Below are 70,568 nucleotides of genomic sequence, written 5' to 3'. Positions count from 1 at the left end.
GGGCATTCGTAAGACCAAAGGACATCACTACAAATTCGTAATGCCCATACCTCGTTCGAAAAGCAGTCTTTGGCACATCCGTTGCCCGTATTTTCAATTGATGATAACCGGATCTCAAGTCAATCTTAGAGAAGATACAAGCACCTTGTAACTAATCGAACAAGTCATCAATGCGGGGAAGAGGATACTTGTTCTTTATGGTTACCTTGTTTAGTTGTCTGTAGTCTATACGCATTCGAAAACTCCCATCCTTCTTCTTTACAAACAAAACCGGAGCACCCCAAGGGGATGCACTTGGTCTAATGAAGCCTTTGTTCAATAACTCTTGAAGTTGAACCTTTAACTCTCTTAACTCCGCGGGAGCCATTCTATAAGGGGGTATAGAAATGGGACGAGTACCGGGTTCAAGATCAATACAGAAGTCAATATCCCTATCCGGTGGCATACCAGGAAGATATGCAGGGAACACATCCAGAAACTCACGAACTACTGAAACTGACTCAATCGAAGGTACTTGGGTAGTGTCATCCTTGAGATGTGCCAAGAAAGCTAAACACCCTTTACTAACCATTTTCTTAGCACGAAGAAAGGAGATGATACACACCGGATTGGAAGTGTAGTCACCCTCCCACACTAACAGATCTGTCCCAGGCTTGGCTAACGTCACGGTTTTAGCATTACAATCCAAGATTGCAAAATTTGGAGAAAGCCAAGTCATACCCAGAATTACATCGAAGTCAACCATTTCTTGCAAGGATTTTGCCGTAGCCGCTACCTATAAGGCTGAAATCCGCAACTCTGATCTCAACCCTTTCACAAACGACGAATCCGCTCCTGCGGACTGAAACAAAGTTGAGTGGCATATCTGGATAGTGCACGAAACTTAGCCTCATATGCATTGACCTACATCCTACCTTGCTCTAGGCTCAAGAACTCATCCCTTTTCCTACCCCTCAAAGTCCGGGGGATATACTTCTCCATAAACAAGCTAGAGAATGAGGCCCAAGTCATAGGTGGTGCCTCCGTTGGTTGACACTCAACATGTGACCGCCACCACATTTTGGCATTCCCTTGAAACTGATAACTCACGAACTCAACACCAAACCGTTCTACTATACCCATCTTGTGTAGTAGCTCATGACAGTCAACACAAAAATCATAAGCATCCTCAGATTCAGCACCCTTGAAGACTGGAGGTTTCAATTTCAAGAACTTACTGAAAAGTTCATGCTGATCACTTGTCATTATGCGCCCAGTAGTCAGATGTGGAAACGTGCCTATGTCCAATGAGGCATCCATACAAGAAGCCATAGTGGCTGCATGTTGTACCTCTGAAATCGGAGGTGTTGGTGCAGAAAACACTGGAGGGGCCTGACCCTGATCAGACAACCCACTAAGATAAGCGAGAACCTGATTGATCATCTCTGGGGTAGGTTGGAGTGGAAATTCCTCATTTTGCACTTGTTCATTCTCCCCTTCCTCACCCTCTCTTACCACTTCCTCAGTCGGTGGAGGAGTCACTGCCCTAGTATCAGATGGGCTAGGTGTTCGTCCTCTTCCCCTAGAGGACGTCCTCCCACGACCTCTTCCACGGCCCCTCGCCGCTGTTCTTCCTCGAGCCACAGCCCCAGTGGCTGGCTCAGTTGTTTCTTGTCTGGCCGGTGTTGGTGTTGACATAGTCGTTGCTCTAGTTCTAACCATCTGCGAAAGAGAGTGAAGATGGTCAGATACCAATTCGTATCGCCTAGATACCAATTGGACTCAAGTAGTAGCACGAAAGAAAGGATGAAAGAGTGAAATTTTCCTAAAGTCTTATAGCCTCTCAAGGAAAAGTAAAGGCGTCCCCCTACCATTCCTTAAGACTCTACTAGACCTGTTCTTGTGTGATGAGACCAACGAACCTAATGCTCTGATACCAAGTTTTGTCACGACCCAAATCGGATCGCGACTGGCACCCACACTTACCCTCCTATGTGAGCGAACCAACCAATCTAAACCTTAACATTTCAATGTAATAACAACAGAAAGTAATGCGGAAGACTTAAACTCATTAATAAAAACCAATTCAATAACTATCAATATTCAACATCTATTATTCCCAAAACCTGGAAGTCATCATCACAAGAACATCTACTTTCAACTACTAATTCTAAGAGTTTCTAAGAAGCTAAAAATACATAAGAAGCTAGTCCATGCCGGGAGTTCAAGGCATCAAGACATGAAGGAGAAGATCCAGTCCAAGCTAGAAGCGTTAGCTCACCCTGAAGATCCGATGTGACGAAGACTGGCTTGAGTTACTGTTGAGTCGAAGATGACGGCACGTTTGCTGCACTCCACAAATAACAAGAAGAAAACATAAAAGTAGGGGTAAGTACAAAACATGGGTACTGAGTAGATATGATCGGCCAACTCAAAATAGGGAACAGTATATATCAATATTATCGTGAATCAACTATAAAACTCAACATGTAGCAACAACAAGTATTATAATCATCAATAAGTACCATCAAGTTCATCCATGAGGGCTCAAGTCTCAACACCATACTCATTTGGGAATTAAGTATATTAAGTTGAGTATATTATCATCTTTCAAGATTCATTATCTTTCCTCCTCTTGTGTCGGTACGTGACACTCCGATCCCCTACTACTATGTGTCGGTACGTGACACTCTGATCCCCTAATTCTATGTGTCGGAACGTGACACTCCGATTCCCTAATTCTATGTGTTGGAACGTGACACTCCGATCCCCTACATGTGTCGGAACGTGACACTCCGATCCCCTAATTCTATGTGTCGGAACGTGACACTCCGATCCCCTAATTCTATGTGTCGGAACGTGACACTCCGATCCCCTACATGTGTCGGAACGTGACACTCCGATCCCCTACATGTGTCGGTACATGACACTCCGATCCCCTACATATGTCGGAACGTGACACTCCGATCCCCTAATTCTATGTGTCGGAACGTGACACTCCGATCCACTAATACTATGTGTCGGAACGTGACACTCCGATCCACTAATATCATTCTGTAAATCATCAAGCCTTCTCCATTCCAAGGCATCATCAATCCCATTACTTTAATTCACCAAGTCTTCTTCTATACCAAGGCATCATCATTAATAATGTATATTAAAGTTTCTTTTCAAGATTTGGGATTCAATATTTTCATCATGCTTATCTTATCACAAGCACATAATCATATTCATGCAAACATACCATTAAGCATATAGTAGGTTTTACAATACTACCAATACATATCATTCACTATTAAGAGTTTACTTATGAATCATGAAAACCATAACCTACCTTCACCGAAGAATTGGAATCAACAAGCAATTTCCCAAGCTTTGATATTCCCTCTGCGTCTTGATCGATCAATTTCTCTCTCTCCTTGTTCTCTCTATTTTCTTTATTCAAACCCTCTTTCTTTTACCCTAGTTAACATATAATTAAGTGTAAAAGATGGCAATAATACCCCACTAATTAACTTAGGGTTACCTCTTTTAACCCCCAAGAATTTGAGTTATTAATATAAACCCACAAAATCTATAATTAAGGAAGGAATAGTCCAAAAACGTCCCTTAAAACGTGTAAGGAAATCCGATTCTGCCTGGGATTTGCGCAACCTGTGACGGGCCGTCGTGCCTGCGACGGTCCGTCCTGCAGGTCGTCGCAAGAGTTAGAGAGTCAATTTCCACTGAACAATCTATGACGGTCCGTCACGCCTGTGACGGTCCGTCCTGCCATTCCGTCACGAAGTTCAGAGAGTCAATTTTCAGTACCTCAGATTTTCTAAGTGTTTTGAAACGAGACCCTGCGACGGTCCGTCGTGCCCATGACGGATCGTTGTTTGGTCCGTCGCCTCATACTGTTTTTCCAGAATTGAAGTTTGTTGCTCAAAACGACTAAACAGGTCGTTAAAGATTTATTCCTGTTGGATATTAGATTCATATAATTTTATTTTTAATTTGTCTAAACTTTTCAAGTTTGAGGCCAGTTGTATACAAAGTGCATACCAATTGGGTACAACGATAAATAGTTTTAGTTTGGCTAATTTGATTTGAAATCTCAATTATATCTTTTGTTATAATTTTTGCATTGAGATGTCAGTTGGAAATCAAATGGACACCAATTGACAATTATATGAAATTGAAAATTAAATAGCTTTAGGTTGACTTACATTGTATCTAATTGATTTCCAAATTGAAAATTAAGAATGACAATAAATTGATGTCCGATTTGTATATAATTAGTATCCAACGTGAAAATTTTAAACACTAAAAATAAAAAATAGAAAAAATCACACTACATATATATTTAATACATGTTTTAAACCTACTTTTGAAATATTACTACTTATAACAATGTAATTGCGAGTTATAGCATATCATTTTTTATTTATAAACTAATTAATTTTATTTTATTTAAAACTTAGTCTTTTATAATTATATTTTATAATTAATTAATAGGTAATATAAATAAAATTATAATAGAGAATGAATCATAATTTTCTAGTACATATTTTTAGGGATTTTTAACTCTTTAATTAAATAGAGAAACAATTATAATATCTAACACACATTTTTAGGGATTTTTTACTTTTCAAGTAGATTTTTTCATTGCCACACATAAAATATCATTCCCACCGCAGTTCTATCTATTTCCCACGCCAACATGTTCAAAGGTAAAAATTCCTCTCTCACCAAATTCATTCTCTTCTTCACTGTTCAACCATAATTTTCTCTTTCACCATATTCTTCTCTGTTAACTCAAAACAGAATCAAATCTTCTTGAAAGTACTAAGAAACTAGATAAATATGTCAAAGAACACTCCTAGAAAGAGCTCCAAACTAGTAAAACTGAGTTCTAATGTGGAAATCAAGACTCCAATTGTTAACACATTGACTCACACGCCTTCGAACAATAAGAATACGAATTCGGCAAGAAAGAGTATTACCCCTCAAAGGAATTCCATAAAAGAAGAAGAAAATAGAAGCAAAGAAAATTGCAAGTCCTCTAAATCAAAAGAAACAAAAGAGAAAAGGAAAAATGATGGAACCCCCTTCGAATTCACACTCTGATTTTGTAAGTGAGAAAAAAATAAAAAGATTAAAAAAATCAACAAGTGTTGATATGGGTCCGTCATCATAACCCTCCAAAAGAAGAGCATTAATGAAAGATGACTCGAAATTTCCAATGTTAAACAAGGGCAAAGAAATTGTTAGAGTAAATTTTTTATTTTAATTATTTTATCAATTATTTAATTTTTATTTAGTTCATTTTTTAAAATTATTTTTGTTAAATTATGTTTATTTTTTCTTTCGAATTTGATATATTGAATAAAGGGAAAAGGGTCTGATATACCCCTCAACTTTGTCATTTAGAGCTGATATACCCTCGTTATAAAAGTGGCTCATATATGCCCTTATCGTTATACAAACGGCTCGCATATACCCCGCCGTTACAAAATGGCTCACATATACCCTTCATTTGACGGAAATTAAAAAATTAGTTTTAAATTTATATTTGTTACTTCTAATTTTTTTTTTAAAATTATTTAGGGGTATATATGATTCTTTTATCAAAGTTCAAGGTATATTTTAATTTTTTTCATACATAAATCATTTTTTGACTTCTTTTATTATAATTATTTGAGTTTCTTATTTTTATTTTGTTTTTTCTTTCATTCCTTAGTTTAGAGAAAAAAAATTTAAACTATTTTTTGTGTGTGTATTGTAATTTAATTTCATATTTGAAGAAAAAATTTGGTCATCTATAATAAGTTTTACAAGAATATTAGTGAAACATAAATAAATTTGATTATCAAAATAATAATTATAAATTAGTCATTAAAACAAAAAAAAGTCAAAAAAAATATGTTTGACAAGGATTAAATTTACTCATATGAGATTATATTTTTTAGGAAAAAATAATAAAATTTTAGATTAAAATTATTTTTTTTTCATTTCCGTTAGAGGAAAAGGGTATATGAGGGCCATTTGTTTACAAGTAGGGGTATATATGAGCCACTTTTATAACGAGGGGTATATCAGCTCTAAATGACAAAGTTGAGGGGTATATCAGACTCTTTTCCCTTAAATAAATTGAGTTTTATTATTCTATATTTGTTTATTTGTATAAAAATTGTATAATTTGAATAATATATATATATATATATATATATATATATATATATATATATATATATATATATATTACATTGAGATGTGCTCAAGAGATTGTATTTGAGGCCTTCTACATACTGCACGTTGCCAATATAGTTGACACCTAATTTACCTTTCCTACCAACTTCGAGAATTGCGCCTTTCTTTCCACCGCCAAATGACCTATCATCACCTTTGAGTTCCTTTAAAGAGATGAAGATTTTTGTGTCTCCTGGCATGTGCCGTGAGCATCCGCTATCTATATACCAGCACTGACTTCTTCCTCTTCTTCGAAAAAGAATTACTTGTTAGTTTTGGGAGCCCACTTCAGACGGAGTTCCCAGTAGCTATCAAAAAACTTAACAAGAAACCTTCATGTCCATGGAGGAAGGGTATTATTGCCAAAACGGTAGCAGGTCCCTTTCGTTTTCCTTCCACTTTTTTATCAGATCCAACATTTTTAACACGAGGAACAGGTCCCCATTATTTAGTTTCCTGATTATTTTTCAGATCTAACAAACTTCATATGTCTAGATTTTGCTCCTTTCAACTTATCACAGTTATTTTTAGGTGATCATTACGACCACTATGGGTACATAAAAGATTATCATCTACAAACAGATATTTTCTATGAGGATTTAAAGGAGGTTTTATTGTCCCGCATCCCAATCCTTTCTTACCATTGAAACTCTGCTGAGATAACTCAAAGAGAGTTCTGGAAGAGTCAGTCCATTTTAGAGAATGAATCAGCTCTTCCTTGATATTACTCAGATCATTTATCGGTTGAGAGTTAGTTTCAAGAGAGGCTGCTAACTTAGTTTCAAATATTTTAAGTTTGTCCTCCAATTCTTCTTCAAAAACACTAAGTTTTCTTTTATCATTCTTTGAGGTTCTAGAATCCTCTTCAAGACTTACATTGCTAGATTCAAACATCCCTATTCTAGCACTCATTTCTGAAACATGAGCTAAAATAGCAACATTTTCATCCTTACACAAGCTTAATTTTTCATTCAGTATCAAGTTTTCAGTTGTGCGTTTATCCACATAATCAATTAGTAAAACAGCCAGTTTTCTCAAATTTTCTGCTGGGAGATTATCTAGATCATATTTTAATTCCGAAAGAGTTACCTCATTTGAGTCTTTTTCATCATCAAATTTTGCCATCAACAAAAATATTGAGTTGTAGACACTCTTATCATCTTCCACAACCATAATTGATGCGCCTTCATGATCTTCTACATCTCCTTCTGACTCACTTGAATCATCTTCCCATATATTTCACTAACTGATCATCATGAGCCTTTCTACGAAAGTTGTTTGGGACCAGGTCCTTCTTGCGATGTATGGTTTCACTAGATTCCTGCTTTTGGTTGGGAAAATCTCTCATAAAATGACCAGGCTTGCTACACTTATGGCATAAATCATTTGTCGTTACAGTTCTTCTAGTTGATCCCTTCTTCTGAAAACCTCCATGCCTTTTCATAATCTTTTGAAACATCTTTGTTGCATACGCCATCTCATCCTCCTCCTCAGTCATCTCACTTTGAGACGATTACAATGCAATGGGATTCTCTTTATTTCCTTCTTTCGTTGACTCCCCATTTCCTGTTTAGCTCGTATGTCTGCAAGTTTCCTATCAGCTCACCCATAGGTAGTGTCATAAGATCCTTGGCCTCTATGATTGCATCCACCTTGTTTTCCTAAGTTTTGAGAAGCACCTTAAGGATTTTACAAACCTGCTTACACACTGGAATAGGTTCTCGCAAGCCTCTGAGCTCATTAGTGATAGCAGTGAAACGAGAATTCATTTCAAATATGGTTTCACCATCCTTCATCACAAAGTTCTCATATTGAGTAGTGAGCATGTCAACCTTCGAATCCTTCACTAGATTGGTTCCTTCATGTGCAGTTTGAAGACAATGCCAAAATTTCCTTTGCATATTCACACGTAGAGATCCTATTATACTCATCAGCCTCGATGTCTCGTCTAGAATCTTTTTAGCCTTTTAATTCTTTTCAATCTTTTTCCTCTCAGCTTCACTGTACTCCTTTCTGGTCTTTACCACGGAGGTTTAAGCTCTCCATCCTTCACTTCTTTCAAGGGAATGTATGGTTCATCGAGGATGACATCCCACAACCCTGAGTCCTTTACATTTATGTAGTCATGCATTCAATTTTTCCACCACCCATAGTCCTGATCACTGAAACGAGGTGATCTTGTGTATGGTTGTCCTTCCTCCAGATTCTGTGGAGAAACCATTCTTTCAGGATCTTTCTTTTCTTGGTATTAACCAATTTTAAAAGTCATGCTCTGATACCACTTGTTGGAATGTGTGTATCCACTTACTCAGATGGGACCGAGTCCTCACAACAGTTACATTTGATAAATAAATAATAAATTCAAGAAGTAAAGATGACAGTCACTTGACGTGAAAACATCCTTACTCAAGGAAAGAAAATCACGACCTATTCTCAACAGAACTTTTCAAAATCACTTTCGCTAATCTTCAACAGGCAAGAGTAGAACCGGCTACAAAACAAGATATTAACCTACTAATATCTACACTAAGTAATACTCCCTATCATGTAGCTGAGCACAAGCAGATACAACACTGCTCCCTGTACTATTCCCACTTGATTAATATAGACTTGAAGTAAAGGCCTAAGTTACCTGCTGAAATGATTCACCTGAGTCTGAAACGTTTCTATCACAGCTGAAACGGATCCTACAATCTAAGAACGATTACAAGCAAACAGAATACAACAAACACAAAAAGCAATAAATCACTTTAAACGATTTTCTTGTTGTTGAAAAATCTTTTTGAATGAATGAGTAATATTGTTTTTTGATCTTTGATATATATATATATATATATATATATATATATATATATAATGAAAGTTTATTATCCATCAGACAAACAACCTAATCGTTCCTGATTGGTGAAGTACTCTACGCTTCACCAACCTTCCTGACGCAGACATCTTTACATTTGTCCAGCACCTATGACGATATATAATGAAAGTTTATTATCCATCAGACAAACAACCTAATCGTTCCTGATTGGTGAAGTACTCTACCCTTCACCAACCTTCCTGACGCAGACATCTTTACATTTGTCCAGCACCTATGACGCCTTGGACTAGTTTCATACCCTGCAAAAGAACAAGTACCTGCACTTGTGAGGAGATCATCAAAACATCATGAAGCAGAGAGATCCTATCATGACTTTTGGGCGCCGAGGTGAAACAGACCTCAAGAGTAAACTGCAATGGCGGATAACATGTAACAAGTAAAAGTACTTTACGATACATATATTTTTTTAAGAAATAATCTAGGATCTTCTTTGAGTTTAATTTGGATCATCTTAGCCTTCTTCAAAGTCTCTCGTGGTTTTGCCTCAGACACATCAAACCACCAATGATAAATTTATACATCCTTTCATATAACGCCTTAAGCAAAGTCATATCAATACAAAAGTAATAACTATTATAATATGCAAATTCACCTGATGGTAAGAACTTACCCCAACGGTCACCCAAGTCAATCATAATGTGCAAAGCATGTCCTCTAATACCAAAATAGTTCGCTCAGACGCTGCTCGTTGATCTAAGGAGAAAAGTTTGTACTCAAATCAAGTTTAGTGGAGTATCTAACTCAACATGCAAGGACCTCCAAAATTTAAAAGTAAATAAATATGTACCTCTATGAGAAATAATAGAGACCGAAACTCTGATCCATGCAACCCAACACTGTTATGAAGGTAAGTATTTTCTAATCATTTTTTGTATTACAAGTTACCTATATGAAGTGCGCAAACGTACTCAACATGTCATAGTCACCCGAATAGGATTAAAATTGCTCAAACTCTTAGGGAAGTCAACCACAAAATTCATGACATTTTTTCCTACTTTCATTTCAAAATGGGCATCCTCTAAATTGTACCTTCAGATTTAAGTGTTCAAATATAACCTACTGACAATTAGGATATGGAGCAATAAACTCTATAACACCACACTTAATTTGACCTCCTACTTTATCAATATAGTTATCTCAATTCATAGTATATACATTTTGGTGATTCCATCATATATAGAGTTTCTCAAAATGTGAGCCTTAATTAGAATAATCTTGATCAAAGTTTTCACGCCCTAAATTCATAGAACACAATTGAAACCTAATGCAAAACTTAGGTCTGAACCAACCCTGGTGAACCACTTGATAATAATACATGAAAGCCAGATACAATTAATAGAGCTCAAATCAGTCCAAAACCATTAGACCTTTTTTTTTGGAGTGTTAGTTATTTGTGTTTTTGAAAAGTTCAATTTTTTGTTGCATTTTTAAAATTAGAAAAAGAGAGACAATTTTTAATATAAAAATACTTTACCATGCAACTTCATGTATAAATATGGTATAAATGTGTATGAACATATATCAATATTGTATAAATGGTGTATAAATATGTACCAATTTTATATATAAACGTGTATTGCTATTGTATAAATAAATATGTAATGTATCAACATTGTATAAATAGTTCATAATTGTATAACGATATTATATAAATAATTTTATAACATATTGGTTTCCATATTTATTTTTATTTGACCATCATGTATTCTAATCTTAATAAATTAAAACAAATATGAATAATAAAACTACATAAATACTCATTTTTTCCACCAAAGAAGTGAAAAAATTAGAAAAATTAAAAAGCGTAACAAAAAATATAGGGGAACCTTCACATATAGCCACTTAAAAGTATCTTAATTAATCTACATAGTTATAGTTTGATTATTACAATTCGTAGCTACATGTTACATATAGGAGAGAGGTGAGCGAGACTGGGAGGGAGAGGAGAGAGGCGAAAGAGAGGAAAAAGAGTGAGAGAAAGTTGAATTGTATATGTATACCAGTTAGATCTATACATATGTATTTGCATACATGGTAAGTGAGATTGGGAGATGGAGGAAAGAAGCGAGCGAGAGAGGGCGGTGACTGGGAGAGAGGTGAATTGTATATGTATATAGTTACACATTATACATATGCATTTGTATATATGACAAGCGAGATTGAGAGAGGGAGGAGAGAGGCGAGTGAGAGAGGGCAGAGAGTGGGAGAGAGGTAAATTTTATATGTATATTGATTAGATAATTGTATATTATACATGTGTACTTGTATATTCTTGCGAATTATACATGTACAAACATAACAAATTATACAGCTCGAAGTCATCCCACATAATTAATCTAATGTTAGTCGCAAGGGATAATTATAGCAAACTATACCTATAATAATTAATTAAATAGTATAAGTTTGCTTAACCGCGTAATTTTCTCAAAAAAAATATAAATAACAATTTATTTATTTTTAAATAACATCAAAAAAAGGGCAAAGACAAAAATCATATACTTTTACAGCAAAATTACCATTGTCCCTTATAAGTTTATAATTACGAAAATCCTTCAAACTAATACAAGACCTTTTACATCATTCATCGTATACATGTATGAAAAGTAGTACGGAATTAAAATTTGTCACACAAAATATCTTAAAACATCTTTCATATTAAAATCATAGAAACTCTAAGTATCAACATATGCTAATCTTAGACTCAAGAATACTTGGTACACGGTCCATACAATACGAATATAGAAAAACTTAGTCTATTACAATACTTTGAATTAAGAAGTCTAAAGACGACTATGCCCTAGAGTCAAGTGAGGACATACTTCAACATTGCTATAACGATAACTAGAATCCAAGCTTTCCTTTAAAATCCTTCTCACCTACCACCTACACCTTTAGATATAACAAAATGTATGAAATTAGTACAAACACTTGTACTAAGTATGGCTACATTCATAAAATCATGAAAACAGACATTTATTAAAAATATACTCTTTTTGATTAAAAAATCATATCATAAGAATAAGAAGAACATTTAACACCTTAGAAACACATAATATATCACATAGCATTTTATCACTTTTTAAGAAATGTTACAGTGAACATGCTAAGTTACAGCGAATTAATTCAACATTATAGTGAACCCTTTATAATATGCAATCCCCTTACTAAAAGCTATCCTAAAATTCTAGGATTCACTTGAGTGAGTTGTGAAGCCACTGCCCATACAATCCCTTCACACACACTTAAGAGATCCTTTAGATTACCTAGGATAGAATCATTCACACCTTGTACAATAACATGTATATAATAGGTCATTCTCTTCCAAAAGGTTACCAAAACATCTACTTAAGTAATTCAAGAAAATAATGACCTTACTTTACCTCTCCAATATTACCTAAATAATCCTTAAGGCTACCTAAGTTTGGATCATGTCTAATGTACGAACCAACTTTCCTATCTAGAGTCTTTCTTAAGACTTACCTAGGTAACATATGAAGTGACCATTCCTATACATTGTTCACACCTTTAATATCAAACCCTTAAACTACTCTAGGCTAGTACTTATTCATTTAACATGCTATCTAACATAATTATTTGTCCTCATTAGTTCATTTAAGAGACATTTTATAAGACCCCGAAAATGAGATAAGGTGTCTAGAGACTATCATATTTTTCTTAAATTTATAATGTCCTAAATATGCTTAAAATATAGTATGTAGGAAGTAGCTAAAATATTAGAGGTATTGGAAGTCGAACGTTAAGAGATGACTAAGACGTTCGATGACTAAGTCACCTAGATGCCTAATATGTGGTTCTATGTTTTTATGAGTGTTTAAAGATGTTATAAGTTCCTAAAATTTCTTATTATATGATATTGATGTAGTGTACAAAGTTTGAAGTAATTTGGAAGTCGAACGTCAAGGGACGACCGAGACGTTTGACAACTAGTCGCTTATGTGCCTCATGTGTCTATGCATTCCTAAATCTGTATAAAATGAGACTAATAAGTCTTAAAGTTGTTCAAAATAATTTTTAATGTTTCTATATAAAGTTTTGTGAAGTTTGGAGGTCAAACGCCAAAGAACGTCCAAGGCATTCGAAAGATAGCCCATATAACGTTCATCGTATGTCATGTTGTGGCCAAGGCTGTTTGGACGTCTTGTAGGTGTTTGTTTTGGATGAAATTCATGTGTAAGGTATAAAATATGTTAAGGTGTGTAATCAAGTTGGAAATGTTCGGGTAAGACTTCTAAAGGTCCACACAAGAGGCCCCAAAAGAAGGACCCAAAGCTGCCTAAGACACTGCCTGGGCAGTGTCCATTGACGGACCCAATAATGGATCGTTGGTCCACCAACGGCCCATCGAGCAGGTATCGTCAATGGGAACTTTAATTGGTAAGGTATCAAGACAATAGTTGTCTAAGTACCCAATGACGGAGGCCAAGCACGGCCAGTCAAGGCCTCGACGCCCCGTCACTACCATCGTCGTAGGTGGCCTGCAACTGGCAATATGCGTCTGTTTCATTAAAGGGGTGAATGGGAAATTCACCCTACGTCCTGACCTGACTATAGTAGGTTTATTTATCTATTTTTGACTGTATATAAGTCATCAAAATAATGATCACCTCATTCTAGAATCCTCTCACAAGATTGAAACATTTCCCTCCCTCTAGAAACCACCATTGTTGGTGAAGCTCAAGAACAGATTCAAGTTGGATTTTCCATGGATGAAAAATCAAGTTTAAGAGTTTTTAAAGTATACAAAAGTATATTTATATTCATCTCTAGTTATCTTTTCATCTAGAGAGCCATTCTCAAAGATTTCAAAGACAACAATATGATCAAACACTTTCCCCTTTAATCCTCCATGGATTCTTTCCTAAAATGATTTAAAAGGCATAATATGAATGTATTGATGATTATCTACTGATTTGGAAGTGGTTTTCAATCCAATTTCATGATGAACCCATGCTCCATCACCAAAATGATTTAGCCTTGCATGGGCCTTATGATCTTGATTTGTTATTAATTGAATTATGATTCTATTACGTTGAAGTGATGGTATATGTTGTTATTTACATGAATTTTTTCTGAATTGATTATGATCAGTCCATGATGATAAATTTATGAAGACTTGTACATGAATAGCTAATGTTTCTACATGTTGCCTTGATGTCGATTGTGAGATCGGTTGTGTAGAGTTTTAATTATGCACGAACTGCTGTAGCTACTGTTTTAGGGTGATATAATGGATGAATGTTGTAGGTATAAATCATTAATGAACAATCTAAGAAAGGCTTGCATGAATTGATCTAGATTCCTTTAGGCTATGAAATCAAAAAACTAAGTGTGTGATGGATCTTAAGTTGTTGTTATATCAAGCATGGTTTCTGCTTGATTTCCTACCGAATTAGCTACTGCCTAATGAGTGTATTGTTGATAAATATGAATTATGATCAAAGACTTAAGAGAGTTCATACTATTGGTAAAGTCTTCTATACTCTAGCAAATCGATAAGCCTAAATGCCTATGTTGTAACTTTAATCTTAAGGGTATGTAATTATGATTTCAATATGGTTAAATGTAGGTTTAGCTACTGCATTAGACTCATAGTATCTATGAAATATTATCTAAATCAATGCAAGGGAAATTAACTAACGACCTATGTTATTTTACTTTCCTAGTATGTTGGTATGTTGCATTATGTTAAAGTATAATCTTGTAGCGACTTGTACATGGATTCCTATGTGTTTAAAGTACATTTAGATAGTGCCATATAAGTGAATTATTTATGAATAAGGAGTGTTGATCAATGATGATCAAAAGGTGAGAAATTGGTAAGAATGCTTATTCCCTCTACTCTTCTACTTCTCTATTTCTTTGTACTGATGTTGATGAAGCCTTATATGGTATTATGTGGTATAGTCCACTTATGGTGACGGTGTTTAATTTATTTTCATATGTATGTGTTGACCATTACCTTGAAGGCAAATTTATGAATATATGATTTAGAGATTTAGATGATCACTTTATGACATAATTGTGCCTATCTTCCTATCTAGTTGTGATCTAGGTTGTGTTTCTATTGTATGATCATGCGTATATTCATGTTAGGGTATTGTATAGGTGCTGACATTGATGTGTTAAAATGGTTAATATCCTCTACCCATGTACCTCTTATATGTAAGTGTAAATAGTTAAAGTTAGGAGACTTGGTTATAATGTTTATATTGTCTTGCCCCATATGATATTATGTGTTGTGTGGTATGTTCTTAGAAGTATTAATGTCGTTTATGAGGGTGGATGCCTCAAGGAGTAATTGATTGCCATTGTGTGATCATGTTGACCAACGTACACACACACTCACTTACTTGCATGTTATAAGTAGTATAGGTCATTGTGTCTAAATGAAAGGTTGTTCTCATATTCACTAATGTCTACTACTATGCATTTAAAGTATATGTATGTGAAGTATGTTATGTATTCCTAACTAGGATGACTTGATAGGTGTACTAGTATGGGCAAGGGTACGGAACCTTGTCTATACATTGCAGATGTGTATCTTGATAGGATAGTTCTTATATTTGGTTTCTTTGTATATGGAAGATTAATATATGAACATGTTATGAATATGATGTGTATGAAAGGATGAAGTATTAATGTGCATAGTGTATAAATAGATTTATATGACATGATTGCTCATATAGTTATGCATATAGACTCATGCATTGAGATATGAACTTGTGTGACTTAATGTGTTATGTGAAAGGTTTGCTCACATGTATGTATACACACACACATGTATGAAGATCTAGTCAAGAGAGGGGCCTTGAATGGTTTATTCATGTATGCTTTACATATGCTATATTCATGTGAATGGATTCTTTACATGATTTAGGTTGATGAACTTTCTTCTATGACCTATGAGTTAGCTATGCGTTGACTCTCCTAAGCCTATGTTTTTTAAAATAAACGTTAATGAAGACTTTTTTGATAAAGGGAACTTAACTTAGCACCGAGTGAACTTGAATATGAGTGTGTGTTCCTTCCCATGGTAGGAAGGTAGGTCACCATAAATCTCATGAGGTATATAACCACAATGCCTCCATGGTCATAAATAGGGTTTCCATAAGTGAATAATAACAATGCCTAAACTTGGCATAAAGAGGGTTTTAAAATGTACCTCCAAGTTCCATAACTATGTTGCCACGATAGGATAGTAGCTAGTGGATTCCACATAGAAAGCTATGTCTCCTTTGGTTCTACTTTGGTCGGTAGATCACCTTTTATCGGTGTGGGGCTTTATGACACCGGATTCCATGTTTAGCATCACATCGTCTATGTCAATTAAGGCTATATTTTCCCTAAAGTAAAATGTAAACAATGGAAGTTAAGTGACTAGGACCCTAAATAGAATGACTTAAGGGAGGTTACTTAGGATAGGTGGAAGTAATGAACCCATCTAGACATTGCACAAGTAGCTCCTTAGGAAGTTCTAGGGAAGGTGTTCTAATGCATGTCACTATGTATGTGTTCCTTATGCATGACATTGTAGTATTTGTCTACTTGTTATGAAGTTGTTCATGATATGATTCTTTATGCATGATGTTGATCTTTTTGACTATATGATGAAGGTCTTGACTTAATTATGTCTATGTGATATTATACTTCTATGATGATATGTGCTTTTCTATGATGTTTGGCCTTTGATTTTTTTTCTATGAAGTATGAAAATCATACATATGCTTGATAAAGGTTTTGTGACGATTTACTCAAAATAGCATTAAGTATGATTTCAAAGAAAATGTCCCTTTTAAATGTATGTTTTCGCATGGTTGCCATACTGAGTACATTCTTATGCTTATGTCATTATTCTCTACTTTTTACACAAAATGTAGGTAATGGAATTCTTAAAGGAGGTCTATGATTGAGGAGCTTGATAGGTGATTTCCCAAGCTCAAGGAAAGGAATCCTTAAGTCCAAGGATGTCCTTATGTGTACTTATTGTAAAGTCTATTTAGTAATGTATAGTTTTGTATTATGTCATAAGGGCCTTGTCCCTAATGTACTCCAATGTTATTGAGTCTAAGATGGCAAAGAGACTTAGAGTCTATATATGTATTATGACTTATATTTTATATGTATATGAAGTAAAGTTTCTAGCATATGAGGTGCTACAAAAAGTTTTAATTTTTTTGCTAAATTTACTATGTCGATGTGATGAATGATAACTATGGGCTTGTATAAGACCTCCGAGAGGTCAAGACACCATGTTACTTCTAGGGGGTGCTCCACGGTCATGAAAAATGTGGTATCAGAGCACGATGTTTTAAAAGTGGTTTAGGGTCCAAGAAGTCTCATATTGCCGCGTCTAATAGAGTCTCGTATGATTGGTGGTGAGTCGCGATACATCAAATAGTACGGAGGATATAGGACGATAGAGTTTTCCTTCTTCATCATTCTCATGTCGTGCCATTGAACTTGACTTTATAAGATCTCTCTCTTATATTTTCTTGTCTTGTGGTCTTTTAGATGTGATTGCTTCGATGATATTGCTCTATGCTTGAGGGAGAAAACGTGAGTTTAAAATCCTTATCTTTGTTTTATAGTTTGAATGGGTATGTGTGAAGGTGACACTTGTCCTTATTTGATGATGTATAAACTAACTAAGGCGACTTGAAGGGTTAACAAGACTTAAGTAGGGGTATGAGACTCTACCTATGTATTGTACTAGTTTGCCTTGATGGAGACCTTAGGAAGTTAATATTATGTAAGTTTATGATGAAAAATGTAAAAATTTCCTTATGTGATGATATCTATGCTTATAAACATGTAAATAGCCTAGTGTGCTAAAGATATGGAGTTATGCATGCATGAAGGTTATAGATGAGTGAAGTATGGTGCTAATTTTAGTTCTTGTTGGGTTATTTGACTTAGTAGGGTTATGGGGATTTACTTGATCATTGCACTTGTTAACTCTATGGGGATTATGATTAGTTATCTTACCTTACTATGTATGAAATACCTCTTATTAGATTATGTGATGCCAATTATGGCAATATATGAAATCTATGTGAAATAGCAAGATATGTCGAATAATGTATATCATGATATAGTTAAAGCATCCTAGAAGTTATGGTGGTTAAAGTGAATTCTCTTAGATTGTTGTATTCCTATATGGTTTTGTATGATGGTAGCCAAATACTAGGGTTTGAACTTGGAATGTTTAATAACACCTTTGGAAGCATGCTCACTATAAAGACTAGGCAACTTATTGCAACATGTTTGGAGAACCAACTAAATTGCCCTTTGATCGGATGTTGTTGAAATATGTGTAGAATTGATGTATTTGAACATGATAATTAATGTGAAAAGGAGTTTTGCTATTTGGAAATAAAGAATGAGAGTCTTATGACATGATGAGTTGTAGAGTTATTTCTAAACTTCTTATTGTTTTATGAACCTCCTTGTTGTTTTCCTCAAATGATGTATGACCTTAGTGTCTATTGCATTGTAGAAAGACCTTATGTGAATTGAATAGTATGATCAAAATTGATGGTTAAGGATAATTTGCCTAAAATGATAAGGTTTAAAATGCCATAGTGTTGCTGAATTGAATTAATGAAAATTCCCTCTAAAGTAGTAATCACTTTAAGTGATGAAAATGAAGGTTGTGTAATTAAGATCCTCTATAGGTTGGGTTAAGTTTCTCTTAATTAGGTTTACCCTAAGTGGGGGATGGTGTTAGAGTAAAGAGGTTGTAGAAATTGTCTACATTGTCCTTCTATTCTTACTTGAATGGGAAAATAATGAATTCTTAGTAAGCTTGTTCATGAATATAGTCTTGCATAAAGTGTGAATTGCATGACCTTTATATGATTGGTATGAATTGATTGACATCATCTTGGAGACAAGGTGAATTTTCCAAAGAGCATGAAAGGAAATTTTTTTATAAAATCCATGTTTTCTCATATTGACTTGCATTTTTATATGCTAATTGTGAATTTGAATTTATGAGATGAGATAAGGAGCATGGTAATAGTTACTTGTGAGGTAAAATTTTTAGCCTTAAAAAAAAAAGTTGAATCTCTTTAAAATGAATTATGTTGAGTCTCTTGAAAACTATGTGATTTTTATCATTTGGAATGCATAATTGTAGGCTCATTCTTGAAAAGTGAAAGCATGTTTAGTTGTGGCCATGTGTGTGCCTATAATTTATGTTATTTTTTTTTTCAAAATGAGGCTTACTATAAGAGTGAGTATTATGTTAAGAAAAGAAATTTTTGGAATGTCTTCCTATTTTGTTGTGATGTACTTGGTGTGACTTGCCACTTAGACTTCACTAGAAGGAACCATGAGCATGTCTTGGATAAAAGTTGAGAATTTCTCATTTTAAGAGGAATTTGACCTTGTACTTGCTAAGGTGTGAAACTCATGATACATGTAAATGTGTTGAGGAGAAGGACATTCCTCCATGGACACCACTAAGTATGGTATGATTAAGTATGACATTTATGGAACTAGGTCTAACTAATGAAGATCTTTGTGATTTAATTAACTCAAGTTTATGTCCATTGAAGTATTAGTGCTTAAGTAACTTTGAGTATAAGTGATTATATGCCTATGAGTAGCTTTTCAAGATTTTCTTGATATGAATTGATATGTAATGATCATGTTATGATTAGGAGAAGGATGTTCTCCTATAAACATGAAAAGGATCTTTTTGTCTGATGCATTAAAGAGTGAGTGAGTAAAGGTTTTGTTTGCTTGTGTTCATTGAGTGCTAAAATTACTTGACGATGTTATTAATGTTATGAACTGCTCTTATATGTATTGAAGTCCTTGTTGTGATTGAAGATCCCTAAGTGTCATTCAAGAACGAATGTTCCCAATTGGGGATATTGTAAGAACCCGAAAATGAGATAAGGTGTCTAGATACTAAAATATTTTTATTAAATTTATAATGTCCTAAATATGCTTAAAATATAGTATATAGTCAGTATCTAAAATATTAGAGGTATTGGAAGTCGAACGTTAAGGGACGACTAAGACGTTCGACGACTAAGTCACCTAGATGCCTAATATGTGGATCTATGTGTTTCAAGATCTAAGGTTCTAAAATATCTTATTATATGATATTTAGGCAGTTTACAAAGTTTGAAGTGATTTGGAAGTCGAACGTCAATGGACGACCAAGACGTTCGACAACTAGTCGCTATGTGCCTCATGTGTCTATGCATGCCTAAATCTGTATAAAAGGAGACTAATAAGTCTTTTAAAATGGTTTAAAATAATGTTTAATTTTTCTATATGAAGTTTCGTGAAGTTTGGAGGTCAAACGCCCAAGAACGTCCAAGGCATTCGAAAGATAGCCCCTATAATGTTCATCGTATGTCATGTTGTGGACAAGGCTATTTGGACATCTTGTAGGTGTTTATTTTGGATGAAATTTATGTGGAAGGTCTATAACATGTTAAGGTGTGTAATAACGTTTGAAACTTCTGGGTACGACGTCAAAAGGGCCCCACAAAAGGCCCCAAAAGATGGACCCAAAGCTGCCTAAGACATTGCCTAAGTAGTGTCCATTGACGGACCCAATGATTAATCGTTGGTCCACCAACGGCCCGTTGAGAATATATCATCGATGGGGACTTGAATTGTTCAGGTATCAAGCATTATTTGGCTAAGTACCCAATGAGGGAGGCCAGGCACGGCCCATCAAGGCCTCGATGCCCCGTCACTGCCATCGTCGCAGGTGACCTGCAACTGCAACCTGCGTCTGTTTCATTAAAGGGGTGAACGGAAAAATTCACACCCCACGTCCTAAACTGACTATAATAGGTTTATTTAGATATTTTTGGGTATATATAAGTCATCAAAAACGTGATCACCCCATTTTAGAATCTTCTCACAAGATTAAAACCTTTCCCTCCAAAAATACTCTCTCTAGAAACCACCATTGGTGAAGCTCAAGAACAGATTCAAGATGGGTTTCCATGGATGAATCATAAAGTTTAAGAAATTTTCAAGTATACAAAGGTATGATGATCTTCATCTCTAGTTATCTTTTCATCTAGAGAGTCATTCTCAAAGATTTCAAAAGAAAAATATATGATCAAACAAAATGATTTAAAAGGCATAATATGAAATTATTTATGATTATCTACTGATTTGGAAGTGGTTTTCAATCCAATTGCATGATGAACCCATGCTCCATCACCAAAACGATTTAGCCTTGCATGGGCCTTATGATCTTGATTTTTAATCAATTGAATTATGATTCTATTACGTTGAAGTGATGGTATATGTTGTTATTTACATGAATAGCCTATGTTTCTATATGTTGCCTTGAAGTCCATTGTGACATCGGTTGTGTAGAGTTTTGATTATGCACGAACTACTGTAGCTACCGTTTTAGGGTGATATAATGGGTGAATTTTGTAGGTATAAATCCTTAATGAACAATCTAATAAAGGCTTGCATGAATTGATCTAGATTCCTTTAGGGTATGAAGTCAAAAACCTAAGTGTGTGATGGATCTTGAGTTGTTAAATCAAGCATGGTTTCTTCTTGATTTCCTATCAAATTAGCTACTGCCTAATGAGTGTTTTGTTTATAAAATATGAATGATGATCAAAGCCTTAGAGAGTTCATAGTATTGGTAAAGTCTTCTATACTCTAGCAAATGGATAAGCCTAAATGCCTATGTTGTAACCTTAATCTTGAGGGTATGTAATTATGATTTCAATATGGTTAAATGTAGGTTTAGCTACTGCCTTAGACTCATAATATGTATGAAATATGATCTAAATTAATGCAAGGGAAATTAGCTAATGATCTTTGTTATTCTACTTTCCTAGTATGTTGATGTGTTGTATTATGTTATAGTATAATCTTGTAGGGACTTGTACATGGTTTCTTATATGTTTGAAGTACATTTAGCTACTTCAATATATTTGAATTATTTATGAATAAGGAGTGTTGATCAATGATGATCAAAGGGTGAGAAATTGGTAATAATGCTTATTCCTTCTACTCTTCTACTACTCTATTTCTTTGTAGTGATGTTGATGAAGCCTTAAATGGCATTGTTTTGTATGTTCCACTTATGGTGGTGGTGTTTAATTTATTGTCATTATATATGTGTTGACCATGACCTTGAAGGCAAATTTATGAATATATGATATGGACATTTAGATGATAACCTTATGATGTAATTGTGTCTATCTTCCTGTCTAGTTGTGATCTAGGTTGTGTGGCTATCGTATGAGCATGTGTATATTCATGTTAGGGTATTTTATAGGTTCTGTCATTGATGCGTTAAAAAGTTTAATAGCCCCTAACCATGTACCCCTCATATGAAAGTGTAAATAGCTAAAGTTAGGAGCCTTGGTTATAATGTTTATATTGTCTTGCCCCCTATGCTATTATGTGTTGTGTGGTATGTTCTCGTAAGTATAATGTCGTTTAAGAGCGTGGCTGCCTCAAGGAGTAATTGATATCCATTGTGTGATCATGTTGACCAACGTACACACACTCTCACTTACTTGCATGTTACAAGTAGTATAGGTCATAGTGTCTACTACTATACATGTAAAGTATATGTATGTGAAGTATATTATGTATTCCTTGCTAGGATGACTTGATAGGCGTACTAGTATGGGAAAGGGTATGGAACCTTGTCTATACATTGCACATGTGTATCTTGATAGGATAGTTCCTATATTTGGTTTCTTTGTATATGGAAGATGAATATATGAACATGTTATGAATATGATGTGTATGAAAGGATGAAGTATAAATGCGCATAGTGTATTAGTGGATTTATATGAAATGATTGCTCATATAGTTATGCCTATAGACTCATGCATTGGTATATTAACTTGTGTGACTTAATGTGTTATGTAAAAGGTTTGCTCACACGTATGTATATACACACACATGTATGAAGATCTAGTAAAGAGAGGGGCCTTGAATGGTGTATTCATGACCCTAAACTAGATGATGCTTTACATATGCTATATTCATGTGAATGGATTCTTTACATGATTTAGGTTGATGAACTTCTATCTATGATCTATGAGTTAAGCATATGAGGGGATGCACCAATTGCACTAAGATATGGTATTTCAGAACCAACAAGTTCTTCGTCATTTTTATGAGGCCGAAATCGATCTTTATTAATATCAAGTGATCTCACAATCATTGGGATACTTAATGGATGTTCTTTATTCATGTAAAATCTCTTTAAAATATTCTAGTATATGTTGATTGATGATTTAATACTCCATTTGTAAAATGTTCAATTTGTAGACCAAGACAAAATTTTGTCTTTCCAAGGTCTTTCATTTTGAATTTCTTTTTTAAACATTCTATCTCCTTTGAAAGCTATTCGCGAGTTCCAATGATAATCAAGTCATCAACATATACAACTATAATGACAAATTTAGATCCAGACCTTTTGATAAATACACACAAACATATTGGGTCATTTTTATACATTTTTTTAATGGATATTCACTAAGGAGATTATACCATATGCGTCATGATTGTTTCAATCTGTATAAAATTTTTGAAGTTTTATTTAATAACTTCCCCGAGAATCTTTATATATTGAAGTAATTTTTAATCCATCGGGAATTTTCATAAAAATGTTGTTGTCAGCCATATAAATAGGCTGTAACGATATCCTTAGATGCGTGTCAAGCTTTTAATGAATTGTCAAATTTATAAGATACCTAAATGTGATTGCGTCCACCACAGTAGAATATGTCTCCATATAATCAATACTAGGTCTTTGTGAAAATCCTTATGCTACAAGTCATGGTTTATATCTTACGACTGCATTTTTCTCATTTCGTTTTTGCACAAAGACCCATTTGTACCCTATTGGATTTATACCTTCAGGTGTTCGGACTATCGGTCCAAAAAACTTTTCGTTTTTCAAGCGAAGTTGATTTAACTTGAATTGTATCTTTCCATTTAGGACAATCATTTCTCTGTCTATATTCCTCAACATATTTTTCTTCAAGATCCTCATTTTGTACGTTATTTCTATTGCAACATTATAAGAAAAAATATTGTAAACAATTATATCATTTTGGTTTCATATTTTTCTTAATGAGACATAATTTATTGAGATCTCTTCATTATTTTTAGGTGTCTGAACCTCTTTTAAGGTTTCATCAATTATTATGTCTCCTTGCTCTTCTTGAGCAAGTTCTTTCATATTATGACCATCTTGATCGTTAGCTCCTTTATTTTTTTTGAGGATTTTTATCTTTGGAACCAATTGGACTACCACATTTTTGTGATTTACATTTATCTGTATTAATTAATTGTCTTATCAGGATGTGAACTTGAATTGGAGCATTAACAGCTAGAATATGAGATTTTATAACTCTTGATAAGTCAGTGAATGCATCGGCAATTGATATGCAATATTTTTCAAATGCTTTATCTTTTGAACGTCATGTTTACATTTGTTGGTACGAGGATCTAAATGAGATAGTGATAAGCATTCCAATCTATTTCATTTTTCAGATGCTTATTTTCTCCCCTAATGTTGGGTATAATGATTCATCGAAATGGCAATCAACAAATCTTGCCGTAAATAAATCTCCAGTCATAGGTTTTAAATATTTTATAATCGAAAGAGATTCATACCCAACATATATCCCCAACCTTCTTTGGGGACCCATCTTTGAACTTTGCGGTGGAGCAATTGAAACATATATAGCACATCCAAATATTCTTAGATGGGAAATGTTCGGCTCCTGACCAAAATTCAATTGTAGTAGGGAAATTTTATGATAGTTTGTCGGTCTAATCCGCACAAGACATGCTGCATGTAAAATAGCATGACCCCATTATGAAATGGGAAGTTTTGTTCTCATGCATTGGAGCAATTAATTGGAGTGGTTTAATCAATGATTCTGCTAGACCATTATGAGTATGAACATGAACAATTGGACGCTGAACTGTTATCCTAGTTGATATACAATATTTATTAAAAGCTTGGGATGTAAATTCACCAACATTATCATGATGAATTTTCTTAATTGTATAATCTGAAAATCGTGCCCTTAACTTTATTATCTAGAGCAAGTAATCTTGCAAACGCCACATTGCGCATTGATAATAAGCACACATATGACCATCTTATAGATGCATCTATTAAAATCTTATAATATTTAAATGGTCCACATGATGGGTGAATGGGCCCACATATATCACCTTGTATATGTTCCAGAAATGCTGGAGATTCAATTCCCACTTTGATTTCTGATGAACTAGTAATCAATTTGCCTTTAGAACATGCAGCACAAGATAATTCTTAAATTTAAGAATTTTATGGTTCTTCAATGAGTGTCCATGTGAAATCTCAATTATTTTGTGCATCATATTAGAACTAAAATGACTCAATCGCTCATGCCAAATAATAAAATCATTTGATTTAGTAAATATTTTATTTACTATGTCATGTGTTTCAGCCATACTAATACTTGTGTAGTATAAGTCGGATGAAAAAGCGGGTAACTTTTCAAGTACAAACTTCTTACCCGAAATCATTGTAACACTATAAAGATATTTATTATTTTCATCACTTGTAGTCTAAATATGATAGTTATTTTGACAAATGTCTTTGAAACTTAATAAGTTTCTTTGAGACTTACTACAATATAATGCTTCATTTTGATTATTAAATTTGTTCCTCTGATAAGTACTAAGTTAGCTTTTTCGAAACCTTCAATTAGTTTTGTACTACTAGATATTATATTAACATTAGCTTCTTTCATAATCAAATAAGAGAAATATTTCTTTTCTCTTAAAATTGTATGTATTGTGGCACTATCATATAAGACATATATCATCATGGTTGATTTTGGATTCAACTGAAGACTGGGGAATTTTCATATTCTTCATAAAAATAAAAGATATTATAAGAATATGACAAAACTAACCTAAGAAACATTAAGAAAATTATACTAAAAAGTAGAAATTAATAAGACTTAACGCCTTAACAAAAAAAACATTTAAGGAGAACAACAACATAGCAGATATAATAGTAACAATTATTCTTTTTCATAATTTTATTCCTAGTTAGATGATCAGTTCTTCAATCAATATTCTCATAAAAATCTTCAGCTTCCAAATCAATATATATATATATATATATATACACACACACACACATTTGTGACACATGTCGCAACAGACAATTCATCTGTAGCAACATTTGTGGAATATGTCGCAACACAAATGTTGCTACAGACGAGTCATGTGTTGCAACATGTGACACATGTTGCTATAGATGATTCATCTTTAGCAATATTTGTGACACATGTTGTGACAGAAAATTCATCTGTAGCAACAGAAAGTTCTTACTCATGACTCTCTTTTACTATTTTAGGTTGTCCAACCATGGATTACCCCAATAGAAGAGGAATTGTAAATGTCATATCTAATAACTCTAGGGTTGGTTGAAACCATTTTTGATCCCGTTGTGGATAGAGTTAAAATAGTGTTGGCTAGAGCAACAACCATCAAAAGAAAGAGAGTTCCTAATAAAGTCAGTAATGAATTAGTTGTTTTTTATGCTGATGATGGTGTTGATGTTGATGATGGTGTTGGTGTTTGTGCTGGTGCAGGACAACATGAAGGGGATACCTCTTGTAGGCGATGTTGTGGCTTTCTCTGTGAGAAGTGTAAGAAATATGATAAAGATTCTATCATGTATCTACAAAAATTGAGTGAAGATGTTAATGAATTTAAAAAATAAGAGAGGTGTGAAGGGCATTGTAACAAAAAATGTGCGACGTGCATGTACTCCAAAGGCCAAGCGGAGAAAAGAATCATTTGTGTAGGCAACGCAAAATTTGAAGAGGAAGATGTTTGGAGAAATTCCAAGGGCCGTAATAGAGGAAGAGGTGACGGAGTATATAAAGTTGAATATTTATACGCGTCCCTCTGTAGCTGAAAAAGAAGGAGTAATTAAGGTGACCGGTGAAAGGATATTCGAATGGAATATGACATGCATGTTTTTACCGGTCAAGATTTCAGGAACATGACAAGCCTAACAGTTTGGTGGGAAGACTGGGTAATTCTGGTTTTTATATTATTAACTATTTCTTATGTCTTTTCAGTGAATACTTTTCCTAACTATTTAATATTATTTTTTATTTAAGTATATTGACGAAATCCTTAACCTCATGCGTCAGAGGCATTGAAAATACCGCACTACCATGATCCCAGAGATAGAATCCTGGATCTCAACTTCTGTATGAACTTCCTACATAGATATAATCAAATTAACGATGAGGCAACAAGGTCTGGTCGTAAAAGCATGAGTCACTTACTAGATGACTTTGTATGGGATGATGATATGATTGATATGTCAGGGCTATTAGGCCAACTCCTAAAGGCATGGATTGGATTAATGCGAACATGATTTTGACAGTCATGAACATTTTGGGTAATCATTTCGTGACTGTCTAGATTCTCTTGCACGAGGGATTGATTAATGTTTATGACTGCAACCTGGTGGTTACGGAAAATGACAAGTTTTTCACACTCATACAACATGTCTTCGAGTTGCTACCTAAACTGCTAAAACAGAGTGGAATAATGAATCATTTTCCAGAGAAGTTTCTCACTCAACCATGAGAATTTAATGTCCGAATAGAACCTATGGTACAAAATGCAAGGGGAGCAGCGTGCGGGTCATATTCCATTGCATTCATTGAGCACTTGATTAGTCGGATAGAATTGCATCCACCCAGTTCACTGTTATGTGAATCTAATTGAACGGATGCAATATATTTGGGCTAATGGGATAATATGTCAGTGCTTAAGGCTTTGATATTATGCTTGTAATTAAAGACAATGTTTATTTTATCAATTTTTCTATCCCAACATTTGGCATATGTCGCTATAGATGATTCGCCTGTAGCAACATTTGAATCAGATGTTGCTACAGTTGATTATATGTAGCAACATTTGTTGCATATGTTGCTACAGATGATTATATGTAGCAACATTTATGTCATATGTTTCTACAGATGATTATATGTAGCAACATTTGAGTTAGATGTTTCTACAGCTGATGCGTATATCGCAATATTCATTCATCACAACATATGGCATATGTTGCTACAGATGAATCAACTGTAGCAACATTTGAATTATATATTGGTATATGTGATTATATGTAGCAACATTTGAGTCATATGTTGCTACAGATGATTATATGTAGCAACATTTGAGTAATATGTTCGTATATGTGATTACATATAGCAACATTTGAGTTAGATGTTGCTACAGATGATTTTATGTAGCAACATTTGAGTCTATGTTGCTACAGCTGATTTTATGTAGCGACATCTAAGTCATATGTTTCTACAGCTGATGCATATATCACAACATTCGTCCGTCGCAACATGTGGCATATGTTGTTGCAAACGAATTAGCTGTAGCAACATTTGAGTCATATGTTGATATAGGTGATTATATGTAGCAACATTTGAATCATATGTTTCTACAAATGATTATATGTAGCAATATTTGAGTCACATGTTGCTACAGCTGATGCGTATCTCGCAACATTCGTCCATCACAACATGTAGCATATGTTGCTACAAATGATTCGCCTGTAACAACATTTGTTGCATATGTTGCCATTGATGATTATATGTAGCAACATGTGAGTCATATGTTATTTCGAATGATTAGATGTAGCAATATTTGAGTCATATGTTGCTACAGCTGAAGCGTATATCGCAACATTCGTCCGTCACGACTACATAATAATTTGTTGTTTGATCGGGAGTGCAAAACTACGTCTATTTAATTCCACTACTATGATAATTGTATTGATTGTACACAACTACATAATAATTTTATATTCTCTACGAAATTATTCTTGGTAATGCTTAAAAATACAAGAAAAAAACAAAGGACACCAACATTAGCTTCCAGATGCTACAATATTTGGTCTTTTTCTTCTCCTTCATCCCCTATTTGGTACTTCTTTTGATATGACTTTCATCAACAGTGTCCAACTCCTTAATTTTGTTCGCCAATCGGAGAGTAACGATCTTGGATCGTATATCAACATCTTCACATCCCTGCATCTAAAGAAGTTGCATGAATTCTCCTAAAATGCCACAAAGAAATAAATTATAATTAAAAAAAATAAAGAGATCTGAAATCTCCAAAATATTTTAGAAATAAACACACATACACGATATCGTGGACAAGACCAAAATCTGCGACCTGGATTGTCTTTTGACCATGAAGTTTACATTGAAAGTAGATCTCCATGTTTGCAATACATTTTAACATTCAACATAGTATTATTTTCATCATCACCAATTCGACTTAGTATAACATTTGACATTATACCATTGGAGTACCAAAATTTGGTTTAACCAACAACAAATCAAATATAGAAGTGTGACTGGCAGAAAATCAAATTAGATTTGAAAAAGGCGCCAAAACTGAAGCGGCAAAGATGAAAAATTTGAAAACCCTATTCTTGAAATGAAAATGAAAACGTATTCTATAATGGGTTGGGCCTATTTTACTTTTTGTTAAACAGAATGGGCTTTGCTTATAATTGGGCTACTTTAAAAAAACAGTCATTTTTATAATTATATGTAACAGTTTCGTTATATGTTGCGAATGTAACAACAAAAACTGCATATGTTGCTACAAATGAAAAATCAAGGAGACACTAATGGACGATTGAATCAATTTAGGAAAGGAAAAATGGAAATTTGAACCAAATTTTAGTGATTTAGAACATAAATAATCAATAATAATAAGGTATAACATTTGGAACAACGATTTAGAAGGGTGTTATATAACTATCATATGGATTTACTAGGACAATGTATGATGAACTATTGAGATGATTGTCTTTATAAATATAATTGCTATAATCCAATGGAGAGTGTTGTTAACGACCATAATTTGTTACTTAGACATGTTGTAGGACTATATATTGGTGTTACATATCGACTTACGTGACAATTTAATTGAATTTAGCCCCAAAAAAGTCATTTGTTATAATTATATATTGCAACAGTTTTGTTATATGTTGTGAATTTAACAACAGAAATTGCATATGTTGCTACAGATGAAAAATCAAGGAGACACTAATAGACGATTCGATCGATTAGCAAAGGAAAAATGAAAATTTGAACCAAATTTTAGTGATTTAGAACATAAATAATCAATAATAATAAGGTATAACATTTGGAACAACGATTTAGAAGGGTGTTATATAACTATCATATGGATTTACTAGGACAATGTATGATGAACCAGTGAGATGATTGTCTTCATAAATATAATTGCTATAATCCAATGGAGAGTGTTGTTAACGACCATAATTTGTTACTTAGACATGTTGTAGGACTATATATTGATGTTACATATCGAATTACATGACAATTTAATTGAATTAAGCTCAAAAAGTCATTTGTTATAATTATATGTTGCAACAGTTTCGTTATATTTTGTGAATTTAACAACAGAAACTGCATATGTTGCTCCAGATGAAAAATCAAGGAGACACTAATAGATGATTCAATCGATTTAGAACATAAATAATCATAAATAATAAGGTATAACAATGAAGAGTGTTGTGTACGACCATAATTTGTTATATCATAATTTGAAAATAAGTATGAAACAAGTGAAGACAACATTTTTACCATAAGTAATATAATATGTTGCCACATATATAATTTCAAAATAAATACAAAAAAAATAAAATCAACATCGTCTTCAACACATATTAAATTAAATTATTCCCACACAGTAGTATGCAGAAGAAATTTAACTAGATAATTTAGTTCTAAATCATAAATACACAATTCACAATGAATATCGTCTTCATCGTCACTTCCTCTGGGTCAACCAATCCTGCGGTCATTTTGTTGGGGTTGATGCACGGTGCAACAAATGGGTCTTACACCCAATATATTAAGTTCTTTCACCCACATTCAATTTAAAATGCACCGCAAATAGTGTGGACATCTTTTCACTATTACTGACATGGTTTTTTTTATGTTGGCAATGTACATCAAACCTTCTCTCATGGAAATACCGCCTTCAAATATTGAAATTACGGAAAACACATACTCTGCACCACGGTGACCACCTTCTGCTGCTTTTTTAACCATTCTCAGTGCAGTTGGATCATTACGATTGAAGAAATTAAACTATAAAAGAAACAACACATTAAGATTACAAAATAAATTGATGCAAAGTGAAAAAAAACTAAAAACAGTAAAATTATCACGCCTTTTCTGCATAAGGCTTCTAAGTTCTCCGATACAATGAAAATATTCATGAAAGACACGACATGTTGATTCGTCGTCCATGTAGGTTCAGTGGGAAAGCTGGCCATGTGACCTTCTCATATACAGAATGTTCATTACCAACTTCATTGAGGAACCTAGAACATAATTTAACACTAACTAAATCTTCTAGAAAGTAGAAACAACCCTTTCAACGATAAGAATTACTAGTTCAGTCGAGAGGGATTCGAAGAGGTTTAAACTAGTTGAAGCCATTTTTGAGAATGAAGAAGAAGATAAGACAACTTTTGACTTATCTCTCCCTTCTTGTGTTCTTATAAAGGCCAACAATTTTGAAATTTTGCAAGACATGACGTTTCAATAGAGTGAACTGAAGAGTCGTAATTATTAAACCAAAGACATAATCTAATAACATTTGTTGCACATGTTGCCACATCTAATATATCTAAAAGCACAGTCCCACGTAATCATTATTTAAAAGTACATGTTGCGACAAATGATTATATGTAGCAAAATGTGTTGCTACAGATGACTATTCTGTTGTGAAAAATAAATCACATGTTGCTACATTTTTTAGTTATATCATATGTAGCAATATATGACTATTCTGTTGCGAGATGTAAGTCATATGTTGCTACATATGACTGTTCTATTGTCAAAGATAAATCACATATTGCTACATTTTTTAGTTATATAATATGTAGCAACATATGATTATTCTGTTGCGAGATGTAAGTCATATGTTACTACATATGACTGTTCTGTTGTGAAAAATAAATCAACATGTCGATACATTTTTGAGTTATACCATATGTAGCAACATATGACTATTCTGTTGCGAGTTGTAAGTCATATGTTGCTACATATGGCTGTTCTGTTGTGAAAAATAAATCACATATTGCTACTTTTTTTAGTTATATCATATGTAGCAACATATGACTATTCTGTTGCGAGATGTAAGTCATCTGTTGCTACATATGACTGTTCTGTTGTGAAAAATAAATCAACTTGTTGATACATTTTTTAGTTGTACCATATGTAGCAACATATGACTATTCTGTTGCGAGATGTAAGTCATATGTTGCTACATATGACTGTTCTGTTGTGAAAAATAAATCACATGCTGCTACATTTTTTAGTTATATTATATGTAGCAACATATGACTATTCTGTTGTGAGATGTAAGTCATATGTTGCTACATATGAATGTTCTGTTGTAAAAAATAATTCACATGTTTCTACATTTTTTAGTTATATCATATTAGCAACATATGACTATTCTGTTGCGAGATGTAAGACATATGTTGCTACATATGACTGTTCTGTTATGAAAAATAAATCAACACGTTGATACATTTTTTAGTTATATCATATGTAGCAACATATGACTATTCGATTGCGAGATTAAGTCATATGTTGCTACATATGAATGTTCTGTTGTGAAAATAAATCACATGTTGCTACATATGACTATTGTGTTGTGAGATGTAAGTCATATTTTGCTACATATGAATGTTCTGTTGTGAAAATAAATCACATGTTGTTACATATGACTATAATATGTTATAATAGTCAACTGTTGCAACATATATAATAATATGTTCGAAATGCGAATGTAAATTATTGAATAAAATACAAGTACCCAGATCAGATGATAATGAATTGATTTTAAATAACTATTAATTGTACTTACCAGAAACAATGGTGTATAACGCTTATGCACTAATTCCAATTGAACAAAATGAAATTTGGTCCACCAGTTACAGATTAGGTAAAAACTGATTTAAGAAGAAGAAAGCACAAGCACTACCAGCGAAATCTCGCAATGTACGAAAATAAGAAGAAGAAGAAGAGGAAGATGAAGAGCAGGAAGAAAGGAAAGCAAGCAAGCAAAGAAGAGAACAGAAGAAGAAGAGGAGGACGAAGACGACAGCTGGAATCGGGGAAGAAAGCTTTTATTTTTTCTTTTTACTCGATATTTTTCCACCAAAATTGATTAAATTAGGTTTGATATAGTCAATTTACCATTTTATATCTCATTTAATCCACACCAAAAATTGATTAAATTAGATATTGTTAAATTACCTTTTACTCTTCATTTAATTCAGTAAACCAAACTATCAATTTATTAACTTGAGAACAACTCCACAAACTTTAATCATTAATATCATAATTATCACCTACATCCAATATTAAATATGTATTATTTTAAAACCTTAATATCACTTTTCTTTAAAAATCCCTAGAAAGCAGTAGTATGTCAACGGCGAAGGCTGCAGGCAGTTCCAGATGGTCTCTTTCTGGATTTACCGCTCTCGTTACCGGTGGAACACGAGGAATCGGGTAAAGGCAACTCCAATACCTTAATTTCTTTTTAAAAGTTTCTACTCTATGATTCTGGGTTTCAATTTGGATGAGTGTTCTCTTTAGGCATGCGGTTGTTGAGGAATTAGCGGAACTGGGTGCCACAGTCTACACCTGTTCACGAAATGAGGCAGAGCTCAACGAACGCTTACAAGAGTGGGCGGTTAAAGGCCTTCAAGTCAAGGGTTCTGTTTGCGATGCATCTTCTAGGGAACAGAGAATTCAACTCATGGAAAATGTCTCCGCAGCTTTCGACGGAAAGCTCAACATTCTTGTCAGTTCTCTCTCTATACAAAATAATCAATTCCATGTAACATTAACAAAGTATTGTAGTGTTGTGCCAGCCAAGTATGTGGAAATTCTTTTTGATATGGGTGTAGTGTAGTTGAGATTCAATTTGAGGACCTTTGTCAGTTGACACCGTTTCATCTAAAAGCCCTAGAACCGACACATTTTTATTATTTAATTTATTCTCGACATATGTTAGAGCTTAGTATTTGCAGAGCTCGTTTGTTCCGACTATGGTTAGTCTCTGATTTAATGGTGAAAGAATAGGAAATATTGATATATAGAGCTTATGTAGCATTAATATTCTTTTCATTCTTAGATATTTTTTTTCTCAGACTTTATATGTGATTGTTAAGGTTCTAATTTAGAATGGTGGTGTTACATGTGCTTTCAAACGTTAAAGCTTCTTAAGGATTTTTATTACTAGTTATTAGTGCCAGAAAAAGTTCGAAAAGAAATTTTTGCATTCTCAATCTGAATCCGGTGCTCTTGGACGTGTATGCTTTCTGTTTTTAGATGCCCTCATTTTCAAACAGTGTAAAGTTTTTGAACTGCGTTATTGCTTGTCTCTGTCCATAGATAAACAATGTGGGAACTAACATTAGGAAGCCCACCACCGATTACAGTGCTGAGGAATATGCCCATCTGTTCTCTACCAACTTGGAATCTGCATACCATCTGTGCCAACTTGCTCACCCTCTTTTGAAAGCATCTGGAAATGGATCGGTTGTCTTTATCTCTTCTGTTGCTGGTCTGGTGCACCTGTCCAGTGGTTCTATTTATGGAGCAACGAAAGGTTAGTTGTACTCATCCAATCACTCTTTTAAGTCCTTGAACAATTGAAGATAGATTGCTGAGATTTTTTATTTTTTTCTTACAAACTTCAGGGGCAATAAATCAGCTCACGCGAAATTTGGCTTGTGAATGGGCAAAAGATAACATTCGGGTTAATGGTGTTGCCCCGTGGTATATAAAGACGTCTTTGGTAGAACATGTAATATTCTTGACCTTGCGTATGAATTTGATTTCATGAATCTCGTTGCCCAAGTAATTGCAGATTGGAGATATAGATATTGGAAGTTTACCTGAGGCAAAACATTTCTTTGATTTCTCTGAGGCCCGAGCAGAGAATGTAGTTTAGACTGCATCACATGCTCACAAACTGGCCTTTAGGAGATCTTAATGTTCACAATAAAGAAACTAAATATAAAGCATGCCACACATTGAGCACATAGTGAACTATTCTTTTGCCTTTTACCAAGACTATGCCTGCCTTTTACACAAAGTGGCATAGGCCACATTGAAGAACAGCCATTGCACAAGTACATGGCTTAGCAATCATCTGACTTACAGACTCCAACAATTATATGTATTGTAAAATGGATTTTGTATTTTTTATCATGACCTTACATGGTGGATCACAAGTGTGAAAACAACTTTCTGTCATGAACTTTATGATAACTAACTAATTTCATTATGTACATCATCTGTAGGATTTTTTTCTTAGGTGTAAAATCCATTTTCTGCAACCAACTGCCCTGTTAATTTGGATATGTGCCACGTAAGCCCATTAAAAGGGGGAAGAGCTCCCTACCAGGGATTTCGCCATTCCCATGAGACCTCTAGTTAAGAGTACTTGTGTTCCTGTTGCATTCATTTAAGGTGGATGTTTAGTAAACAACAAGTGGCAAATTGCTAAAGCACTTGGATAGTTGGATTCCTGTATCTATAAAAATGTCATGATTCCTATTGTTCATTTGGAAAAGGAATTGCACATGGAGAAACAGTGTTTGTGCTTTTCCATGCCTTAGATCTATTCTTCAACCATTTTCATATATATTCATACTTTTTTCTTTCTGCAAATAAAGTTTATTCAATTTCTTGTTCTTATATTGTCAAGCATATTTGACTGTATTGAAATATTTTGAGTTGCGGCAAATAACTTTGGAAATATCTCTGATTAATATCTTTTTTGCTAGAAAATAAAATCCCCTGAATGTGTCCGGAAAATTTTGTTTTTTTCCTAGTTTTTTGTCTAGAGAAATATGTTAGGATTGCTGTGTTTTTTGAAGAGTAGGTATTTTTTTTGGTTATATGTATTTACAAAGTATGTTGATAACTCATTTCACAAATGGGGTTAATTCTATTTCTTGTGGAGGATGCTTCTGGATTTTATATGTAAAGCAATGAGAAGACTATCACTTGCTGTATTCTATGTTTATATAATCTATCACTTAACCACATGTTCTCCAAATTTTTCTGAATTTTATGGTTTTCTATTGCAGTTGCTCGAAAATAAAACATTTTTGGATGGAGTAATATCTAGAACTCCCCTTAGACGCCCTGGAGAATCTCAAGAAGTTTCATCCCTGGTAGCTTATCTATGTTTACCTGGGGCATCTTACATTACCGGGCAAGTTATAGCGGTTGATGGTGGATTCACAGTCAATGGATTTGAAATGCCAAGTTTCTGATTTTTATGGTCCATGTAGCTTTTACATGTGCAAACACCCATCTTTGTTTCTTAGTGATCACGTTGAGACCGACATGAATAAAGCTCTATTTAATATCTTCCTTAGTCCCTGTTTATCAGATCATGAGAAGAGCATTTTTTGTAGTTGATTATGTTGGGCATCATACTAAGTTGTTTTTTCATCTTTGCACGTTCCATGGCCCTACTTTTGTTGAAATGCAATTTCTTATTTTATTTGAACTGTTGGGAGGGAAACATTTGATTATTTACACATAAGACCTCCCAACTCATTCATCGTGTTTTTTTCTCATCTACTTAAGTTCTGATAGACTGTTATCTCTGTGGTACATGAGTTGATGTGGAAGGTTGTACTTATTTGATAGAATAGTTAAGGTGCATACAAGTTTAATTAGATATCCCGTTCTAAATGAAAAAGAAGATAGAGCTGGTCAATTTTGACAAGCATTTGTCCGAACTGCATTTTGCTGCTCACAGTTAGTTATCTATATCTTCTCTCTATTCAGTAAAGGTGAAAATTTCATAATTGACATATATACGATTAATGATTATAAGTTCTGACATTGTTCTTTTATCTTTTAAGTTATAACAATAAATAATTACAGGTTGTAACATTTTTCTAAATTAAAAAATGATTTAAAATAACAGTAAAACCAATTAGTTTGAAAAATAAATAAATTCAAAACGGATATTTTGATAGTAATTAATTTGAATTTTTTTTTAGCGATAATTAGTCAGAGACATAAAAATAAAATACTTTAATTTGTTTAACTCAAAACAATAATTGACATTTTCTCTCACTTGTTTAATTTCGTTCAAACAAATTTTGGTTTTTTTTCCCACAATTTTTCTCTCTTCTCATTATTCTCTCTTATCGTTACTGTCTTCTGATTCCTATTCCTTTTTATCCAATAATTTATTTTCTTATAATTGATGATTTCTTATCAATATTAGTAAAGTATGGTGGTAGATGAGATCATTTAGATTAGTGTTAATTCTGAAAATTTCATTTAATATTGGCATATATAAATAATACTGCCCTATTCAGTAAAATGCTATGAAATTGTGAATGAAAGTTTCTTGATCAATTACAAATAAAATGAAAAAAATAACAGTGATATTTATTTTTATTTTCAATTTTTATGTGTACAATATTTTTAATTAATAACATTTTTTTATGTAGACTGATCGGTTTTGATATGAACATTGAATTTGTTCATTCTTTATTTGAATCATTTTTCATTTTCTGGTATGTTTCTAATTTTAAAAAATCGCATGAAATTTTTTTGGAATTGGTATACTAGTTATACCAAATATATTAACAATATATAATATTTTTTGGTACAATTCTAGTGTAAAAAAAATGTAATTTTATTTGGAATGACTTTTGGACATGTTGATGGAATTAATTTTGTATTCTGTTTATTTAGAAAATAACAATTAAAATGGTTTTTTTATTTTTATTTTTGGGTATTATACTAGCACGATTCTTATAGAATAAGCGATGTCTTTTGGCATGAAATATGTATCAAAAGTGTGTATAAAAATTATTATTGGATTCTAATGTGATTGAACTTTTTTTTAGCCTTTTTATTTGAATGGTTGAGGGCATAATAATGAATGAATTTGATATACAGTTCTGATTCTGCTATGAATAAGTGATGACTTTTGGCATGAAATATGTGTAGAAAATGTGAATAAAAATTGTATGAATTTTGTATACTGATATAGCATATGTATTTTTACTTTGTATTCTGTAATACTGATATAGTGATTTTTGATAGAACAGGCAAATATGTAGATTTTCAGGTGGAGAAAATTATTTGTGAATCATCTAGACTATATAGTGATCTAGTAAATACGACAAGTTCACCGAGAGGGCACAACAGGAAGACATATTGAAATTACCCTGCACAAAAAAAAGTCATCATTTATAATTGTGACAAACTAATGTTTTGATTTATTTTGTCTTTTAAGCTAATGAAACATAATTTCAGAACATTTATTATGTGTACTACTTAATCATTTTTGTGTATTCATTATTTTTCAAATATATAGTGAAAAATTGAAAAAGTAATGCGGATATGCAATTTGTATTGACTGAAAAAATCAAACCAAATATAAATATGAAATGTTATCCATTTGGTATGCAATTGAAGTCCCATTAAAACTAGTTAATGTAATTTTCAATTGGTATTCATTTGGGTGTCCTACTTGAAAAAGGTTTAAAACCAGATGTAATTAAGGTAAAAAAAATTTGCTACTTTTTTTTAGAACAATATATTATTATCATTGTTTTACATTATAGATTCATTCTTCCTAAATTTATACAAAGTGGATACAAACTTCATATATTTTTTATTTTTAGTCTCTTTTAGAATTTTCTCGTTGGATATTAATTATATACAAATTGGACACCAATTTACTGTCATTCTTAATTTTCAATTTTGGAGATCAATTAGATACAATGTAAGCCAACCTAAAACTATTTCATATAATTTTTACTTGGTGTCCATTTGATTTCCAACTGATATCTCAAAGCAAAAATTGAAACAAAAAGATATAATTGAGATTTCAAATCAAATTAGACAAACTAAAATTATTTATCGTTGAATCCAATTGATATGCATTTGGTATACAACTGGCCTCCAACTTGAAAACTTTAGACAAATTAAAAAATAAAATTGTATGAAATTGATATCCAACTAGAATAAATCTGGGAAGAATAAATTCGACAATGTAAAAAAATACATATTACATTGCTGTCAAATTATTTAGTAAAAAGAAATATACATCATCCAAAAATTGTAAATCATATAATACTTAAGAGTCTAAGCTGAACTCAACTATTTCAAATTTAATTTCCGTAATCTTGATGTGGGATAATTTGTTATATCCGGAACATGTTCATTTGCCATGCAGGATCCACCAAATTTGTTCGCAACAGTTCTAGTTACTTTACTCTCACTAATTGCACTATCATCATTCTTGCTTCTTGCATACTTTCATACCGTCATGTTAAATGTACATATGGATACATAAATCATACCATACATATGTGAGAAAATAAACACCAAGATTATATCAACTTTATGTCAATATATGTAGACATTGATGCTAGAAATCATACATGTTTCATTCAAAAAATATAGTCATTTAGATAATTTTTTATCAAATATGTGATAGAGGAAATGAGGTAAATTCAGTACGGATAAATGTATAGTCACAAACAGTGCGACTAAAAAGGTGATTATGTTTGCTTCCAGCATCAAGAATATGTATGTAGCTGACTTGGATTCCATTGAAAATGATGACCTTGCATGTGTAAGTGCTCAAGCAGATGATGCCGATCTATGACATTGACGTCTGGGTCATGTATGTTCTCCGTTGTTGGACAAACTTGTTACAGGGACCTGGTTCGTGGTTTGCATAAGCAGAAGTTTACAAATGATAAAGTCTATAATCTTTGTGCAAAAAGAAAGCAAACTAAGTCATCTTTTAAAGCAAAGAAACGAGTCATCTCAACTAGACTTCTAAACTCCTTCATATAGACTTGTGTGGACTTGTCAGAATCCAGAACAAGAGAGGTAAGAAACACATTCTTGTTGTTCTTGATGATTTCTCCGGGTATACGTGGAACATGTTCTTGGAAACAAAAGATTAGACAGATGGAACCTATCATCTTCGCCAAGGCTATTCAATCGAAGCTAAACTACAAAATTGGGAGCATCAGATCTGATCATGACACAGATTTATAGAACTCTCAAGTCGAAGAATTTTGTGCAGAAAATGGGATCACTCACAACTTCATAACACCAAGGACTCCCCAGCAGAATGGGGGTGGTTGAAAGGAAAAACAGGACCTGATACAAATTGCTAATACCATGCTAATTGATTTAGGACTTGCTATGAACATCTGGGCTGAGGCAGTGAATACAACATGTTATGTTACAAATAGGTGTCTCATCACGTCAGTGATTAAGAAAACACCCTATGAACTGCTAAATGGCAAGAGACCTTCATTTGGACACTTCAGGCCATTTGGATGCAAATACTTTATGCCAAACAATAGGAAGGATGATCTGGGGAAGTTTGATGCCAGAAGTGAAGAAGGGGTTTTTCTTGGGTAATCCTCTACAAACAAGGCATATAGAGTATTCAACAAAAGAACCCTCTGTGTAGAAGAAAACGTGCATGTCAAATTTTATGAGTCTGGAATAAGGATTGAAAACTGCGTAGATCATGAGGTTGAAGAACTGATAAAATATAAGGAATTGGCACAGAAAATTAAAAAAAAAAGAATGCAGAACTTTCCAAAGGATCTAGTCCTCCAGATGCATCTGGACCAGATCAATGTTTCCATCCATACTTTCTAGTCCTCTAGATGCATCGGAACTTTCCAAAGGAGCTTCATCAGTTTGAACAAAGCAAAGTGTGGCACCTGGTCCCCAGATCAATTAATAGAACTATTATAGGAACACGATGGGTATTTAGAAACAAACTTGATGAGCATAGGACTATCACTAGGAAGAAGTCAAGACTAGTGGTGCAACTATACAACCAAGAGGAAGGGATTGACTATGATGAGACCTTTTCTCCTGTACCTAGAATAGAAGTGATAAGAATTTTGATTGTGTTTGCTGCTCACAAAGAATTCAAACTGTTTCAAATGGATGTCTAAACTGCTTTCCTGAATGGAAATATGAAGAAAGAAGTCCAAGATTTGAAGATACTGAATTGCTTGATCATGTGTTGAAGTTGGACAAAGCCTTGTATGGTCTGAAGCAAACTCCTAGAGCTTGGTATGAATGACTGTCAAATTCTTGCTGACAAACGGGTTTAAGAGAGACAAAGTTGATAACACCTTATTCCTTAAATCTAGAGGGAAAAATTGTTGATTGTGCAGGTCTGTATTGATGATATAATTTTTGGAACAACCTCAGATGGTCTATGCAAGGAGTTTGCTGAACTGATGAGCAGTGAGTTCAAGATGAGCATGATGGGTGAACTTACATCTTATTTGGACTGCAAATCAGACAATCCTCTCAAGGCACTTCTATTTGCCAATAGAAGAATATCAAGGAGCTACTCAATAAGTTCAATATGCTAGATGTAAAGATTTTAGACACTCTCATGAGTACAAGTGCAAGACTTGACAAAGATGAAACGGGTAAAGAAGTCAAACAAACCATGTATAGAGGTGTTATGGGATAACTTTTGTATCTTAATGCTAGCAGCCCAGACATATCTTCAATGTGGGAATGTGCGCATGATTTCAAGCATCGTCAAATGAGTCGCATTTGAAAGCAGCAAAAACAAATCTAGAGATACCCGAAGGGAACGCAGGACCTGGTCCTCTTCTACACAAAAGGTGACACTTTTTATCTAACTAGCTATGTCGATGCTTCTTATGCATGATTCTTGGTGGATCAAAAAAGTACTTCAGGGATAGGACACTTCTAGGGATCATCACTGATTTCCTGTGGAATCGAGAAACAAAATTCAGTAGCTTGTCTGCAGCTAATGCAAAGTATGCGGCTGACACTTCATATTGTGCATAAATTTTGTGGATTAAGGAGTAATTGAAAGATTTTGGCATACTCAAATATATTATTTTTGTCATGTGCGACAACACTAGTGCAATAAATATGGCAAAGAATCATGTCCAACACAAGAGGACAAAATACATAGATGTGAGGCACCATTTTCTGAGGGACATTATTGAGAAGATACATGTTGTGATGAAGTTTTGCAACACTGAAGATCAGCTAGTAGATATTTTTACAAATCCTCTGAGTAAAGAAAGCTTCATGAAAAACAGTCTAAGATTGGGAATGCACAAGATCACATAATCTTTGAACAAGGTTACTCAAGAAGCTCTTATTTGACTATGTCTAGGAGGAAAGGTATCTATATTTGTTTTAATACTAGTTACTTGAGAATTCACTCCTTGTACCTTAATGCAGGTATACACTCATGGTGAGCTTAGCTGAAAAGATGATTCAATCACACAAAACTAAGTTGACAAAACAAAAGGAAGGACCTGGTCCTCCAAAGGTTAGTATCATTTTCTGCTACCCAGTCAATTGTCAACATCACTTCCACGTGTCTTTGTTTCGTTCATCATGTCAATTTATGGGGCTTTTCACTTTTAAATGAATCATCAACACTGTTGGGGACCCTATACCCTTATTTTTTTTTGAATATCCCTCTTTCCTTCTAAACAAATCATTAAATCTTTCTTAAACTCCTTCTTGAACAATATTTCTAGATTGTTCTAAGAAATTTTATTTTTTTTCTTGTTTTTGTTACAATGTCTAAATCTAACACTTCTTCAAAAGCTCCAATCTCCCCAAAAATCAAAAACCCTAGTTCATTCGATTTCTTTACTCCCTTTCTAGAAGAGCCACCATTGACTCCCCTATGTGGAGATGGAACTTAAGATATTTCTAACATACCTTAACTGGAGTTGAGATGGCTCTACTTTGCCGATGATCGGGTGAATACCCTGTTCTCTAACATTAGTTCTATCTAAGGGAGGTTTTCAAACCTCTAAAGCAAAATCTGTGGCAAAGCCTAGTCTTAAACCAGTACCTGAATATGTAGAAGGTGCGTCAATGGCAGTCTCATCGACTATGTTTGAAAGACTCTTTGAGGGAGATTTACTTGAAGGTAGAGGTCCAGAGTCGTGTATTCTTATAGCAGAGACTGAGTTGGTGGCTATCCAGAGTTTGGCCTCGCTTAGAGGCGATTCTCGGTCACCACTATTGAGTGAAGCCTTAAGTCTCCTGAAAAGGTCCCTTCTAGAAGTCAACCCATCTTTAACAAAACTCCCAAATCTTTTGATGTTGATATGGATGGGAAGGAAGAGGAGGAAGTGCCCTTGATATGGAGTAGGCCAGGGACAAGGGGTGGAAATAGTTCACATGTTGAAGGACTTAAATGAAATGTTGTGTCAGTCACTCCTGATGATGCCGTGTATACACGTATTGATAGTGAAGAAGAAAGAAAACCCAAAGGGAAGGAAAAAGTGGCTATGATAGATGTGAAAGCAAGCAAAAGAAAATATGGAACAAGGAGTGTCACTCAAAGGTGCTAGTTAGTGCCATGGTGGCTAATGCAGCACAAACTGAAAAGATAAGGCGTCAAAGGGCACAATGAATCCTACAATAGGAGCAAGTTGCAAATCTTATTTCTGTTGACAACAGTGAAACTCAATCTGAGGATGTCGCCAAATATGTGGCCAAACGTCATAGGGAAGCAAAGGATGTGAGGGTATAATCCAAAGGGAGTCAAAAGAAACCAAGGAAATCTCCAGCAAAACGAACCAAGAAAAAAAAAGGGAAAATCTCAAGACAAAGGGAATATGGAAGTTCAACCCGTAAAGGGACCTATGGTCCCAAGGTTTACGGTAGAGAACCATAAATGACAAGGGAGGAAAGGATTGAAAAGATGAAAGTCCAAAAGGTGATGAAAGGAAGAGTGTTTGCTTCAGACATACTGACAAAGCCTGGTATAGCAACACTTATTAATGTTGTTACAATCCAAGAGTGGGTACATCTATTTGAACCCCCTGCCCCATACTTTCATAAACTTGAGGTGCATAAATTCTACTAAAAATGCAATTTCTTGAGGATGGGGGAATTACAAATGTTGTCAAAGAAGTGGAAATAAGCTTGAATGAGGAAATTTTAGGTATCATTCTAGGAGTGACATAGGCTAGAATCAGGTCTATTAAAGGGTGCAAGCCATTTGCCGCATTTACCCAACTTGCCATAAAACGTGGTGAAGTTAAAAGGGCTGGAGTACCCAAAAAGTATCTTAAAGGTGAGTTTCAATTGACTTTTTAATTTTTCAATACGGTACTAGTTCCTCGAATGGAAAACATTATATGGTATCTGCGACAGATTTATTTCTCATGGAAAACTGGTTGATTTTGAGGAGTTAAATCTTCCTTCCATCATGCTTGATTATATGCACATGGCAAGAAAACCTAACATGGGATTCCATTTGGGTATCATTTGAACCTTGCGTTCAATCACTTTGAAGTACCATTAAGAGTCGCGATACCTGATACCACTAATTAAATGTTCACAAATTCTACATTACAAGACTCCGAATGCATTGAAGGGGAAGCTCCAGGACATTCTGAAGTTGCATTGGTCCTTGATCAACAAACAACTTTAAAATGAGAAGTGGATGATCTTGATGCCATTTTGAATACCAAGGAGGTTGAAGTTTCCACTCTCAAGTATGAACTGCAGAAAGTGATCTCAACCAGACCTGGTACTGGTCAAGGTAATGAGGAAGTGTTAAGCTCGTTGAGGGATAAGAATGATCTGCTGAAATCCATAAATGCCTCCCTGAGTGAGGAAATCCAGAATTAGATCATCAAAGCTCATGAGTATGCTAATGAGAGACTACTTTTGCTTATCCGTACCTTTACCCCTACTCCCCTCCGTCCTAAATGTGTCATGTTGTCCTCTTCAATCCGTCTATACTCTACTCCTATGGATTGATGTTTCGAACAAATTGGAGTGGATAGTATTTATATGATCTGATCTCTTTTTGTTTATGTGGCTCTGTCTATGCGTGTTTTCATTATCTCTTTATGCTTTTACATATTCTGTGTGGCCATAGCCTTGTTTGCCTAGTGTTATAACTTGCATATGTTTACTGCCTCTCCTTTTTCAATGATATCAAAAGGGGGAAGATTGTGTATTTTGCTTGTGTATTGTGTTGTAGGTTCTGCATGGCATGGATGCAGGTCCCATGTCAAAAAGGGGGAAACATGAATTAAGGGGGAACCAATCCATGCTTATTGAATGAATGTGTGAGAAAGCTATGAAGTTGTTTGTCATCATCAAAAAGGGGGAAATTGATTGGAGTTATGTGCTTCAAGATTTTTAGATGATCTTCTCACAAGTGCTGGGACCTGGTCCTTTGCAGAGTATGAAACTAGTTCAAGGCGTCAGAAGTGCTGGACATTTGTAAAAGTTGTCGCCGCTAGGAAGGTTGGTGAAGCACAGAGTACTTCACCAATCAGGAACAACTAGGTTGTTTGTCTGATGGATAGTAACCTTTTATTTTTATATATATCAAAGATCAAACAACAATATTACTTATTCATTCAAAATGAGAGAATTCTTCAAGCTTCAAGAACAGCAAGAAAACTGTTCAAAGTGATTTATTGCTTTTTGTGTTTTTTGTATTTTGTTTGCTTGTAGTCGTTCTTGTATTGTAGGATTCGTTTCAACCGTGATAGAAATGTTTCAATCTCGGATGAATCATTGTAAGGGCTGGGTTACAGGTAACTTAGGCCTTTACTTCAAGTCTATATTAATCAAGTTGAATTAGTATAGAGAGTAGTGTTGTATCTGCCTGAGTTCAGCTAAGTGATAAAAAGTATTACTTAGTGTAGAGATTTGTAGGTTAATCTCTTGTTTTGTAACCAACTTTAACTCTTGCTTGTTGAAGATTAGTGAAAGTGATTTTGAAAAGTAGTGTTGAGAACAGGTCGTGGTTTTCCTCCCTTGAGAAAGGAGGTTTCGAAGTGAAGTGATTGTCATCTTTACTTCTTGCATTTGTTGTTTATTTATCAAATATAATTGTTGTGAGGACCTGATCCTATCTAAGTAAGTGGACACATACATTCCGACATGACACATATTTATTTAGTTGATCATGGAATACGTTTTAAGTGTCAAACCGATAATCGAAAAGCCAAGTTTGAGATTCCATCCATTAATTTTACCTATTTAATGATGGTCGGATGTTGGTTTACTAGTTAGAGAACTCAAAACTCATAGTTTTAAGAAAAAGAACTTATATAAGTATTTCTGTGTTATAATTATTTGAAGTAATTTTATTTCTTCTTACTACAGATAATTATGATTTATTATAGTATACTTCTCCCTAGACATATAAATTACTCGAAGAAATAAGAAATTGATGTCCAAGTTTACTATTGAAAATTAGACTCGTTAACTTTCATTCTGATAGAGAAGAAGAACTAGTCTATTATCCGTTGACTAAGTAATCTTTGTTTTATCTTTATTTATTTTTGGAAATAATGGAACAAGTTACCCCAACAATCGTGTAATTGACTTAATCACACAACCAAACATATATAATCAATGTGTTAGTTAAACAACTAGAGTAATTTTTCTCCCTTAGATTTGCTTTTCCTACATATGCCGTATATGTAGTGACAATAAGAATTTCTTTTAGCAATGATCGAGTTAATATCATCATATTCAAAATTGTTAAAATTTAGCAATATTTTTATTAAGTGATGACTATAAATGCTCATATTTGTTATTATAGCTAAATATAACATGACAACAATGATATTATATTTACCAATAAATAATTGGTGCAAAGTACTTTATTTGTTGTAGTGATAGGACAATCACATAAAATTGACAAAAGAAGACGCTTCGAGGAATTGGCAAAAAAACGTTAATAAAAAACGAAGAAGAAAAAGACTTTTCAACTAAAGGCAAGATTTTACTTTTAATTTTACTCTTCACAAATGACATCAGTTGTCCAAGAGATGCATTAGTATCCGTCGTACATATACTATATGAATTATGTGTACCATGCTATTATTATAATTACATTGTTCATTATTACATATAAGTTGTTTCACTAGATCTCAAGCTTAGTTCTCACTACACTTTTACAACTTATAATTACTCCCTTTTCATCCTTCTCGTTGATTAATTAGTTTCAATGAGAAGACTTGGTAAAAGGGACTACCACTCATTCCATTACTTGAATGCTTCAAACAATTACATATGTAGGTTTTGTAAGAAAGTTTTGAGGTGTGCTCAAGCCTTAGGTGGTCACATGAACATCCATAGAAGGGATAGAGCCAAAGCAATTAACGAAGAATCAGTAGTAGTAGCTCATTCTCAGAGCCAAATCAAGAGTACTCTTCCTCAAAACCAGTCGATAATTCGCCATTTGTTGGATGAGGAGTCAAGTTTGTCAGTAGGCATACCATCAATTTCAAAGAGACAAAAGAGCAGTAGCATTGATCTTGAGCTCAGGCTGGGTGATACATCAGCTATCCACTGAAAGTACGATATATATATATATATATATATATATATATATATGTATATATATAGTGTCAAGTATTTTCATTGAGCAAGTTTAGTATATTCTCTTAAAATTTCAAAGTCTCTAGCTAGGTTCTATCATCCATGCATTTACTTATTTTGCAAGCTACATATGTTGCACAACTTTAAGATCTGGATTTGGAATTAGAATGGTGGTTGTGAAAATATTAAAAAATATATGTAATGATTATTTTAAAGGTTAGATTAGTTGAGCCATATTATATTGACCCGTTATTTGATCTCTTTATCAAACTCAAGTAAACTTTAAATGGCTTCGAGTTTAATTCATTTGTTAATTTTAATTAATTCAATTTAATCCAACTTGTCTACTTATAGCAAATACCAACGAGTCCCAAAACGGTACAAGCTACATGCTTTTATATACTAGATCAATTCACAAGATTTAGCTTTTAGTATGAGTTTTAGTAGGTGTAAACAACCAATTTGTTTTTCTTTAACAATTTTAACTTAATAATCCTTCCGTCCAAAAAACATATCAGATTGTACAAGAATAATATTTATGCATTTGAATCTTAGTTGAATTCGAACGTATAATTTTTTTAAAATAATAATTTATATATAAGTATTGAGGATAACAAACATTTACACTTAAAACTATTTAAAATAATTTTTTAAAAAATTAATTTAAAAAATGATAAATATACCATGGGTGGAAAAAAAAAAAGGTGCACAATATTAGCCTATAACAATTAAAATTCAAATTAGTGGATTTAGCAAGCCATAAAGACCGCATTACCCAACAAAACCACATTAAATAATACTCCTTACACGTTGTTGTAACATAGAAAGTGGAAATCAACCTTATCCATTCCTATAAAAATCTCAAACACAAGATTCCAATCCATCAAAAAAATAAAACAGAATTTGGATTTTTTGAAGTTCCTATTAAGTATCGTCATGGCTGAAATAGCAATGTTGGTAGCAGAAGAATATGAAAGGAGGGTTAATAGTTCAAAGAAATATTGTGCTAGAGAAGAAGAAATTAAAATGTTCTCTTACTTCTCAACTTTGGTTGAGAATATTTATGAATCTCCTTCTTTTTCGTTTTCGTCTTCTAGAATAACAATGAGATTAAGTAAAATCAAGATTGATGAGAAGATGATCCATCAGAGAGTTTTTCAGCCTCAGAGTGATGTTAGTGTTGCAGTGAAATATACAAGCATCACACCTCCGAGCATAATCTAAGCAATCTTTCGCCATGGTTGGCTAATAATATTCCATCCTATTTATGTGAAAGTGGATTTTGTTCCAGATTGATGTGATTCACACTCCTGAGTGTGCTTCTTGCAGAGCTTGAATTGCTTGTTGCTCTCCCAAACATAGTAATAACACACCCTCAAATGATCTTCTATATAATGTGTCCTTGTAGTAAAGGAAACGAGGTGCACGCCGACGAGTGTTTGTCCTTATCTTTGGATTTTCTGGAAGTATCCCATAACACATGTAGTCAATAATGGGTTGTCTCCAATCTTCCTCTGCGGCTTTAGAAACGGAAATAAGATGCTCAAACTCATTTTCTATATATTCTTCCTCATTTGGTGGTGGTACTATCCATTTGTTAAAAATAGTAACTTGTATTTGATCAAGAAGGGTTAGAGTTGAAGCTAGGGCAGTCAATGCATCAACTCTTTTATTTTCCGTTCTACGCACATGTTGAAGGGTTACATCTCCAAGCCATTCGATCAACTTTTAAGCATAATCATGATAAGGACGCAGTCCAGGTTTCTTCACCTCATAACTTCCTAAGAGTTGGTTGATCACCAACTAAGAGTCACCAAAGATTTGTAAGTGTAATTGCTTTATGTCGACAACCATCTCAAGTCCAAGTATCAATACTTCGTATTCAGCGACATTATTGGAGCAACACTGCTTCAAAGTATAAGAGAATGGTAGAATCTCTTCTTGCAAAGTGATAAACACTATGCCGGTGCCAGCTCCGCCGCGATGTGCAGCCCCATCAAAGTACATTTTTCATGGAGGTTGAATTTCGATGGACATCACATCTTCATTAGAAAGCTCATCAGTTAACTCCCAATCATCAGGTATCGGATAGTCTGCTAAGAAATCTGCCAATGCCTGTCCCTTGACGGATTTTTGAGGGATGTAGTCAATCTCAAATTGTTGGAATTGGAGGTACTATCTTGCTAGTCGGTCACTAAGGACATGTTTTGACATAACAAACTTGATGGGATTTGCTCTAGAAATAAGGTGGACAACATGAGCTTGGAAATAATGCTTCATCTTTTGAATTGAGAAGACAAATGCCAAGCATAACTTTTCAATTAGAGAATAATTTAGTTTATTCGGTGTCATCGTTCTTCTTAAGTAATAAAGAGAATTTTATTTGCCTTCACTATTATCTTGAGCTAACAGGGCTCCTACAGACCTTTCTTGTGCTGCAATGTAGAGTATCAACGATTTTCCATGTGTAGGGGCTGCCAAAACCAGAGGTTTCGCTAGATACAATTTGATACTCTTAAAGGCATCGCTAAATATTTGGTCCCAATTAAATGGAGCACCTTTCTTCATGAGGTGACTGAATGGTTGACATCTCCCCGCTAGATTTGAGAATCTTCTCAAGTAGCCTAATTTTGCTTGGAGACTTTTTAACTCGTGAATATTTTGAGGTTCCGGCCTCTTTGATATTGCATCTACTTTGGATTGATCAATTTTTATTCCTCGATGTCTCACAATAAAGCCAAGGAACTTGCCAGAAGTAACTCTGAAGGCAAATTTCAATGGATTCATCCTTAGTTGATATCTTCGGAGTAACTCAAAAACCATCCTTAAGACTTTCAAATGATCACCCCTCTTTCTCGACTTTATTACCAAATCATCAACATAACATTCGATATTTTTATGGAGCAAGTCATCAAAGATATTTTGAATAGCCCTTTGATAAGTGGCACCAGCATTCTTTAAACCAAATGACATCATTTTGAAGCAATAAATAACTTTTGGCGTGCTAAATGCGGTGAGTTCTTTATCTTTTGGTGACATGCGGATTTGATTATATGTAGAAGAACCATCCATGAATGACATTACCTCATAACCAGTGGTGGCGTCAATCATCAACTCCAGAATGGGAAGAGGGAACTCATCTTTAGGGCATGCATTATTGAGATTTCTAAAGTCAACGCAAACTAGAATTTACAATTCTTCTTCCTCACAGGAACAATACTTGAAATCTATGTAGGTTATTTGACCTCACGAATAAATCTTGCCTCAATGAGTTCTTTAACTTCATTTTCTATCAACGGAACCAAGTCTGGTCTAAATGTCTTTGAGATTGCTTAATAGGACGAGAACTATTTTTCAGTGCCAATTGATGGACTGCTACTCTAGGATTCAATCCAGGCATTTACTTATAACTCCAAGCGAATACATCCCTATATTCTTTGAGTATATTCATGTAAGCAATGTCTTCATCAATTTCTATAAACGCACTCAAGTAAGTTGGCCTTGGGTCTTCATCATTGTCAAGGTTAACTTCCTTTAAAGGATCTATTGTGATCTTTACTCCTTCTTCAAGTTTCGGTGGAGCATCTCCAGAATCTTCCTCTTCCAAAGGATCATTGTCATTGAAAGATATATGACAACATGAGACAATATCTTTTACCTCATCATCAATCTTCATTTGAGGCAAAGAATCGTACTCATTTTTTATGTAACATTATTTGAGGAGCCTACACTTTCTTTATCTTCCTCGTGCTCTTTGGTATAAACCACCGTGTGGGATTTTTCATTGAGTTCCTCTTTACAGGAGACTATAAGTTCCACTAGTTTCCTCATCCTAGAAGAAATCAAACATCTAAAATCCTTTCGAATCAAATGTGAAGTAGGCATTGTAACTTTAAAATAACTTCTCAGCTTTTTGTTATTCTTCTTTAAAAGACCTAACCTCTCAAACATAGAAGTTCTTGTAGTCATTTCCCCAAGTCTATCAAAGATGTAAGTCCTTTTATTAGGATCAATGATGTCATTTTCAAAAGTTCTATGATTATTACTGGCCTTTATTTATGGAAATGCGAATTGGCGGTGGTTGGTTATAACCTAGGCCTTCACGTGCTCGCCTAGTTGTATCTTCTAATGAAAGTTTCCCTAGCGCCAATGGCTCACTAGGGTTGTATCCCGCCTTCACAAATAACTTGTACGCATTGGGATCAAAACCTTCTCTTGTGCGCTTTGTAGGGAGAGTCATATCTCGCACTTGATCTTGAGCGACTGACTTTTCTGGCTACTTTGAAGACAAGTTTATTGCATCAATCCATCTGATAGGAAGAGTCATTTATCTCAATGCATTTTCTTGAAGGTTAGATGGTTGATCTTGTTCTTTCTTCGCTTTTGGAACATGTCAAAGCCTAGAAGTCAGCTTCTTCTTTGGAGACATGATCTTCCCTCTATTAAGAATGGGACAATCGCCTTTAGTGTCAATTTTCATCTTTTCGATGGCCGCATCAATTCTTTTGCTTATGATCTTATCATTCTTGATTGATTTGACGTTATTAGATTTGGCCCCTTTCACAACAAAACTTTTCAAATAGAATTTTGCATCGGCAAAGTGTGTCTCAACTTCGGTGAAATATTTATCATCTGCAACTATCTTTCTTTCAATTCCACCTTCAAGATATTTCAAACATTGATAGTACGAAGATGAGACAATTATATTCTCATGTACCCAAGGCCTGCCAAGTAATATATTGTATGATGTCTTTGCGTCGATCACATGCATCCATTGCGCTTGATCGTAAATATTTCATGTAGATCTCTAATTTAATAAAGCCTATGGACCTCTGCCCCCTTGACTAAACCCTTGTATCAACAGACGACTTCCACTAATTTTCCCAGTCGTGATGCCAAGTTCTTTCAATGTGTTGATAGGCAATATGTTAACTCCAGATCCTTCATCTATTAAGATTCTATTTATCTTCTTCTCTAGCACATGACCTAATATACAAAGGAAGATTGTGTAGTGTTTCACCAAATAGAAGATCATTATCTGTAAATGTAATTTTAGTTTCACAGGTATGTGCTTCTTAGGAAGAAGGTTCAACAGATTTTTCAGAAGATGAAAGAGACATCATTGTTGAGATTTACCTTATTGCTTTTTGTTCGTTACTAGGAGACACTTTTCGTAAGGATTCACTCGTTGTTCTTTCTTTTCCAGTAGGAGGCACCTTCATTGTTTCTGCTTTCTCCGTATTGAAACATGATGCCTCGACATTGTCTTTAGTAGACTTTATGTCGAATGAGCTTGGTAAGAATTCCTCTAGAGTAACAGGACGTTGAGGCTTTTGGTAGTAATGCACTTCTACCTTTGCCCCTTTTGGGCGCTTGTTTGATTTTCGCTTCTCCGATTTTTTCACCATTTTTCCTCTAATCGGTTGTTCAGATGATTCCTTTCGTAAGCTTGGCTTGTTGCATGTCACTCTTCTTCATGCTTTTTAGATATATATATTTGGAGTGGATCAAGTGAGACAAACGTGATAGAGATTTAGTTAGAACTAGCCTTCTCATCATCAAGGATACTTTTATTTTCATCAACCAATCGCATCACTCTATCCTTGAAGACAAAACAATTTTCACAAGGATGACTCATAAGTCTATGATACTTGCAATAATTTGGGTCATCAACTTTTCCAGCCTCATCGGGTCGCTTCATCTCTGGCAAATCAATGAGCTTTAACTCAAGCAATTCATTAAAAATTTCAGAAACGTCAGAATCCAAAAAGGGATACTTTTTTCCTTACATCTCCCTCAATGTCGACTTTTGATTTGAACGTGCTTGGAAAGTTGTTCTCACATTTTGTTTTTCGTCCTCATTAGTGGTGAACTTTGCGGGTGACACATTTACACTCATGGATTCTTTGTTGTCAATTCTGGGCAGAAACTTACTCTATCTCTTGGGTTCCTGCTTGTCCCTTTATTTGCGAGAATTATGGACAATAGTCATATCTTTTCCGGCAGAGGACATGCTCAACTCCATATCATGAGCACGAGTAGATAGATCTTCGAAGGATTTTGTTTTTATTCCTTGCAAGATGTTAAGAAGATCCCAGTGCATTCCTTGAATACACATTTCGATTGCAGAAGATTCACTAAGCCTATTATTGCAATTTAGGCTCGTGTTTATCAATCTATTTATGAAATTTATAACCAGTTCATCCTTCTTTTGGCAAGTATTTGTGAGTTTTACCATGCTCACCATATGCCTTGTGCTATAGAAGCGATTGAGAAACTCACGTTCTAGTTGCTCCCAACTATCGATAGAGTTAGTTTCGAGATCCGTGTACCAATCAAAGGCATTTCCTTCTCAAGAGCGGACAAGCTGTTTGACAAGATAGTCTCCATAGGTTCCATCATTATTACATGTCTCCACGAAATGCGCGACATGTTGTTTGGGTTTCCTTTTCCCTCATATTTTTGTTGAAATTCGAGAGGTTGATAACCAGCAGGCATATTAAATTTATCAATCCTAGCAATGTATGGCTTAGCATACATATAAGAAGACTTGGTAGAGACTTCATACTTATATTTGATAGTGCCTTCAATAAACTCCTTCAAGCGATCGAGTGAGATCATTCCTTCAGAAGAAACTGGCATCTCTTTAGCAGGATCTTTGATTTCTTGAACTTCAATACCCTTTCCTGGTGCATGGCTTGCATCACCATCTAAAAGTCCTTCCATCCTATCCATCAACTTATCAATTTGAGACTCTTGGTGTCGTACATGCTTCGTCAATCCTTCAACCAACTTTGTCAGATTTGCGAGTTGTTCCTCAGGAGAGGAAACAACAGTCACCATCATTTGCATGATCATTGGAGATGAAAGAGAGTAACATGGATTATCGCGTAAGTTAATTTTCAGTGGAATCACGTTACACAATATACGTGGAGATGATTCGTAAGTTGAATCATACTTCTCCCTTGTGGTAGAGTTCTTGGAACCAGATTGCTCAAGTAGAGACAATGTCTTCTTGATCTTTTTAGCAACACTACTTCTTCCTTCAAGAGCATTTGTGGAGAAACTTGCTCCTTTTGGAGTCGATGACCCAAAAAAAGGAGTTGATGTGGACGACACTTGAAGTGTTTGTTATCCTAGTGTAGCAGCCTTGCTCCTCGTAACAGCTCCGAAACTTTCAAAGGTAACACCAAGGATGCCTTCAACTTCAGTAGAGAACTTGGAGCTAGTTGTCTTAGAGGCAGTTGATCGAGAGTTGTGGTTCATGGAAGTCATCTCAATATTCTTTGACGCTTGAAAAGTTGAGATGAGAGGTAGAGATTGTCCCACTGGGCGTGCCAGAATTAATAGACAATAAAATTCGCGTCGAGAAAACAATAATCAAGAACGGAAAATTATAGCAAAATCGATTTTATTATTTCAAATGCGACTGTTACAATCTCTATGATTCCTCTGAATTCGCCCTTTAAAATATAAATTCAAGGGCTTTAAAGCTTGTTCTTGATCTCTAATGAACTTGAACTTGAACTTTATCTTGATCTTGACTTTTATTTGAATTCAAGGGCTTCGAGCTTGTTCTTGAATTCGATGGTCTTGATCTTGATCTTTCTTGAACTTGAATGCTTGAATTCTTAAACTTGTAGCTTTGTGGAGAATTAAATGGCGTTTGTACCATAGATTTTCTCTAGCTTCTTGTCTAGAATTTTATTCTTTTCTGAATTATGAGGACCCCAATTTATAGTTTTAGAATAGGGGAGTTGCAATTGGAGCTGGATTCCTTTCAGCCAATCAGATTTAACTAACATGGCATATGACCTTTATAGAGCGGGTTTGTCATCTTTGACACATGTCATGATTCTATTGATTTTCTATTTTACTTGGCATGCCACATCATTCGCACACATGGCGCCAAGATGGACCTCTAGAATGAGATGAAATTGGGTTCATCAATTGTAACCCAAATTAATTAATTTAGACTTTAATTAAGTCCATATTTTTTGGACTTAAATATTTAACTCAAGTATACTAATGCATAATATTTATTTGAATCAATATATTTATGAATTTAATATAATCTGAATAATGTTATAAATTTGTATTTAATAAATTAAATGATTACACATGCATTTAGATACAATATATTATAACAATCGCGATGATTAAATGTCTAAGTGGAAGATTGTTGGGATATATACTATTAACCACTTGTTTAGATATACTATTTATTATCAAATATTCATTGTAAATATTTTTAATAGATCAGATGATGTCTGATTACTTATATAGTACTCCCTCCTTTTCACAAAGAATAATCTATTTTGATTTGGCACGGAGTTTAAGAAAATAAAGAAGTCTTTTGATCATGTGGTTATAAATTAAAGTTATGTCAAATGTACAAAACTGTCCTTTAATTTTGTGGTTTTGAACATGCCACGTAGAAAGTTATTACCAACAAAAGAAAGAGGTCATTCTTTTTTAAACATACTAAAAACAAGGAGGTCATTCTTTTTGATACAGAGAGAGTAGATGATTTAGTTTTTAGAGTTTAGTTTATATAAACTGGATTAATTATTGATTCTTATAAGTATAAAGTTTTTGGTTCACAATCTGAGATGAGAATTGGACATGTCATTCGTATGATTATAGTTCCAACTTCTTGTGCTAGTGCATTTTGTATGTATTGAACGGGATCAAGTAGAGATAGTTACTTTAGACTGATTGACAAAAAACATATTCTCTAAATTATTAAATGTATTTATATTCTTGAACTTGATATAACTATTATGATATGTATATATTAATTATCGTTTGATTTATTAAAAGGTATGATTCTAAGATATGGATAGATTGAATGATGATGATATATATTGGTGAAATAATAAGTTAGTTGACAGAATTCATGACTCGATATAGAGATTGATGATATGCCTTTTTGAGAAGTTTAATAGTTTTCATCGTGTCATACTTTGCAAGTGGATCTATGAATTTGACATATCAAATAAATTAGCAGGAAATTGCTCATTTGGTCATTGAATTAAGTTCGTCTGTAATTTAATTTATTGATTAGTATATGTAATCTTATCATGGAAAATTACATATGTGATTAATGGGAATTTCAAAATATAAAAAAATGAGTGCACTTATGAATTTCTAATGGAATGATTTGTAATTAATCAAGGTAAGAATAATCAAAATAAATTATTTAGAATTATTTTAATAATAGAAAGCCTCGATAATTAATTATGTGGTCCGTACCGTGTCCATATTTAACTTGTAACGACCTGTTTAGTCGTTTTGAGCAGCATATTTTATTTCTGGAAAAACTGGTTGAGACGACGGAACCCACGACGGACCGTCATGGGCACGACAGACCGTCGAGGGTGTCTCATTCCAAAATACTTAGAATTCTGAAAATTGGGTACTGAAATCGACTCTCTGAACTTCGTAACGGAATGGCAGGACGGACCGTCACAGACCCTCTAATGGAATGGAGTCTCTTAACTCTGTGACGGAGCAGCAGGACGGACCGTCGCAGGCACGATGGCCCGTCACAGGCTGCGTACCTGTGTTTTGTACTGACCCCTACTTGTATGTTTTGTTTTTGTTCATTGTGGAGTGCAGCAAACGTACCGTCATCTTCAACTCAACCGCAACTCTAGCCAGTCTTCATCATACCAGCTTTCAGGGAAAATTAAAGCTTCTAGCTTGGACTGGATCTTCTTCTTCATGTCTTGATGCCTTGAAGTTCTGGCATAGACTAGCTATTATTTATGTTTAGTTTCTTAGATACTCTTAGCTTTAGTAATTTGAGGATAGATGTTCTTGTGATGATGACTTCCAGATTTTGGGAATAATAAGTTTGAGTTTTAAAAGTTAATTATTGATTTCGTTAATGAGTTTTAAGTCTTCCGCATTTTATTTTGTTATTATGTTGAAATGGTGGGGTTTAGATTGATTGGTTCGCTCACATAATAGGATAAGTGTGGGTGCCAGTCGCGACCCGATTTGGGTCGTGACAAACTTTGTATCAGAGCATTAGGTTCGTTGGTCTCCTCACACAAAAACGAGTCTAGTAGAGTCTTAAGGAATGGTAGGGGGACGCCTTTACTTTTTCTTTGAGAGGCTATAAGACTTTAGGAAAATTCCATTCTTTCTTTCTTTCGTGCTATTACTTGGGTCCAATTGGTATCTAGGTGATACAAATTGGTATCTAACCATCTTCACTCTATTTCGCAGATGGTTAGAACTAGAGCAACAACTGCGCCAACACCAGCACCGGTGGGACATGGTGCGTCTGAGCCAGCTACTGGGGCTGTAGCTCGAGGAAGAGCAGCGGCAAGAGGCCGTGGTAGAGGTCATGGGAGGACGTCCTCTAGAGGAAGAGGACAAGCACCTAGCCCATCTGATACTAGGGCGGTGACTCCTCCACCGACTGAGGAAGTGGTAAGAGAGGGTGAGGAAGGGGAGAATGAACAAGTACAGAATGAGGGATTGCCTCCTTAACCTACCCCAGAGATGATCAATCAGGTTCTTGCTTATCTTAGAGGGTTATCTGATCAGGACAAGACACCTCCAGTGTTTTCTGCACCAGCGCCTCAGGTTCCGTAAGTACAACAGACAACTGCTGCGGCTCCCCGCATGGATATTCCATTAGAAATAGGTACGTTTCCTCATCTGACTACAGGGCCTATAATGACAAATGATCAACATGAACTTTTCAGTAAGTTCTTGAAATTAAAACCTCCAGTCTTCAAGGGTACTGAATCTGAGGATGCCTATGATTTTCTGGTTGACTGTCATGAGCTACTACACAAGATGGGTATAGTAGAACGGTTTGGTGTTGAGTTTGTGACTTATCAGTTTCAAGGGAACGCCAAAATGTGGTGGCGGTCACATGTTGAGTGTCAACCAATAGAGGCACCACCTATGACTTGGGCATCATTCTCTAGTTGTTTATGGAGAAGTATATCCCCCGGACTTTGAGGGATAGGAAAAGAGATGAGTTCTTGAGCCTAGAGCAAGGCAGGATGTCGGTTTCTGCCTATGAGGCTAAGTTTCGTGCACTCTCCAGGTATGCCACCCAACTTTTTTTCAGTCCACAAGAGCGGATTCACCATTTTGTGAAGGGGTTGAGGTCAGAATTGTAGATTTCGGCCTTACAGGTAGCGGCTACAGCAAAATCCTTTCAAGAAGTGGTAGACTTCGTGATAGAGGTGGAAGGAGTGAAGCCAAATGACTTCACCATGGCATCGACATCAAAAAGGTTTCGAAAGGGAGGTGAGTTTAATGGTTCTTACTCTAGAGGACAGGGTTCAGGAGGTTACTCAGTCCGACCAATTCAGTCTTCACTACAGACTGTAGTTGGGGGTCCATCGCAGACTGGTCAACACTTCTCTAAGTTTGGAGGTTATCCCCAGACTTCATCATTCTCACAGAGACCTATGCTTGAATCCAGAGAGTGTTATGGATGTGGGGAGACTGGACACATTAAGAGGTATTGTCCAAAACAAAGTTACAGACCTCAAATAGTTAGAGGTAGAGGTGGTCAAGGAAGAGACGGTCATTCTGGAGGGCGTGGTTGCCGAGGTAATGGTGGTCACCAAAACGGTCGGGGTGACGGACAAATGGGAACTACTGCGGCTCAACCTAGTAGAGGCCACGGGCAGACAGGTGATAGGGCCCATTGTTACGCTTTCCCTGGGCAGTCAGAAGCGCAGACGTCAGATGCTATCATCATAGGTAATCTTTTGGTTTGTGATTCCATGGCTTTTGTATTATTTGACCCTGGATCCACATTTTCATATGTATCTTCCTCATTTGCTACTGGTCTTAAATTAAATTGTGAATTGCTTGACATGCGATTCGTGTTTCTACTCCGGTGGGTGAGTCTGTGATAGTTGAGAAGGTGTATAGCTCTTGTCCTGTGACTTTTATGGAGAGCAATACTTATGTAGACTTGGTTATCTTAGAAATGGTTGACTTTGATGTAATTCTGGGTATAACTTGGCTTTCCCCAAATTTTGCAATCTTGGATTGTAATGCTAAAGTTGTGACGTTAGCCAAGCCTGGGACAGATCCGTTAGTGTGGGAGGGTGACTACACTTCCAATCCGGTTCGTATCATCTCCTTTATTCGTGCTAAGAGAATGGTTAGTAAAGGGTGTTTAGCTTTCTTGGCACACCTCAGGGATGACACTACCCAAGTACCTTCAATTGAGTCGGTTTCGGTAGTCCCTGAGTTTCTGGATGTGTTCCCTGCAGATCTTCCTGGTATGCCACCAGATAGGGATATTGACTTCTGCATTGATCTTAAACCGGGTACTCGCCCCATTTCTATACCTCCTTATAGAATGGCTCCTGCGGAGTTAAGAGAGTTAAAGGCCCAACTTCAAAAGTTGTTGAGCAAAGCTTCATTAGACCAAGTGCATCTCCTTGGGGTGCTCCTGTTTTGTTTGTGAAGAAACGGATGGAAGCTTTCGAATGTGCATAGACTACAGACAACTAAATAAGGTAACGGTTAAGAACAAGTATCCTCTTCCTCGCATTGATGATTTGTTCAATCAGTTACAAGGTGCTTGTACCTTCTCAAAAATTGACTTGAGATCTGGTTTTAATCAATTGAAAATACAGGCAGCAGATGTGCCCAAGACTGCTTTTCGGACCAGGTATGGGCATTATGAGTTCTTAGTAATGTCTTTTGGGCTTACGAATGCCCCTGGTGCTTTCATGAGCTTGATGAATGGGATTTTTAAGCGATATCTGGATCTCTTTATGATCGTATTTATTGATGATATATTGGTATACTCAAAGAGCAAGAAGGAACATGAGGAGCACTTGAGAATTGTATTGGAAATGTTGAGGGAGAAAAAGCTTTATGCCAAATTCTCCAAGTGTGAGTTTTGGCTAGATGCAGTGTCCTTCTTGGGGCACATAGTTTCTAAGGATGGAGTGATGGTGGATCCTTCTAAGATTGAAACAGTGAGAAATTGGGTAAGACCTACTAATGTGTTAGTAATAAAGAGCTTTGTTGGTTTAGCTAGCTATTACCGTCGATTTGTCAAGGGATTCTCTTCCATTGCTTCCCAATTGACGAACTTGACTAAGCAGAATGTTCCATTTGTATGGTCGGATGAATGTGAAGAAAGCTTTCAGAAGCTCAAGACCTTGTTGACTACCGCACCAATCCTTACCTTGCCAGTGGAAGGTAAGAATTTCATTGTCTATTGTGATGTATCCTATTCGGGTTTGGGTGCAGTACTAATGCAAGAGAAGAATGTAATTGCTTATGCTTCGAGGCAATTAAAGGTGCACGAACGTAATTATCCGACCCATGATTTGGAGTTGGCTGCGGTAGTGTTTGCATTAAAGCAATGAAGACATTATCTATATGGAGTCAAGTGTGAAGTCTATACAGATCATCGTAGTCTACAATATGTCTTTACTCAGAAAGATTTCAACTTGAGACAGAGGAGATGGATGGAACTACTGAAGGATTATGATGTTACCATCTTGTATCACCCAGGAAAGGCTAATGTTGTGGCAGACGCCCTAAGTAGAAAGGCAGGGAACATGGGAAGTCTAGCTCACTTACAAGTTTCTAGACGTCCATTGGCTAGAGAGGTTCAAACTCTGGCTAACGACTTTTTGAGGTTAGAAGTAAATGAGAAGGGAGGATTGTTGGCTTGTGTGGAGGCAAGATCTTCTTTTCTTGACAAGATTAAGGGAAAGCAGTTTAATGATGAGAAATTGATCCGGATCCGAGATAAAGTGTTGCGAGGAGAGGCTAAAGAAGTTATAATGGATGAGGAAGGTGTTTTGAGAATTAAGGGAAGGGTATGTGTGCCCCGTGTTGATGATTTGATCCACACTATTCTTACAGAGGCTCATAGTTCCGGATATTCTATACATCGTGGTGCAACCAAGATGTACCGTGACCTAAAGCAACACTTTTGGTGGAGTAGAATGAAGCGCGACATTGTTGATTTTGTTGCAAAATGTCCAAATTGTCGGCAAGTAAAGTATGAACACCAGAGGCCTAGAGGGACACTTCAAAAAATGCCCATTCCTGAATGGAAGTGGGAGAGAATTGCAATGGACTTCGTGGTTGGTCTTCCAAAGACATTGGGGAAGTTTGACTCTATTTGGGTAATTGTGGACAGATTAACTAAGTTTGATCATTTCATTCCGGTCAAAGTGACTTATAATGCAGAGAAGTTAGTCAAAATTTACATCTCAGAAATTGTTCGATTGCATGGAGTTCCACTCTCCATCATATCAGATAGAGGTACGCAGTTTACTTCTAAGTTTTGGAGAACATTGCATGCTGAATTAGTTACTAGGTTGGACCTTAGTACTGCATTTCACCCTCAGACCGATGGCCAGTCTGAGCGAATAATTCAAGTGTTGGAGGATATGCTTCGTGCATGTGTGATAGAATTTGGAGGCCATTGGGATAACTTCTTACCCTTAGCGGAGTTTTCATACAATAATAGCTATCACTCAAGTATTGATATGGCTCCATTCGAAGCATTGTATGGGAGGAGATGTAGGTCTCCCATTGGTTGGTTTGAGGCATTTAAGTTTAGACCTTGGGGTACTAACCTTTTAAGGGATTCATTGGAGAAAGTGAAATCTATTCAAGAAAAGCTTTTAGCAGCGCAAAGTAGGCAAAAGGAATATGCAGATCGAAAGGGTAGAGACTTGGAGTTTATGGAGGGTGAGCAAGTCTTGCTGAAGGTTTCACCCATGAAAGGGGTGATGCGGTTTGGTAAAAGAGGTAAGCTAAGTTCAAGGTACATTGGACCATTTGAAGTACTTAAGCAGGTAGGGGAGGTGGCTTATGAATTAGCCTTGCCTCCAGGGCTGTCCGGAGTACATCCGGTATTTCATGTGTCTATGTTAAAAAGATACCATGGGGATGGAAACTACATAATTTGTTGGGATTCAGTGCTGCTTGATGAAAATTTGTCTTATGAGGAGGAGCCTGTGGCTATTTTAGATAGAGAAGTTCGCAAGTTGAGGTCCAGGGAGATTTCATCCATCAAAGTTCAATGGAAGAATCGAACTGTTTAAGAAGCCACTTAAGAGAAAGAGGCGGACATCCAAGAAAGATACCCACACCTGTTTACAGATTCAGTTACTCCTTTTCGCCCTTGTTTTTCTTCTTACGATCATTCGGGGACGAACGGTGGGTAAATTGGTATCTATTGTAACGACCTATTTAGTCGTTCTGAGCAGCAGATTTTATTTCTGGAAAAACTGGCTGAGACGACGGAACCCATGACGGACCGTCATGGGCACGACAGACCGTCGAGGGTGTCTCGTTCTAAAATACTTAGAATTCTGAAAATTGGGTACTGAAATCGACTCTCTGAACTTCGTAACGGAATGGCAGGACGGACCGTCGTGGGCACGATGGACCGTCATAGACCCTTTAATGGAATAGAGTCTCTGAACTCTGTGACGGAGAAGCAGGACGGACCGTCGCAGGCACGACGGCCCGTCAAAGGCTGCGTAATCCCACGCGGGGTCGGATTTCTTTAAATGTTTTAAGGGAAGTTTTGGACTATTCCTGCTATAATTATAAATTTAGTGGGTTAATGTTAATACTTTAACTACTTGAAGGTTAAAAGAGATAACCTTAAATTAATTAGTGGGTTACTTTTGTCATCTTTTATACTTAATTATATGCTAATTAGGGTAAAAGAAAAAGGGTTTGAATAAGAAAGATAGAAAGAATAGAGAGAAGAGGGAGAAACGATCGAGAGAGAGAGGAACGAAAAAGAAAGCAAAGATTTTGAGGATTAGCTTGCTTGATCACAATTCTTCGGTGGAGGTAGGTTATGGTTTTTATACTATTCGTAGTAAACTCTTAATAGCGAATGATATGTATTGGGTAGTGTTGTAAACCCTTCTATATGCTTAATTATGTGTTTGCATGTTGTGATTATATAATTGTGATAAAATAAGCATGATGAAACTATTGAATCCTAAATCTTGAAAAAGAAACCCTAATCTACTTTGTTAATGATGATGCCTTGGTATAAAAGAAGACTTGATGAACGAAAGTAGTGATATTAGGGGATCGGGTGCCACGCTCCGGTACCAGGATAGTATATGAGGATCGGAGTGTCACGTTCCGACACCAGGATAGTATATGGATCGGGTGCCACGTTCTGGTACCAGGATAGTATATGAGGATCGGAGTGTCACGTTCCGACACCAGCATAGTATATGGATCGGGTGCCACATTCCGGTACCAGGATAGTATATGAGGATCGGAGTGTCACGTTCCGACACCAGGATAGAATATGGATCGAGTGTCACGTTCCGACACCAGGATAGCATGATGAGGATCGGAGTGTCACGTTCCGACACCAGGATTAGTAAAGAGAATGAATCTTGAAATATGTTAATATACTCAATTTAATGAACCTAATTCCCAAATGAGTATGATGGGGAGGCGTGAGTCCTCATTGATGAGCTTGGTGTTGCGACCAAGGGTTATGGTAATTGTAAATGCCGCATGTTGAGTATTGTAGTTGATTTTATGATATTATCTGATATATACGGTTTCTATTTTGAGTTGGCTGATTATATCTACTCAGTACCTGTATTTTGTACTGACCCCTACTTATATGTTTTCTTTTTGTTCATTGTGGAGTGCAGCAAACGTACAGTCATCTTCAACTCAACCGCAACTCTAGCCAGTCTTCGTCATACCAGATTTCAGGGTGAGCTAAAGCTTCTAGCTTGGACTGGATCTTCTTCTTCATGTCTTGATGCCTTGAAGTTCTGGCATAGACTAGCTATTATTTATGTTTAGTTTCTTAGATACTCTTAGCTTTAGTAATTTGAGGATAGATGTTCTTGTGATGATGACTTTCAGATTTTGGGAAAAATAAGTTTGAGTTTTAAAAGTTAATTATTGATTTCGTTAATGAGTTTTAAGTCTTCCGCATTTTATTTTGTTATTATGGTTGAAATGGTGGGGTTTAGATTGGTTGGTTCGCTCACATAATAGGATAAGTGTGGGTGCCAGTCGCGGCCCGATTTGGGTCGTGACATAACTAGAACTCAAAGTCTATTCTAAAGAGTAAAGGAAGAAGTATGTATATTTCTCTATTCTAATGAAAGAGAGAAGTATGTATCTTTCTCTGTTCTAAGGCAAGAGAAAAGTATATAATTTTCTCTAATTTAAGGAAAGAGAGAATGACGTGACCTTTTCCTTTCTAACAAAAGGGAGATGTACATGTCTTTCTATTTTAAGACATAGTGTTCCTTCTCCTTGGACTAGGAATAAATCTCTATAAATCGAATTTTTTTTAACCCTTGAAAGAAGATAAGTTTTCTAAAAAATACTTGTCCATCCAAGTATTGAGTGAGTTCGTAAGTGAAGTTGGAATCACTACAGAAGGCCGCAGAACTGTGGTCTTGTTTGTTGATTACCTTGTGGATTTGCTTGAAGGTTCCAGCTTGTCGACTAGCTTGTGGATTCACTTGAAGGTATCTGTATACGATCAAGAAGTAATTCTGAAACTAAATTCAAAAAGTTTATCTGCTCTAGAACTAAAATGATTGTACTTGTTCTAACATAAATCATGTGTTGTCTATTAGTTGTATGATCTTGATATGATTTCGTTGTGCATATAGTTTTCCAATAGTAGGATATGTTGATTTTTTTGTTTTCTGTTCTTTTATTATTTCTTCCCATTAATGACTCTATATCAATAAAATACGATCTCAATCGAGTAAAGAATGACTTAACAATTATACCATAACTTCTTTAAAGAATTTGACCTTTAGGGAATAGTATGCTTATTATTTCTTTGCGACGTTGTCCATCACATTGGCAGTAGGCCCTGCAATTGTAGCTTCATAGTCCACAACAACCAGTCTTGACAATGGGAATTGAGACAAGAGAGAGTACGAGGCTATGGTTGAACAAAAGAAAATGAAATGTTTGAAAGAGAAAGGAAATTAATAATTTTCACATGTCATGTTTTATGTGGCATTTTAAAATTATATGGAAATCTCTGTGGTATGCGTTTTGTAATTCAGGCACCATTGAGTAGTTCAAAAAAGGAGTGTAAAATGTTATAGTGTTTAGTGAGTTAGAGAATTCTGTTGGCAAATTTTTTGAGTAGAAGGGTTCAAGTGACAAACGAAGTCAAGCACAAAGTTTTAATATCCTTACAATATTGTTTAACTTTTTCATTTTACAAAGGTTATCGTTCACGATCAGTATCTCTACTTTCAGCTAAACACCCACAGGCCACAACCATCATTTTAACCATAACTACCACCACCATCTACTATCCACAATCACCATCCTCGGGTCAACCAACCACTACTATAGGCTACCGTCAATTATCATCACCAACAACCATTATCATACCCACTAATAATCATTATCAATAATTATCATTATTGGTCAACATTATATATTAGCAATGAAGATTCTTTATCCAATATTTCAAATTGAAAAACTTTATAATTTTGTCATCAAGTTAGTTTTGGTCAATCTTAGAATTATGAAGTGGTCACTATTTCTTTCCTCAATAAGACAAAAAAAAGGGATTCTTTCTAGGAAGAACTTAGATGGTTTCTAGAAGTATTCTTAAAGAGTAGTAGTAACTTTGTAGGTGTAAGCTGAAAAAGATATATTTTCTTTGTCCAAATTTATATGATTTACCATTTTTTAAGTCAGTCTCGAATGAAATGACATATTTCTATATTTAATAATAATTTAACTTTTAATATCTGTTTTAACCTTAATAAAATAATTTATAATCTCAAATATCTAACACATATTTTAGATAGCTAAAACTATTTTTTTAAATTTTTTTTTAATTGTATGTCAAATCGAACTAACTCATATAAATTAAAAAGAAAAAATAACTAAATGAATGACATATCTTGTGTCTAGCTGTAAAGTGTTCCCATAAATAAGCCTTTGTAGACTCCTGTTTAGTAGTCAGCAGAACATAACAATAGGATCAAGAAGTCAAAATAGGAAAAAACGAGAAAAAAGATTGCCGTTCTAATTTTTTTTTTATAAAAACTACCGAATTAGATTAATTTTTTATCATATTTATTTATCTTTTTTTTTATAATTTGAAATAATTACATGTTGTCTCACTAATGAATAATTTTAATTCAAATTTCAAGTTCGATACATCTAGATACATATATTTTTGTTATCAAATATACTTAGATAGAGAGAAAAGCGAGTGGCAGAAGGAGAGAAGTGATCAAGATAGTGTATCCCAGATATATGCACATAGAATACAAGTTACATTATTAAATATAGATAAATAGGGAGAGAGACAAGTAAGAGAGCAAGAGAAATGCAAGAGAGCAAGAGAAACACAAGAGAGGAGAGTGACAAAGCGAGAGAGCGATAAAGCCAGCTTAATGTGAATCCACTTGAAAACAGTGTTTATAAAGCAAATTATACCTAACTTTGACTCATAGATCATGAAAATGTATGTATTTTATATGTATTTGAAATCCAAATTTTGAAAAGATTCGTAATATTAGAAACTTGTGTTGGGTTCATTGTATAATGTGTGAATAAATAATGGTACATAGAATAAAGAATGGCGATTAAAAAATGTGAAAGTACTGCAAGTATGAACGAACTTGTCCCATTCATGAATGCTAATGAAAGATGAATGTAACCTTTCGTATTTTGATGCAACCTTTCCTATTTCTAGGCTACCTTTTCACATGTCATGCATGAATCATTATGGTCACCTATAGGTTATAAATATCTTATTCTTTCTCCGATATTGTCATAAGTTTTGACATAAGTTTTTTGAGATGAGTTTTTTAAACAAAGCTTACAAAAAGAAAAATCTACATAGTAAGAAAAAAGTTTCTGCTTTTTCAAAATCTTCAAATGTGGATACAAGTCATTGAGTGATCAACAAATTTGAGGTACCACTGTTTGTTTGTCATGAGTCATTTTATCCTAGGATGATATACTCAATAACCTTAGGTATTTGAGGGTAGGGCTGTGTATTGGCCAGTTCAGTTCGGTTTTGAAGTTTATCAGGTTGGCTTATTGGTTATTGGTTTGTAGATATGTTAAACCGTTATAGAACCATTAAGATATTGACTTATTGGTTATTGATTTATTGGTTTTAATTTCCTTATCGGTTCGGTTATCAGTTTAACCATTAAGATTTGACACAAAAGTAAAAACATTGAAAATCACTTAGAAACAAGGTGACAAACCAAATACATCATACACTTGAGTTCACAAGTTACATCTTTCTCAAAAGCAAACACTTTTACATTGTAGAGTAATCAAGTGTTTGAGACAACAAAAAATAAAAGTAGAAAATTAAACTCTAAGTCGAGGACTTTATATACAAAATGGTATAAATATAATTATTTAATTTACTATCGGGTTATCAGTTAACCCCTTAAGAAAAAACTTTAAACCGTTAAGAATCGATAACCCAATAATAAAAAAACCAAAACTGTTATCAAAACCACTAAACCAGTAACCCAATACTATAAAAAAATAACTATTTTATCGGTTCGGCTTATCGGTTTCGGTTCGGTTTGAACAACCCTACTTGAGGGTAATAATTTTTTTTTAAAAACTCTGTGAATTCAGAGGACTTGACTCTTTTTCCTTTCATCTTGTTGATTTTATGTTTATTTTGTTTCTAAAATTTATTTGACTTCATATTATATATTTCATTATTTGTATGAATTTTGGTTGAATTTATTTTGTTGGCAAAAACAATTTTTGCACTACGATACGAACAAAGTAGTTAACAATCCTAAGAAATTATGATTACCTTATTGTGTTATTGTTTATTGAAACTTTAATGTTTTAAATCTGAAGAAATATATGATCATACTTTATTTATAATTGGTTTCTAGAGATCAAAACCTTTTTGATTTTATTCTCTGTTTGAACTTGATATTGATTGGTGAGCCTAATAAGCTTGTCAGAAAGTTAAAGTTGATTTGATTAATGACTGGGAGTTGTAAACTTCATCGTTAAATTAGAAACAAACTGAAATTAAAGATCAAGTTTTTATTTGAAGACACTAAGTGTGCTTGTCTTTTCTAGCATCAAGATACTAATGAAATTGAAATAATAGTTTATACGACATCAAAATTGGTGCAATAAATATTGCTTTGTGGAGTCGTACAAGCGTTGCACCTGCTATAGCATCGGTTGAAAAACCTGAAAAATTCATTGACATGAATTTTAAGAGGTGGCAAGCAAAAGATGCTATTTTATTTAACTACTTTGAGTCTATAAAAATTCATAAAAGAAAGTGTTCTTGAGTTAGCGGATTCAACTCCGAAAGGTGAATGCATTATGATTGTTGAAGCTTGGAAACATTCTTATTTTTTATGTAAGAGCTATATTTTGAATGGGCTTCATGATGACCTGTTTAATGTGTAAAGTAATATGAAAACTTTCAAAGACCTCTAAGATGCTTTAGAAAAGAAGTATAAGATGGAGGATGTCGAATTGAAGAAAGTCACCATGACAAGGTTTCTGAACTTCAAGATGGTAGATAAAAAAATATGTTGTTACTCAAGTTTAAGAATTGCAATTGATTATCAATTATATCCATGGGGAAGATCTAGTGATCAATGAGGATTTTCAATTAACTATTATGATCAAGAAGTTACCTTCTTTGTGGAAGTACTTAAAAATTACTTATAACATAAGAGAAATGAGATGTCCCTTGAAGATCTCATTGTAAGATTGAGATTGAAGAGGAAAATAAGGTTGCAAGCAAGAGGTCTTGTGGAAATTCAACAATATTAGGAGCCAATATTGTTGAAGATAAAAGGTATTAAAAGAGAAAGACAAACTCTGTATAACAAAGTAGTCAACCTAAGAAGAATTTAAAAGGTAATTGCTTTAATCGTTGCAAAAATGGTCATAGGGTCGCAAATTGTAAGACTCCAAGAAAGTAAAAGAAGAAAGATCAAGAAAATGTTGCTGAATATGAAGATAATGATCTATGTGCTATGCTTTTCGAATGCAAACTTGTTAGCAATCCAAGAGAGTGGTGGATAGATTTCAGTGCCACCCTCCATATATAAGCCAACAAAAATCTTTTTGCATCATATTGGTCCACTCAAGGTGATGAAATGACTTACATGGAAAACTCGACAACTCCAAAGGTTGAAGGAGCATACAAAGTTCTCCTAAAGATGACATCTGACAAGGTGGTGACTCTCAAGAATATACTACATGTTCCAGAATTAAGAAAGAACTTGATTTCTACTCCACTTCTTACTAAAACTGGATTCAAATGTGTATTTGTTTTTGAAAAAGTTATAATTAGTAAAATAAAGTGTATGTTGAAAAGGCTACCTATTCGAGGGCTTGTTTAATCTCAATGTAATAGCTATTGTTAATAAGTGTTTCTTTTCTGCTTACTTGCTTTAGTCAAGTGGTTTATGTCATGAATGTTTGGGACATGTCAATTATAAGACTTTGCAAAAACTGATTAGTTTGAAAGTATTGCCTAATTTTAAGTGAAATAAAACACATTGTCAAATATGTGTTGAAGCTAAGTTTGCTAAACATCCCTATAAATATGTTGAAAGGAATTCCAATCCTTTAGATTTGATTCACATAGACATTTGTGAAATGAAATCAACACCACCACGTAGTTGGAAAAATATTTCATAATTTTTATTGATGATTGCACTAGATATTGTTATGTTTATTTGTTATCAAGTAAGCTTGAATCAATTAAAGCATCTATATAATACAAAATGAAGTTAATAATCAGTTGGATAAAAAATAAAAATGATAAGATGTTATAGGGGTGGAGAATATGAATCTCCATTTGCGGAAATATTTTTGGAAAATAGAATTATCCATCAATGCCCCTTATTCACAACAAT

The 70,568-nt window shown here is 34.6% G+C and overlaps 2 protein-coding genes across 2 annotated transcripts; one reads left to right on the top strand and one right to left on the bottom strand.

Moving 5' to 3' along the window:
• Positions 1-33,602: 33,602 nt before the first annotated feature.
• LOC101267296 (tropinone reductase homolog At5g06060) lies at positions 33,603-36,637 on the top strand. Its single transcript, XM_004235215.5, has 5 exons — positions 33,603-33,759; positions 33,847-34,054; positions 34,648-34,864; positions 34,956-35,062; positions 36,354-36,637. Exons 1-5 carry the CDS (start codon positions 33,674-33,676, stop codon positions 36,540-36,542), a joined length of 807 nt encoding a protein of 268 aa, XP_004235263.2. The 5' UTR covers positions 33,603-33,673; the 3' UTR covers positions 36,543-36,637.
• Positions 36,638-48,969: 12,332 nt separating this feature from the next.
• On the bottom strand, positions 48,970-49,674 carry LOC138347689 (uncharacterized). The gene is made up of 2 exons (XM_069295992.1): positions 49,543-49,674; positions 48,970-49,392 (listed from the first exon to the last, which is right to left on the bottom strand). Exons 1-2 carry the CDS (start codon positions 49,672-49,674, stop codon positions 48,970-48,972), a joined length of 555 nt encoding a protein of 184 aa, XP_069152093.1.
• Positions 49,675-70,568: the final 20,894 nt, after the last annotated feature.

This window comes from Solanum lycopersicum, chromosome 3, assembly GCF_036512215.1.
Source record: "Solanum lycopersicum chromosome 3, SLM_r2.1".
NCBI lineage: Eukaryota > Viridiplantae > Streptophyta > Magnoliopsida > Solanales > Solanaceae > Solanum > Solanum lycopersicum.
Note: the sequence above shows the minus strand (reverse complement) of the source record. Positions and strands in the feature narration are given on the sequence as shown.

Excerpts from the sequence above, each read along its gene's own strand:
- LOC101267296 (XM_004235215.5), top strand. The coding sequence starts at position 33,674 with ATGTCAACGGCGAAGGCTGCAGGCAGTTCCAGATGGTCTCTTTCTGGA. Across the intron at positions 34,055-34,647 it reads ACGGAAAGCTCAACATTCTT|ATAAACAATGTGGGAACTAA; the intron begins GTCAGTTCTCTC and ends CTCTGTCCATAG. Across the intron at positions 34,865-34,955 it reads TATTTATGGAGCAACGAAAG|GGGCAATAAATCAGCTCACG; the intron begins GTTAGTTGTACT and ends TACAAACTTCAG.
- LOC138347689 (XM_069295992.1), bottom strand. The coding sequence starts at position 49,674 with ATGTACTTTGATGGGGCTGCACATCGCGGCGGAGCTGGCACCGGCATA. Across the intron at positions 49,393-49,542 it reads ATAATGTCGCTGAATACGAA|TTGATCGAATGGCTTGGAGA; the intron begins GTATTGATACTT and ends TATGCTTAAAAG.